Source organism: Adelges cooleyi, unplaced genomic scaffold, assembly GCF_023614345.1.
Source record: "Adelges cooleyi isolate 19-005CV unplaced genomic scaffold, UGA_ACOO_1.1 ACOO_flye_CR_arks_rails_tigmint_CR_PRNA_23, whole genome shotgun sequence".
Taxonomy (NCBI): domain Eukaryota; kingdom Metazoa; phylum Arthropoda; class Insecta; order Hemiptera; family Adelgidae; genus Adelges; species Adelges cooleyi.
The window spans coordinates 2,443,668-2,499,333 of NW_026095893.1; the positions used below are offsets into that span (position 1 = coordinate 2,443,668).

The 55,666-nt window shown below is 30.0% G+C and overlaps 4 protein-coding genes across 6 annotated transcripts; 3 read left to right on the top strand and 1 right to left on the bottom strand.

The window, feature by feature from the left end:
* The first annotated feature begins 401 nt into the window (after positions 1 to 401).
* On the top strand, positions 402 to 8,365 carry LOC126835851 (cholesterol 7-desaturase nvd-like). The gene is given in 8 exon segments (XM_050568698.1): positions 402 to 761; positions 851 to 1,043; positions 1,788 to 1,850; positions 1,853 to 1,957; positions 2,674 to 2,741; positions 6,519 to 6,677; positions 8,203 to 8,223; positions 8,225 to 8,365. Coding segments are annotated over 8 exon segments (816 nt in total). The 5' UTR covers positions 402 to 695.
* A 31-nt stretch (positions 8,366 to 8,396) lies between these two features.
* On the bottom strand, positions 8,397 to 19,323 carry LOC126835610 (xaa-Pro aminopeptidase ApepP). Of its 2 annotated transcripts, XM_050568300.1 has the most exons (13): positions 19,163 to 19,321; positions 14,961 to 15,075; positions 14,707 to 14,875; positions 13,196 to 13,432; positions 13,007 to 13,102; positions 12,727 to 12,923; positions 11,408 to 11,558; positions 11,210 to 11,336; positions 10,993 to 11,142; positions 10,772 to 10,901; positions 10,511 to 10,688; positions 8,703 to 8,878; positions 8,397 to 8,641 (listed from the first exon to the last, which is right to left on the bottom strand). In XM_050568300.1, exons 2-13 carry the CDS (start codon positions 15,069 to 15,071, stop codon positions 8,519 to 8,521), a joined length of 1,845 nt encoding a protein of 614 aa, XP_050424257.1. In that variant the 5' UTR covers positions 15,072 to 15,075; positions 19,163 to 19,321; the 3' UTR covers positions 8,397 to 8,518. The 2 variants fall into 2 exon arrangements, with proteins under 2 accessions (XP_050424257.1, XP_050424258.1); XM_050568301.1 differs by lacking the exons at positions 8,397 to 8,641; positions 8,703 to 8,878 and adding an exon at positions 10,315 to 10,374 and having other exon boundaries at positions 10,464 to 10,688; positions 19,163 to 19,323.
* Positions 19,324 to 19,796: 473 nt separating this feature from the next.
* Positions 19,797 to 45,136, top strand: LOC126836244 (atypical protein kinase C). 2 transcript variants are annotated; one of them, XM_050569481.1, is made up of 15 exons: positions 19,797 to 19,967; positions 24,768 to 24,818; positions 24,903 to 25,024; positions 27,476 to 27,565; positions 30,318 to 30,368; positions 30,428 to 30,513; positions 31,402 to 31,576; positions 31,651 to 31,761; positions 31,832 to 31,998; positions 32,060 to 32,294; positions 33,230 to 33,410; positions 34,481 to 34,599; positions 34,672 to 34,841; positions 35,019 to 35,134; positions 43,667 to 45,132. In XM_050569481.1, exons 2-15 carry the CDS (start codon positions 24,769 to 24,771, stop codon positions 43,752 to 43,754), a joined length of 1,761 nt encoding a protein of 586 aa, XP_050425438.1. In that variant the 5' UTR covers positions 19,797 to 19,967; position 24,768; the 3' UTR covers positions 43,755 to 45,132. The 2 variants fall into 2 exon arrangements, with proteins under 2 accessions (XP_050425438.1, XP_050425437.1); XM_050569480.1 differs by lacking the exons at positions 19,797 to 19,967; positions 24,768 to 24,818; positions 24,903 to 25,024; positions 27,476 to 27,565 and adding exons at positions 27,609 to 27,973; positions 28,461 to 29,004 and having other exon boundaries at positions 43,667 to 45,136.
* On the top strand, positions 20,010 to 22,144 carry LOC126836245 (5'-AMP-activated protein kinase catalytic subunit alpha-2). Its single transcript, XM_050569483.1, has one exon. It carries the CDS (start codon positions 20,307 to 20,309, stop codon positions 21,888 to 21,890), a length of 1,584 nt encoding a protein of 527 aa, XP_050425440.1. The 5' UTR covers positions 20,010 to 20,306; the 3' UTR covers positions 21,891 to 22,144.
* Positions 45,137 to 55,666: the final 10,530 nt, after the last annotated feature.

Below are 55,666 nucleotides of genomic sequence, written 5' to 3' on the forward strand. Positions count from 1 at the left end.
TAATTTATTCCGCTAGCAAACGTGCGTACACGTTATTGGAAAACTATATTCTCCATCATGCGTCTAACCGGACAAATGTACCGCATTAGTAGTGCATTTTGCATGATGCGCGCTCTAACATAAAAAAATTATTACAATATTATTACGCCTTCTGCTGTTCGATCATCGTCGGCATGAATAAACCATAAGACATAACTTACGTTAGCATAGGCATAAACATATACATATAACCGTGTTCACGTGTTCGTGCCACCATTGTAATCAGTTTTGGTAAGATAAAAATCGTCGCCGCCGCCGCCGTTTTATTTATTTAACTCATCGACAACAATACTTGAAACGAGCAAAATGAAAATACATCTCACCGAAAAAAATATGAATGCTTTCCATGCGGCACCTACACACCCTTTGCCTAACAGCCAACAGACAGTCAACAGTTAATCTGTTTACTTACGGTTTTGTCTTTTAATATTTAAATTTTTAAGACCGTAACTGACGGCATGTTTCCAATATTTTTTTAATGTCTATATACGTTTGTATGCATGAAGGTGTACGAGCAACACGTTTACAGGTCGTAATCATGATAAGTCCAACACAGATTCTGATCATTTGTCTATCATTGAAGCTCGTCTTCGACGTTTACGAGTACAGCAAATACCAAAATGGATAAACAAATATAAAAAATAACTGTGGCGGCGATGTCAGTAGCGTTTACTTTGTATTACGGTTATCATTTATTAATCAGACCAGTGAATATACAAAGGGTAGGTTAGACGGCGATGACAACTGCAATGACAGTGCATTTAACAATGCGTTCTGTAACTGATATAATATAATAATCATTAATCTGTAGACACTGGCACACTTGGGCTATGAGGGTTTATCACAAAACCAGTGGGCATCAAATGACAGGTTGCACATGATCAAACAAGCGATGAAGCTTAAGAAAAAAGAACAAATGCCACCTGCTTTCCCGAATGGATGGTTTTCGATCATCGAGTCTGATCAAGTAAAATTAGAACAAGTCCAATATGTATCGGCTCTGGGTAATATCTATTTTATAATTTTGCCGTTTTCCAATAACTAGCATAATATGTCTTATTTTAAATTACTTAACTCTGAACTTCATTAGTAATTTAATCATTTTTTTTATTAATAACTTTGTTAATTTGTTTATGTCATAGTTATTGAGGACATTTATTTGATATTCAGTAATTTTTTAAAATTTTAAAATGATACAAATGATTTAGTATTATTCAATTTTCTTGTATCTAGAGGGCAATATATACGTTGCCAAAAGCCTCATGATACTATTCAATACACAAATACATAATGCAATTTAAAATTTTAACATTTGCATAGACTATAGATGTATCAATATTATAAATGAATTATTTCATTCTACGTCAATAATTCATCTTACTAATGGTAGGAAATGAAAATCAATTTCTATAGAAAAAATAATGGAGGGGTACGCTATATTGCTCCTTTTATGGGAATGTTTCTGGAGGGAATGTAAAGTAAGAGAAAAACATTTTGTAATTTATGAAAAATATAATGTTAAAGAAGTTTTCTTCTTGCTAACCAAAGTTAATAAATCAGATATTACGTTATTTTTATTTATTTATGGAATTTCTTATCAAAATTACAAAGTTAAGCTCAAAATATTTGTTTATTTTTTTGTTTAACTTCATAACATGCTCTAACTTACATAACATGTCAACAAACATTTTTGTTTTAAATATAATTAAACCAAATTTAATATTTACTATGTTAATAACTTTCATGAGAACATTTTGCCGTGTTCCTATCAAAAAATGGCATTATCAACACTCTAGATGCCAACTGTCCTCATTTGGAGGCTCAGTTATAGGGAATAGTCTACAATGCCCATGTCATGGTTGGACATTTTCGGGTAATAGCGGGAAGTGTGTAAAGATTGCAAACAGTTGTTCAAGAGGTAAATATTAAACTTACAAGTGTACATTGAAATAATACGTACGGCTTAACTGGCGAAATACATTTTAAGGCGATGTTTCTTTAATACAAAGCTATAAAAGAATTGTTTTTTATAGGTATTTTTTTTATTCATATAATAATTGTACACGTAAGAAATGGTTAGCCAAATTTTTCACATGTTATACTCTATTTATTAGCAATCATAAAACGCGTACCCTATCAAAATATAATAGTATAATGACCAATGATGTAGCTAAAGACGCATTGGAAACCCAACACTGTTATCATGAGATGGTTTCTTGAATAATTCTCTAACCGGGACAGGTCGTCATTCCGTCGCCGGAAAGGCGATGGCGTTTTCTTTTTTCAAGACGATTTCTCCCCCGCCAAATGGAGCGCCCATGACCAAGCGTCGAACCAGCGATAGTGAGCGCTGAACACACTGATGCCTTACCCACTTGTTCTCTTCTAATAGTATAATACATACTACATAGTATGCATCCATCGTCTCTTACAAAACCTAGCGCGTTCTCTCAAAAACAACAAGTTTGTCCTTATCCGCCAAAAACTTACAACACACTAGGTTAGTTCTTTCCTGCGAAAACAAACAATTTTTTTTTTATTTTCCAATGATCCAATTAACACGTGACATACTTATGTAAAAAAAAGAAGTTCGCAACTAGTTGTTTTTAATAACGACAATTTTTTTTACTAAAGATTTTCACTTAAAAAAGATATTGTGCCAAATTGTTCGTAATCTGTTCAGGCTATTTTTCGCTTTTTCTGTACATTAATATATCCTGACCAATTCGCCAAATGTGGTCACTTAAGGGTAAAAAAAAAAATAATTATCTTCTTTCTTAGCACTTCAAAGGTTAAAATCTCAAAAAGGTCGTCATACAAAAACATTTTGTTTTTTATTTACCCTGAGGGCCAGGGGTGACAGAATATCTATGGAAACTATCATTATCTTGGTTTATTTGGGAATAAAACAATTTAATTTTAATGATATGGATTTACTGACAGATATCGTCATATTCTGATATACATTTAGGATAAAATGACTTTCGTGTTGTGATTTATCGTTGACAGGGTGTAAAACCATATCCAAAAATTCACCCCATCCCCACTTGTTTACTAATAATAAACTGCTTATCAGACAAATTCAACAACATGGTTGGTTTTCGAGAGAATATAGCAAGGTTGTCAACTCCTTAAAAAAATATTACGAAAACAGTCAAACCCTAGCGAAAAATGCATAACTTGATAGGGAAGCGAAGTTCTAATGGTGAAAGACACCTAAAATGTGCGCCCTATAGTTTATTGTGGTTGAGTCGTAACTCGTATTTCTCCAAAATTAACCTTTAGCAAAACTAAATACACCCTAAGTCAACTATTTTTGAGACATGACAAAAATAATGACACCGATATTGAATCATGATTTGCCATAGACACAAATGTACCACCACTTTGGGTGAAATTACCCCATCCATGATTATTGAATTGTTGTTTTTATAAAAAAAAGTTAAGAGTATCTATACTTCATGTTGATACATCAATACATGGATATGTCCTGCAATCTTGTATCTCTAATCCACTATCTCTATTAACTCACCTCCATACTCCCCTTTAATCCCTCCAAGATCCTCCTCCATAATCCATAATGATGTCAGCACTGTGACACAAAACGTGACGGACAAATTTTAAGAATGACCCCCAGCCATAAGACATACCCATGTCAAAAAAAACTATTTAATACTATATATATATATATATAATACTTTATATAAGTATTATATAATGTAATGGAAATTGAAAAACAATTTCTCATTGTAAGGCAGTATTTTCTGTCGCTATCTATCTAACGCGAAACAGGAAATTTAGACATATTTTCGTTCCAACGTACTGATAAATCTCCTGATTCGATAAGATATCTGAACACAGATTTAAATTTCTAAGAATCTCTTCTAGGGGAAGACTTCTTCGCTTTTTTGTTCAATGTAGTTTTTTGAAAAAATCTTTTATATTTAATTTTTAATTTTTTAATTAAATACTGGCAAGTTTAAAGTAAACATTTAATAAGTGGAAAAGTTATTTCCTAAAAGATATTCTGCGAAATCAGTATTTTAAATTACTTAGAGCATCAGTAGATCGATTGGTACCAGTACGTTGGAATGAAACTCTATGTCTAAAGTCTTAACTGCTATGCTGTGCGTTAAATTAACGCAGACAGGAAATATTGCTTTCCAATCCTCTAAACAATCAAAATTGTGTTACCAAAAAACTTTTTGTCTATTTTTTGTAAAAAATGTGCGTTTTATTATTGAAAAATTTCAAATTTACTTCATTTAATTAGAAAAAAAAATCATTTTTAAAAGAAAATCTGTTTCTAACATAGCTCAGTAAAGAGCAATTCACAATTTTGTCACACTGAATCAAAACTAGCCTTTACTCATGGAAAAAATTGTTAAAATTAATATTTACGTTGATGATTAACATCAACAAATTAACATAAAATAAATGGACATAGTCGAAATTGATTAAAAACCCTTATTATTAAATTTAACATTTATTAAAACCAAAGAATAAGTTATTCTTAAATATTCCTTGTATACAGAGTTGAGCATTATTTATTTATTTTTTATCTAAATAATTATTTAAATATTTTTTTTTATTCGAATAAATCATCTTAGATTTAGTCGAATTAATAAAATATTATTCGTTAATAGAATAAAAAATGTCCAGTTCTACCTGTATAAATTCCTTAAAACTCAACCGCTTTCAATCCCCTTAATTGTAAATCATCAAAAGCTGAATTTTTTTTTTTAAAAATGCTATATATAATGTATACAGTTTTTCTTGTAAGTTAGAGTGTCCAAGAAAATAGTTTAATTAGATTCAACTTTATAACATTATACTTTATTATTATAAATAATATTAATATTTTATATTGATATTTATAATTAATGATATTAGGTAACCTAAAGGGTAGCACGCCAGCACCGAGTATACCTAACAATAAAAGCATATGACCCCTGTACCACGAATGGCGCTAGAAGAAATCCTTCTTGAAGCGGTTTACTAATTTTTGCAATTTTTTTTTTATTTATGTCGCTTGCTGTTAAAACATTTGTCTTTTAGCAGTGTAAACGCAATAATTTACAAGAGCAGATGTTTACATATTTTCCACCTGACGACTTGATCGGTTGAATAAGCTTCAAGCGATCCAGCCATGATGTATGATTTTAAGTATCACAAAAAAAAAATATTAAACTCATTGTTAAGTACTTTTTTAACATTAATGTAGAAATACTCCTGGCTTAGATACACAAGGTTATTGCATTGCTACCCATTGACAATTTTGATAGTAGAAATAAAACGGTAGCGTAAAGAGAGCTAATCAAATTTATTTATTTTGTAAAGATATTTAATATATTTATTTAAAAACATTGATATCCCCTGCCCTGACACTGCTATTTTGTGAATTGTTAATATAATAGAGTGGAGATTTGCAATAACTTGGAATATTTAAGCCATGGGTTATACTAAACGTAAGTAAAAGCTTTCAACAGCTCGAGGCACCCACAAGAAAAAAATTTCAGTGTCTATATTATTTAAAAGGGTTGATCAACACATAGGTAGCATTTAATACTAAAAAGAGGTTTTTTCGGAATATTCGTAAATAAAATATATATATATAATATGTTGTGAGCTGCAAAACATGTTTATGACCACCTTTAGTGTACTGAACATATGTACAAGGTTGTAAAATATTCCTCAAATCAGATGCAGCCATGTTCCTTTATCCATTCTGAATCATTTTTTTTTTAACTATGTGAAGAAATTTAGAATCCAAGATAAAATGTGTAATATAATTTTGGGTTAAAAGTTTAGTTTTCTTACTTAAATTATACATGTTATAATCAAAATATTTAATAAATTTGGCTATAAATTCGTATTTTCTATATGTTCATGAAAAATGTTTAACAGCGCTTCATCGATTCGTAAATATTTTCAAAACATTTCTTGTATGAAGGTAGTTTACATAAGTAATCTTCAATAAACTTAAATGCAATCTTTCATACACGAATTCAGATTATGTAAAACTAAGAAATTATAATTCAAGATAGTAGGTAATACGCTTTTTTTACTATTTTATCTATAAATATAGTAATAGAATCACTTATTCATTCTGCTGATTATCGTCGTAACATTCCATGTATTTTAATAGTCTTAACTTACAACTCTTTCAAACCTTAGATATTCAACTACACTCTGGTTACTTCCTAATATAAAATTTCTGTCTAAGAATATTGATTCTTAACAAATGTATATAACGTACTTAGTAAATGTATATATGTATATAAAAAATACATTTTAAAACCCTTTGAGCTCAACTTTATATAAGCGCAGCTAGAGTTCTTTGGAGAGGGGCGAAGAATAAACTTCATAACAGTGTAATGAGTAATCATTAAAAAAATATACATCTATACATAAATATGGGAGTTTAAAATAAGTGTTTTTTTTTTAATATACAACTATGTTTTTAGATTGTACCTGGATTAGTAATTTTAAACATGAAATTTTTGATTGGAACTATAACAATAATACAAGTGGTTACACCTGTAGAACCTCTTATTCAAAAAATTGTGCAGCACATTTACTGTCCTTTGCAATTATCATGTTTTGCTTCAATCATTCTAAAAATGGAAACAATTATGGTATATAAAATTATTTTATACGAATGATCAATATTATATTATGATTTACTTTGACCTAACTTTCAAGTTCAAAAATGTTGTAAGCTAAATGTTTTTTTTTCGATTTAAAAGGGAAACAAGCTTTTGCAATGTTTTGTATTTCAGAAGTACAATAAGCGTATAATGTTTCTGATTTATAAACTGTATTAGTTAGGAATTTGGAATTAAAGCTTAAGCTTTTAATTTAGATTTTTTCGAAAAATTGCCTACATAAAACAATTTATTTAATATAACGTAGGTATTAATAACGAGTATAACGTCCTCGTTATTAATACCTCGCAGAACGAATACATTTACGTTCGCTTCGAAACATGACGGGATTCAGGAGTTAAATAGGCATTAATTCCGGTCCCCTAAAAATATATGTGAAACTCGTTCTATAGTGAACGATTTTGTTTACAATTTTGTAGATCTAGTCGAGAATGATATTAAATAATTTTTTTTCAAGAAATTTCATTATTTAATATTGTTGATAACATAGGTAATAGTTCTCTATCAAAGCTAAACATAAGACAAATTGGTTACCTATAGCCATAAAACATATTTTTATGTACATTATGTTCATTTGTACTTGTACCGTTAATTGGCGCAGTTGCCTCACTTCGTCCGAACTCCCAAAATGTTTTTACTTTAATACTAGAATAATAAATGGAACTAATGATAAGATGAGATATAACGGTTTTTGGAACTAATTTTTATTTAATTTTACAAGGAGGTAATTTTGTATACACCTTACAAAACCTAGTAAATTTATTTACTTATATTTATTTTTACTTTATTATACTAAATGATCTAAGGATCCAACAGTAAATAAGTTCACTATTGGAAAAATTGATAACTTGAGTTTTTGCATACCTACATTTTTTTATTTGTTCATACTCATAGTTGATCAACCTCCTTATAACTACACCGTCCCTCCGGTTACAATTCGCGATATCATGTGGATTTCAATTTTCAATCACTCGCAAGTCGCAAAACGTTAAAATTCCTAAGTATCTACTAACAGTTCATTTTAAATTATTAATAAACTTTTTATTTTAACATTAAAAATAAAATTAAACACACTATTAACACCTTGAACGTTGAAAATTAAGATAATTTTTTCCATTACAATTGCACAAGTCCTTTAAGAAAAGTCCCAAAACCAAAATTTTACAGGACAAGCAAAAACCTTTTTTCTACTAATGGTCCATCTCATGTAAACGGCAAATCCAAATCCCTATTTAGAAGGGAAGAAAACTCTGCGATAACTGGTATTTCTCCAATTTTCATAAAATGTGTGTCACTTTAAGAATCGAAAACAAAAAAACTATTTTGGCTAAAATATTGACTTATGGGGTTTCACAAATGACTGATTCAATTATATAATGTTAAGTTCTAAAACTAAAATGATACATTATTTATAGGCGTTCACAATAGGTATGTAACACCCATAAGCATAATTTAATTATGCTGTTTTATTCTTAACTCGTTTTTTAAATTTTAGCTGGAGAGAGATATAATAATATGGATTTTGGAACCACAAGATTTATGTAGAAAAACCTTTGTGTACAAAAGAAGAATTAACAATTTTATCTTACCGTCAATGGTTCAAACAATTTTACAGTGAAAATAGTCCAAAATTTAGTTTTAAAACAATGGAATGGTAACTAATTGTGTAAATCTAATTAAATACATAAATAAATAGTTTGTATTTTTTTATTTCAAAGCAGCAAAAGAAGTATTAAATATAACATAATTTATGAAATCATTAAAATAATACTAACTGAACAAATACAATTAAAAACAAGAAATTTTAATAATTAACGTTTTATTGGTTCAGTCTCTTTTTTTAGCCACCTTATAGCTCTTTCATCGCCAACTTTTTGTAGTAGTGGTGTTAATGTCTCCAAACATTTCTTGTGATAATCATTTAAATAAGCAATCTAACACAGATTTGATAAAAATAATTATTTTAACATTGGCTCAATGAATTAATCTACTTACTTCTTTATCGGTGAGTATATCAATAACCAACATTTTAGTTTGAATGGGACACATTGTTACAGTTTCAAACTCCAAAAATGGTTTCTGTGGCATTTTAAACGTGGTTGTTGAGTCTTTCACAAGTACTATATCTTCAATACGAATACCAAACTTTCCGTCTTCATAATATCCAGGTTCTACAGGCAATAGAGTTGAAAAATGTATTATAGTAAAACAAATTATCTATTTAAAACAAATTATTTGCTTCCTGTTCACCTTTAATTAAAAAAATTACTTTTTTTTTTTTTGGAAATAAATAAAATAGTAAAACCTTATAATTTGAATGCACATACAAAATATTAGGTATAGATCTTAAAAATTTAAAGGAAATTTAAAAATATTGTACTTGGACATAAATGAGAAATAATTGTTGTACCTTGTTTGTATAACAAACTAACTAGAAAACTATAATAAAACAAAAACATTTTCCGAGTGTCAAAATAACAAACTACAATTTTTTTATACTCCATCTAATTTAAGAATATCCAGACGGCCATATAAAAAACTGGTTTTCATCAGTTGGCCGCCCATTAAATTAGATGTAGTCAAATTTTTTTTAAAATTTATTATAATTTAGGAATTTATTAAAAAAATGTTGAAGTATTAAGAATAATTTTTTACAACTAGTTGCATATTTTGACTGCAAGGGCCATGGATGGATGCTGCCCAAGAGGATTTTATTTTTATTTTTAAACAATTCATAAATATTATATTTACACTTTTTCATTTTTAAAACTATTATCATTATTAGTTTTTTTTTATCAACTGTGATGTGTTAATTCAATTATTAGTTAAGTAATTAGGACTCTTTTTTGGTAGTTGAAATGTTTTTCGAACTATCACAGCATCCTTGACAGCAATTTAAAAAAATGTTTTCATCTAAACATAGCTACGTATATTCTCCATTATTGGCTAAATAATAATCGTAGACAATTTTTATCGTCGGTTTTTTTTTATATTATTAACTCAACATTCACAATTTTTACTTTAATTCAGACATTTTTTTTACATTTTTAAGGTAAAATTTCTGTTTTTGTCTTTATACAGTATGGAAGGAAGTTTATCATGAATTCAAAAACTTAATGTGTGTGGCTAGTTTGTTTACCAATTATGATAATATACAACGCATTTAGGTAATGGTCATTATAATGTTGCCACCCGGTAGAACAATGAAACAACTGCAAAATTAGGTAAAATGGACTAAATGCTTCAATGTGTTTAGATATAGCGAACGCATAAGATAGAACAACGATAGAAAAATAGAAGATAGAAAAACAACATAACTGTAATTGTAATAATTAATTGTGCATTCATTTGAAAAATAATTTGGTTCTTTGGTTCTCCTTCAAAATTTCAATTATTGCAGTTGTGTCATTGTTCTACCGGGGCGGCGATATTATCTGCCTAATATAAACCTGAGTATTTCTGTTGTTATAATCGCCTATCTAGTACTTAACATACCATACGTGCATGCAAATTTATTGGTACCACAAGTACCATAAATGTACTATATCAAACTTTTCCAATTATAACTGTTTTAAGAGTATTGACATTTCCTATTTGTTTTATCTGACATGCTACAAAGAAATTATTTGTCCATAATCCCAGCCAACCTAGTGTTACGATAAGAAATCTGAAAACGTATTTCAATTTATCATAAAGTTTACTTGAGATCGGTTTTTAAACTTTAAGTTTTAAGGTATTGAATGTATTAAATGATACCTCTATACACTTTTTTAATATATGATATTCTGAACATTCAAAATTACCATTGGACAAGAACATTCCTGGTTGTAATCCTGGATCATTAGGTATCTCTCTCCAAGAAATTCCCATTGGGCCTTCATGAACATTTAAATAAGCACCAATCCCATGTCCCGTACCATGCATATAATCTAATCCAACTTCCCACAGAAATCTACGAGCAAATGAATCTAAACAGTTACCCTGGAATACAAAATTTTAAATTAGTTTCAAATGTGTAATGCAATTAGAAAAAGTAGAATAATTATTAGAAACAATGTATTTACTAAAATCTTATGTGGAAATTTGCTCATTGCCAAATTTGCTTGGCCCTTAAAAACTCTAGTAAAACATTCTCTTTGATAATCAGTTGGTGTTCCAAAATGTAATGTTCTGGTAACATCAGTTGTGCCATCTCTAAATAATTATTTCATAAAATTAGTTAATAGTTCTATTTAAAAACAAATATTTATAATGACAATGATAATATGCTAGTAGCATTACTTACAAAAATTGACCACCAGAGTCACACAAATACATTTCATTAAGACTTAATGCCCTGTCAGTTTCTGGTGTTGGAGAATAATGAATAATTCCTGCATTTGGGCCAGAAGACGATATAGTTTCAAAGCTCAATCCTACAAAATCATCTTGCAAACTAAGAAAAAAAAATTATTAAATATAGTATAATATGTATAAGAACTATTAAGCAAATAATACTAAACCTCCTGAATGATAATAATTTTTCTGCTGCAGATATTTCAGTCAAATTTCCTTGAGATATATTTTCCTCTAGCCAAGAAAAATATGAACACAAAGCAGCACCATCTTTAATATGAGCATTAATAAGACCTAAAAACCCCAAATTAATGTTATATTCATTTATCATTAATTTCAAAAATAAATTGTAATATTGCCAATACCTTTAATTTCAACTGGATTTTTGATAGCTTTCATAAGAGGAATTGGTGTTGGTTTAGATATACGATTTGATTTTGAAACAGTAGTGACTAAATTATAACTGGATTTATCCGAAACCCAAACTTTACCAGTTTTACTACTATCTGATGCCAACTAAGAAAACCAATACAAAATGTAAACATTCATAGATTTTTTTTTTATGCATTTAGAAATTATACATCCTTATAAATACGTTAGTTTAAAAAAAAAAATGTTATTAATAAATTTATCTATTGGTTGAAATAGGTAAACAAATAAAATAAAATAATCTACAATCGAATAAGCACCTCAAAAATTACATGTAATTAAATTACAATTTTTCACTAAACATAAAGAACTTAAGTACTCCAGAAATTAAACTTAATTTTCAATTTTATCTTCTTATAATTTTATTTTTAGGATCTGGTATCCATAGTTCATAGTTTTGTAGTTTCATATATCAGTTAATCAGTATAAAACATATTTACCTTGTGCAAGGAGTAGCAATTTACTATATAAAATTTGGTCAAAAAAATTTGAAACTTAAATGGTAACATATATATATTTAATTGTATTTTTAAATTGGGAATAATTTTCTGGAAATTTTTACTGGTCTTTTTTTTTAATAAATAGTTATTAAAACACAAAATTAAGGACGGGAGGAAGGGTGGTGTGTGGTTTTCTTTATCTGTGGGCATTATTTAAACATACTCTACCTCCCGTCACATATTTTAAACTTTAATAACTTTAAAACTATTTATTCAAAGCTGGTTATCGATTAGACAAACTTTTCAGAAAATTGTTTTGTATTTAAATATTTAACTAAATATTTATGTCATTATTAAGTTTCAAAAGCTGATAAAGCTCTAGAAAATATTAAAAAAGATAAAAATTTAAATATTGTCTAATACTGTAATATAACATTAACAAATTTGTGTTCAAAAAGAATAACAGCTGAATTGTAATTTCAAGAGTAAACTAGTGTAGGGTATTATTAAAAGAATCACTTGGTATACATATTATATATTGTATTAAAAGTATGAAACTCTAATTTATCTGCTGTATAATATACTATTTTTTGTTTATAGGTTTTAACTTTTAATTAATGTGAAAGGTTCTTATAAGATAAAGTTAGATATGTACCACAATATAATAATCAATTAATTAATAACTTATAATTAAATCAATAGTTTTTAGAAAGATAGTTAGACAAGCAGACAAATGTACATAAAGTACATTTCATATTTGTCTAATTACGAAATAAAACATTTTACATAATTTTAAGTGCAAAACTATTTCTTACTATATCATTGAAAAAAGTATGTATTGTTTCATATGGATGGATATTAACAGATAAGTTTTCATTTTTGAAATGTTCCAATACTGATTTTTCAAGTTTTTTTTCTTCGATGAACAGATGAACATCAGTATGTGTTAAAACCACATATGAATAGAAAACTGGATTGTAAGAAATATCAGACCCTCTCAAATTGAGCAGCCCTAAAAATGGTTCAATAAATAATATTATACAATAATGATAATTAAAATCACTTATTAATATTTTTTAAATGTATTAAACTTACACGCTATCTCATCTAAAGCAGTGACTAACAAAATAGAAGCATTTTTTTCAGTCATTTTTTGCCGAACTTCTTCCACTTTCTCTCCGCATATTTTACCTGGCAACATATACGACAATATTGAAAATAATGACATGTTGAACACACATAATTTTAAATTCTCAATTTTAAGAATATCATACTACACATTACCAGAATATTTGACGTTCAACGGTTTAACTGGATTACATGGAACTGCTGGACGATTTGACCACATGAGATCAATTAGGTTGGTTTCTAATGGTACTAAACTTATTCCTTTATACTTTATTTCTTTATTAATTCTTCGCCACTCGCTGTAAGTTATCAGATTGGCATCAACTCCAATTCTTGAACCAGGTTTCATGTTTTTTGATAGCCATTCTGATATTGTTGGTGTGTCTGGTAAACCTAATAAACATTTAATTAACAAATTTTAAGACAATTTATGTTACATTTTTGTTGTCACATTGCAGTTTAGTTGCAACAATTTTTTTTTGTACTTATTTCTAATTAATCAAACAGTAATTTTTTCAAAACTGTTTGTTTTTAGTCCTAAGAGTGTTTAAAAGTGAAATTGTACACTACTATAACATAAACAAATACTATTAATTGAAAGCTTATGTGGGGTTTGTTAATAATTTTCTTCTTCTTTATTAACTTAACGGTCCATTTAGGACTAACGCTGTCATTACAATATCTCTATAGTCTTTTTATATGTTAGTTACTTCTTATTTTATATGTATGTGTTTCTCGGTTAAAGTTTGGTCCGTATATTTTATTAGTTCATAGTACTTTTTTTTCAAACGTTATTAATCTCATATAAGAGCGTTACAGTGCTAAAACCATAAAGCGTCACTCCTGGCTGTGCAGATACATACAAGAGTAATGCGTTTTGGTTTCTGCCGCTACTGTCTTTATAAGGGTCAAAAAATAACCTAACCTAACCTAACCTTGGGCCAAAATCGTTTTTTGTTAAGGCCCCTGGATACCGACCATTTTTAAGGAGTTTTGTATAGGCAATATTTAAGAAAAAAGTGGTTTTATTAAATTTTAATTATGTTAATTAATTTACCGGTTAATTTATATGAGCTTCATGGTATTATTTTTAATTTAAATAATTTTGTCTATGAGTAAAAGCCATTTTAGTTAATATAATAGTACATTTTTTGTCCATCGCACAGGCTGAACCAGTAATCCGATAAGTAATCTGAAAACAGATTTGAATTCGTCTTAAGTTTACTTGAGATCGGTCAGCGTACTTTTTTGATATCTTATTCCTACTACGCATAAAACACGTTTGAACATTTTATTAAATTTTAAAATCAAATTTGGAAAGGGTTAAAATTAAAAATTGAAAAAAGTGCTCTGACCGATCTCAAGTAAACTTCACGACAAATTCATATCTGTTTTTAGATTGCTTATCGAATTAATGGTTCACCCTGTGCGATGGACAAAAAATGATGTATTTTGGCTGAAAAAAACGGTCGGTATCCAGGGGCCTTAACATTGTTTTCATTATTTACTAAATTTGAGGAAACACCCATACATACAAAAATTATTTTCATGTTACCTAATTCGGTTAATTTATCAGTATGGGTGTATCCTTAAAACTTATAAAATATAAATAAAACTATTATAATTTTTAAGAAAAAAACAGGTAAAAACAAATTTAAATAACAAACCCATTTTCATAAGAGTCCAATTATTGTCTAACTGCTGATTAGCTTGTAAAAAATAACGACCATCTGTCCATAGTAATGCTTCATTTTGAGTAATAAGAGCCAAACCAGCAGAACCATTAAATCCTGTAATAAAAGCTCTACGTCCATCACTTGCAGCAATATACTCATTCTAAAAAAAAAAAAATATAATTAAATGTTCATTTTTACCATCGTTAAAAATAATATATTATTATAAAAGCAACAATTATGCTCACTTGATGTGCATCTTCCGATAATACAATGTAACCATTTAATAGTTCACCTAAATATTTCATCTTCAACAATTCTCGAAATTTTAATAAAAGATGTCCGGTACCAACAGCCATGATGCTACCAAAAAAATTAAAATACAATAAAAACAATACAAATTTTAATTACTATACATCAACTACACAACAAAATTTATCATTAACAGAATTTTCTTTCTCAATTTTCAAGTCAACATTTATTTTATTGATTTTTAATTGACTATTAGAATTCAGGTCTAGTAAGAAGATATTAATAAGAATGAGATAGTTGTCTCTCATTAATGTGGGTTGGTGATGGTTAGGGATAATTGTTTTGTTTTCAACACAAAGCTTAGAAAGCATTAATTTTTAATAGTTGCAATAGAATAAATATTTTAGAGTTAATTCTTAATATTTACCTTTATCAAATTTCATAAATCTTAATTGAATAAACAAAGTAGCTACTCAATGTTTTTTTTATTTGTTTTTGGAGTAAAATTTGTCCAGTACAAATTATATTCAAAAAGTAAGGTTACCACTATCAGTACAAATCGAAAAATGCATAATTGTTAATAAAATATACAGCACATATTACAGAAGTATTAAAATATCTTTGCAAATAATCGCTGTTCAGTTCTCTGTATTTAATGAGTCTTGGTACCAATTTTATTATTCCTGTGTCAATCGTATTTGTTACCACCTCTACAACCCATTTATTCACAGCATACTTGTATGGTTCGTATACCATTACTGGTTTTTGACTAATGATAACTTAATTTAAAATTTTAATACATGGTGTGTGCTGAGAAAAACCATACCTAAAAATATCCAAGGACTACTGCACATAAATAATGATAATGAGATTTTATTAAGATTAATATGTTGGTGTCAAAGTTAAAAACTGCGACAAATAAAATTTCTTATTCATTAACCGTTAACTTTAAAGATAAGAGTGATGCATAGAAACATCCATTTGGTGGTTTTGGTGCAATTATGATTGAAATATACAAAGTTATTGCACATATATTCATCATCAAATATTCAATGATAAAAACAAATATGTCAGCGTAACAGGCAGCCAATCAAAATAAAGTATATAAGTACATGGTAAAATACATTATAATTATAGTAAACTGATATCCCGTTACGCTACCATTTTATTTCTGATAGAACAATTTTGAGATGACGTACAATAATAATAATGTACTATATTATAACCATGGGTGCAACAAACCATTTTCTAAAAGAATAGATTAAAAAAAGAAATGAAAAAAAAAAAAAAATGGCAAACCCAACTAGTGTAAATAATATTGAAGTGTTTTTCTTATTGAACTCAAGTCCTTTTATCAAAAGCTACTTGTTGCCTTTAATGCCTTTAATTTATTCATCCCTATTTAATTAGACACTTCCATGGCTTACAAGTAGTATGTTTTATATATTACTAATTAGAACTTTATTTATACATTTTTTATTTTTCAATGGAAATTCTAAAATATAATTTTAATGAATGTGTTAAAAGTAAACACGTTCATATTATACATTGGCGTGACTAGACTTCATTGGCAGCAGCAGCCTAGCTTATGAGTGGCGCTACCTTCATAAATCGAAAAGAGCCCCTTAAACTCAAGGTCGTATTTTTTTAAGGGGAGGGGCGGTAAGTTCCCCAATCAAATTTAAAAAACAAGTATATTATCTATTTACAGTTAATAATTTACAGTATTTTCAGTACCTACCTTTGAATTTAACTCCAGAAATATTATTTATCTATTATACCACCTAGATACACATTAATCTAGTTATCTTCATTAAAAATAATCATATAATCGTATCCCAATTATGTAAAATTAAACGAAAACTATTATAATAGATTTAAACATTTTTACAACGTATAATGAATTACATAATTAACAAAATATATAATGTGTAAGTGTATTCAATAACAAAGTTCTTTAAATAGTACCTACATAACATGTAAAAATAATAATAATAGTAACAACACATAATATTTATAACATTTTATGACATATTTCAAAGAACAAGTCTTCTTTTTGTTGGAACATTTTTAAAATCATCAATAACTTCGTCAAAATTGTTATTACTCACCAACTCTTGTTTAATAAATAAAAATAATAATGCACTATTCCTTTCTTGTGTCATGGTACTACAGTGCACTTATAAATAATAATAATAAAACGTATATTTTAAAAAATATTTTACGAAAATATAAAAAACTTGGAAAAAAATATTTATAAAATATAATACTAAATTGCAATTTTTTATTTAAAGTATAAAATTAAATTAAATTAATTTTATATTTTAATATATATACTATTATAAATATTATATTCTAAACAGTTAATAAATATTTTATTTGAATACACTTTTAACATTTATAAAATTTAAAATTTTGGTCCCTGGGGCTAACGTTTGATAAACATCTAACATGGCTCGCATTTAAAACAAAAACGCAAATCGGTCAACTCCAGATTGCACCTTCTAAGACCACTATTAAAATTCAAATTGTCCCTATCAAATAAGTTGACTATATATAAGTCAATAATTGGTCCAGCCTGGCTCTACGGTATCCAACTATGGGGGACTGCTAAGCCGTCCAACACCAAATCCCTCCAAGCGTTTCAGTCAATTTGCCTACGAATAATTACCTCTGCACTTTGGTACGAAACAAAAACCTCTACAAACTAACAACCCTCAACGAACTGGCCAAATCCCACTGTACCAAATTTTACTCTAAACTACACTCCCATTCCAATCCTCTAATTAAAAAATTATCCTCTGTCTCACTTATTCCTAGAAGGCTAAAAAGGCAATGGCCCAGGGGGACCTACTTAATACATAAACATTAATTATTCTGGTCAGGTGGCACTGCTGAGAGCCTTTTGTATTCATACATTATTGTCACTGTTACTTTGTCATCAGACTTGCTGATTATACATATTTTGTATAGATTGTAAATAAAGAAAATCTTTTAATAAAAAAAAAAAAATGTTGGTCTAAACATTAAAATTTAAAATATATTATACAATATTATATTAACTTTTCATTTCAAATATTTTAAACTAAATTTAACTTAAATATTAATTTTAATGTATGATTGTGAATTGTTACATGGATATTTGGGTAAGGTCATGATTAATTTTCAGGTCTTTTTATCAAAACTTAAAAATTGAAAATTAAAAATTCAAGTTCTATTTTTAGTACATAGGTAAGTAGTTGAAACTTTTTTGAAGTTTGCAAAAGTGTATTGTTAATATATAGTGAACATTTCAAGTTTACTTTATTTACTTTTATGCCCTCGTTAATTATATAATCTAATGTGGGTAAAAACAAGAGTATAATCATTTTTATTAAAGGTGGTATTAATTAAACGCCGCCGTATGATAATGGGCCCCACTGAATACCTTGGGTGGGCCGGCCTAAGGCCGGACACATTATAGGGTAGGCAAGGCACACCCTAACCCCCCTTAGCTACGTGCCTAACACCACCACTCCACAACATGTCTATGAACCGTTTACTACGATAATTTTTTGCTGTCAATAGTTTTAAAAATAATTCATATAAATAGTGACAGTTACCCACAATCTACATACATATTATATTGCAATAATGATAAGTATGATAAATGGTCAGAGAGTAGAGGCATCAATTCGACAATACTACCTAATTTTTTTTTAACAAATCTTTATATCAATGTTTAAAAATCATTTAATTTTAATTTATTTGTCTAATAACTCTGACCGGCGCCTTTAAAAAGTTGCAAGGACAGCCCAGGCACCCTAGGCTGCCGCTGTAGGCACGCCTATGATATTATATCAAACTAAAAATTACTTGTTGTTAAACTATTAGGATGTAAGTCAATGAAGTCAAATTAGGTAGGTCAGTAGGCTGGTATCTAAATAAATATCAAGTGTCTCACACAAAGATAGTTCACACAGCACACCACAACTGTTTGTATCATTCTAGTCCTAAAGACTAACAAGATTCAGTAATTGTAACTGTGTAACTCTTAATTGACCCATAAAACCAACACATATAACATATCAATAAAATAAATTATTAATGACTTGTTATGTATTAAACACCGATAAAAATTAAGAATAAATCAAAATTAATTTTGTATCAAATGTGTAGAATTTTTTTTTTAAGATATACTATTAAGTATTAGACATACCTGAAAGATTTGTAAGGAGTACAAATGTCTTATTTAAGTAGATACATACAAGTATGAACACACGAAATCAAAATTAATACCTAATAAAATAATAAAAATGACACGGAAAATTGTAATGTAATGTTTATACTTTATTGTTAATGTGAATTGTGAATTATCCTTCTATCTTAATATTCTGTTATCTCATTCTCACAATATACCACAGATATATAAAATAAACTAGATTGCTAACTATAGCGATAAGAATTGAAGCCGACGATCCGCCATTCTGGTGGGATTTATGTGTGTTATCAATGCATATTATATATATCTGTATATATTATTATATCAATATTATATATATACCTGTGATTGTTGAAAACTTATATTATTCTCACGTGATAAGGTTCTAATTCCCACCAAGATGGCGGAAAGTGGCTGCTTCAATCTTCTCTATTGGTGGCATGTACAGTTTATTATATATATATCTGTGCACTATACTCACATTCCTGATTCCCATTACCATTCTACCTATCACAGTAGGTACATTGTACAATATTATATTGTCCTATAATTATCAGAAGCATTGCGCATGCGCATATTTAAGAGTGTACTGCAATCATGGTTAAAATTCTCAGGTTGACCGCTTACCACAATGATGACAACATCATAAGTTATTAGATAAAGGATTTTTTTTCAATTGTGTTTTGTTTTGAAATGTTAATTGTATAATGAAATATACGTATTCATTTAATATTTTGTAAAATTTAAATTAATCCAAGTGGTTGAAGTATTTAAAGCCGGTCGAAATAAATTCGAAATACAGGTAATTAAAATGTTTTTGGTAAAATTGTACAGTGTCTCAATGAGGTTAGGCATTCATGGTACACAAACAATCGATTTGATTACAAAATGTCCTAGGTACTGCGTTTATGTGCGCGCGTCTGCATGTGTATGTGTATGTGTTTTTCTTCAAATAAAAGTGGGATAGAATCTTCTAAGATCGTTGTCGGCCTTCAAAATATTAGCTAATTTATGTTTCCGCGGTTGTTTAATTATCACATTTTATTATTTACGCTATGTAATGTAATAGTTTAGTAAATGATACTGTGGCAAATTAGCTTAATACAATATTGAATACTGAGTGACATAAATAACAATCAAAATGGCAGATAACAAGAGTAACAGCAACAGCCAACAACAACCAATTGTTAAAATAGGACATTATATCCTTGGACAAACACTTGGTGTAGGTACATTTGGCAAGGTAAAAATCGGTGAACACCAATTAACTAAACATAAAGTAGCTGTGAAAATCCTTAATCGGCAAAAAATTAAAAGTTTAGATGTAGTAGGTAAAATTAGACGAGAAATTCAGAACCTAAAACTTTTCCGTCATCCTCATATTATTAAACTATACCAAGTTATTAGTACTCCAACAGATATATTTATGATCATGGAATATGTGTCTGGAGGAGAATTATTTGATTATATCGTAAAACATGGTAAACTTAAAGAATTTGAAGCCCGACGGTTCTTCCAACAAATTATATCTGGTGTAGACTACTGTCATAGACACATGATTGTACATAGAGATTTAAAACCCGAAAATTTATTATTAGATCATAACTTGCATGTAAAAATTGCTGATTTTGGTTTATCTAACATGATGATGGATGGAGAATTTTTAAGAACAAGTTGCGGATCGCCTAATTATGCTGCCCCAGAAGTAATTTCTGGAAAATTATATGCTGGACCTGAAGTTGACATATGGTCGTGTGGTGTTATATTATACGCGTTATTATGTGGTTCATTGCCTTTTGATGATGAACATGTACCAACATTATTTAGAAAAATTAAATCTGGTATTTTTCCAATACCAGATTATTTAAATAAATCTGTTGTTAGTTTATTATGTCATATGCTGCAAGTAGATCCAATGAAAAGAGCATCTATAGAAGACATTAAGAAGCATGAATGGTTTCAACATGAACTACCTGCATATTTGTTTCCTTCTCCAGTTGATAGAGATTCTTCAGTTATTGACACTGATGCTGTTAATGAGGTTTGTGAAAAATTTAGTGTTAAAGAAAGTGAAGTTCATAATGCTTTGTTAAGTGGTGATCCACATGACCAATTAGGAATTGCATATCATTTGATAATTGATAATAAACGTATTGCTGATGAAGCTGCCAAAGCTGAGTTAAAAGACTTTTATATTGCTAGCAGTCCTCCGCCAACCATTGGAAGTCCAGATGTATCATCTGTAGCTCCTACTGTTAAGACACATCCTGAACGATTTATGTCTCAGAGGGAACGAGCTCTATCTATTGATCAAACTGTACGTGGATCACCAATGAAAAGAGCTAAATGGCACTTGGGCATAAGGTCTCAAAGTAGACCAACAGATATAATGAATGAAGTCTACAGAGCCATGAAAGCATTAAATTTTCAATGGAAAGTTATTAATGCTTATCACATTCAAGTAAGACATATGAACTCTAAAACGGACAATTACACAATGATCTCACTTCAGTTATATCAAGTTGATTACAAAAGTTATTTGCTGGATTTCAAGAGTTTGACTAATGATCAAATGGAAAATGGCAACTTATCTACATCTGGCTTAGAACTCGATAACCAATCACCTCGCCAAGAAGTCATACAGCCACAAAAGAAATGTGTTGGACATCACACTATGGAGTTTTTTGAAATGTGTGCTGCACTTATTACTCAACTTGCCCATTAGTGAATAATAAGTTTAAATATTATTTATTGATTATAGACTAATTATGAGGTATTTATTTAAGGTATTATTAATTTTTGGATTGATATTTCATTTAATCTATTTTTTAAGTTATTTTAAAACATTATTGTTATATAAGTTATATTTTAAGTTGTGTAAAGATAGGTTATAAAAAAAAAATTTAATTCTTAAGTGCATAGAATGATTTTGTATATTTTTCATATTCTGCATCAATTTAGATAACACAATCATTCAAATTTACTCAATTTTAGTCATATATTACATTTAATGTGAGTGAAACAGAATTTAAATCTACACTGTTAAGTACTTATAATATCAGAGTAAATAATAGTAAAAGCTTCAATAATTATTTTAAATAATAGTCATTATACTTTTGTTTTTAAGGGAAAACGATTACTTTTAATAAAAATAAGAGGTATATTATTTTCATAATAAACAAATATAATATTTTAAATTTAAGTTTTTTTTTCAGTAACATCTTTATGAAAAATATGTTTTAATTTAAATGTAGAGTTATGTTAAGTATTAAAAATTATTTATATAAACAATATCTTATTTGTTACCATGTGATTTTTATAATTTTCATTGTTAAATTTAAAAGATCTATAGTTTATAAGAATATAATATATATTAATATTTACTGTAAATTTATATTTTTGTCTATTAATTTTAATTGTTATATTACTGTGTTGAAATTATCAAAAATTGAATATTTTTATAAAAATAAAATGCATAAATAAAAATAATTCTAAATTTATTGTTCAATACAATTAGGTTTTAATAATAATGTATATTATTATTATTATTATTATAATACATAGTGTCCTCAGCCAAAAATTAAACATTAATATATAGACCACACCGTATGTTTTTTTACTAGCGCTTTAGTGTACCAGACACTCAATTTATTTTATTAATGGGTTGCTTGACAATATATGCCATACTCTATATACAGGGTGATCAACTTGTCGTGAACCACTCTATATCTCACTGGGTTTAATTAATAATTGAATTTTTTTTCCATAATGTTTTTATACAATGTGATATCTTTTTGTTTTTACCCCCTCCCAACTTAGTTTTTTTTATAGCAACTTTTGAAACTTAACGCATACATTTCATTAACTTTTTAAATTGAGAATAATGTACTAAAACTTTTGACTGGTCGATAACCAGTTTTGGATAACTATTTTTAAAAGTTAAAGAGTTTAAAAGTTAGGATGGGAGGGGATGTGTGGTTAGGAAATGTGCGCAGATAAAAATAATACTACACTACATATTGTGTGGTTCACGATAAGTTGATCACCCTGTATAAATGGTTGTGTTTGTTTTTTTATCTGATCAATTATGATGTTATATAAATTTTATATTTAAAGGGATTGAAAGCATGCGGTTTTTTAGGGGTTTTTATATAGGCAATATTCAAGAAAAAAAGTGGTTATAATACATTTTGACCATGTCAATTTATTTTCAAAATATTTTATATAAGCTTTAGGGTATAATTTTTTATATATACTATTTTTTCCACGAGTAAAAGCCATTTTGTTCTTTTTAAAAACCAATTTAGATCTAAAAGCCTGACAAAATTATGCCTATTTAGAGTGTTCGGTTGTTAGATTTGTACAAATAGCGGGAAGTCGATTTTTAATAACTGTTTCGTATACTTAAAAAAGCAAATAATGGGATTATTATAAATTTGAGAAATTCAATTAGGATTTAAATATTAGTTGAAATATCAAAAATCGATTCCCTCAATATTCTAGGAATGAGGCCAATAAACTCGCATATTTTTACAGAATTGAAATCGAACCATCGTAAGTAGGCGTAATATTGTCAGGGTTAGGTCTTAAACGTCAAAAACACCAATCACTTTCAAACTCCTTAAACAAAATCGGGTAATTAGAAAATTATTAATTGATTAGTCGAAGACATAATAAATTATTAAATAATAGATTAATTGATAGTAAAATTATAATTTATTTTTCAATTATATGAATAGCTATATTAATTAAACTAAAAATTGGTTTATTGATTATTAACAAATTAGTTAGTGTCAAATGTAGAAACAAGGTTAAATTAGGTCCTAATTGGTAATTGATTAGATTTAAATGAATCATTGTTTTTTAACTCCAGAAATGAACTGAAATATTGATTACTTCATATGAGTTCCGATTATTATAAAAATTCATACAGCAATAGTTCATGGAATCTAACCAGATAACCTAATACAGGGTGGATTAAAAAGAATGCATGTTTTTTAAACATCTATTACTTCTTTTTTTTCAATAAGAAAAAAAAATTCATACAGATATAATCTGTAATAAACTTAGTTTTAAATGATAAAAACCATTTTTTGAATTTTGAAAGGCTATGTCAGGAATATGACACCCTTGTTGGATACTCATTTAAAGTGGTTCCTCAAAGTTCTGCATTTCTCTCAACTACATTACTACATTACTTCACAACGCTATATTGACATGTTGCATAATTTGTTACTTTAATAACTTTGCAAATGACGTATACATTTTAATTAATTATTAAAAATAAAACTTTATTTCCACCAAAACTCATAATTAGGTATGAAATTAAAAATAATTAATCGTTATTAAAATATTAAATTTAACATTCAAAAGAAATTTAAAAATAATAATAAATAAACATAGCAATATAAGGTGAACAAATATTGTTTAAAGTTTTAGTGTGTATAAAAGATCATTATATACCAGTTTCTTATCCAGCTATGTTTTCTATAAATTTCCTCAAAGGATCAACCCTTAATTAAAAATAAGAATATGATTTTTTACATCATATAAATTTTGTATCAATCTTTTATGTAATAATAATAAACATTTTTATATTTAGGATGCCGACAGTAGATGTCCCAGAAATCCGTGTAAAAACGGCTTTTAATGGGTAAGCCATTAAATATACATTATTATTTTATATACATTATTTAGTATATAAAACTATTTTATTAATGTTATGTTATTATTTCAGAGAAGTTATGATTACCTACATTGATCCACATATAACTGTTGATCAACTTCAACATGAAATGAGAGTAATTTGTAGATTTTCTGCAGATCAAGATTTCACTATGAAATGGGTTGATGAAGAAGGTATTTGAAATTGATTAGACTTAACAACTATAAATTACTCAGTTTAAAATGATCAATCGTTAAGTTGGAGTGCTGAAGTGTAGGCATCAGTGTATAATTCCCTCTGTCACTTAATTAGATGCTCAGCATGGGCGGCTCTGATTACTGGACAGATAGTAGTAAATATAAAGTAGCTGTTATGGACTAACAACTCATCTTGAAGGGCGAATATGATATGAAACCTCTTTGGACAAGGTGGCGGCAATGTTCCTCCTTTATGGTTAATAAAGCATTTAGTTGGATTTCGTATAATAAATTAACATACGATCCTACAGACATTTAACATGGTACCCTTGGTCCAAGGTGTTATATTATTTTGACTAAAATAAAGAGAAGGCAGTAGCAATATAATTAATTTAATATTAATAATATTTGTAGTTAACTATGATGCAAATCATTATGATGACAATTACTTTTTAGGGTACATTATACTTAACTGTGTTATTTATATATATATTTGTTTTTTTTAAATAACAGACAAATTTATAAAAAATTATTTTACATAAAACATAAATATGTGTAATTAACGTATATAAAACACTGTACTGACTAAAAATACATATAAACCTGACTTTGGCCATTGATGGCATTGTACCAGTCTTGTGAAGTTTTAATTGTATAGCTGGAAACTAACTTAACTGGTCGATGTCGATAAACATGTCACAAGTCAAAGGAATGTTGATATTGGCGATTAAACCAGTCTTATGACCCAGTTCTATGCTTCACTGCCAATATACAGGGTATTAATATAGAGTCTGATATCTATTTGTTTTACATATCTAATACTCAACTATTCCAGTTTTAGTATTTCAATTACAATTATTGTTGCTTTTATATTATCTTATCTTGTTTTCATACGAACATTTAATATTTTTAGAACATTTTTGGTTAAATAAAAATTAGAACCAGCTATAACCATTGAATTAAAACATTTTAAAGATACTAAAACTTAAACTAGAACTGATTTTATAAGATAAATTATTCTTCATATTTCCATTTAGTTAAGAATTAAATTGAACTATGAACATTACCCAAAAAGCACCTTAATTATACAACCTAAAAATGATGACATTTAGGAGGCAATGACATACCCGCATTTATTATAATCATTATTTTACTCAAAATTTCATTACTGATAAATTAATAAACCATTTTTAAGCCAGCGAGAGCATTTTTTTTTGCAATCTAATTGATATGTGTTTATTGGTGGCCTGGAAAAAGAGTTATTTCCCCAGCCTGCATTAGTACTCACTTCGTCCTTTGATAATGATTAATTTTATAACTCATTATATTATTTTTGGAGTATTCAGAAATTTACATGTTGAAAATCCATGCACGATATCAAATGTTGTTAAAAGAAACCTAATGGTGTGGTGGAATTTACACAATTTCCAATCAGTTTAGCGGTAAACGTATATCTGCGAACACACTGAAACTGATAAAGTTTTTTATAAATCCAACATAAATATTTCTGAAAACTCCAGAAATAATTTAATAAATCACTACGTCAGCCTCTTATTGTTTTGTTATTTCTATTTGTAGTGTTTCCTCAGAGTAATAATAATTGTATCTAATTATAAGCTGCACCTATCTCTCAACATTATTTTTTTTGTCACCAATCCTTGTATATCCGTCTGTAGTTCAACATTTCTGGTAACGAAATCGTTAAAAACAATAACTTAAAATCTGATTAGCATCACTAATCATCTCAGAGAAGGAAGATAAATTAGGTGAAACTAGATTTATAGTACATGGGTCAAATATCAATGCAACTTTTTTTTATGATCAACTAATTTTAAAAAAAAAATGTTATAAGTTATAACACGTTAATGTTTTTGTTTTTAATTGATATAACAATTGTCGATTATTTTTTTGTGTTTACAATTGCTTCGTTTTTTTGCCACCTGACTATATTATGTTTATAAATTCCGTTTGTATAATAAAATAATTTTAGATGATATCAATAATAAACCACTAACTGGCAATTTACGAGAATTACTTTCTCGTAGAAAAGAATAATTAAAAACGCTATAAATGGGAATCCGCTGGACTATAATATAATATATGCGATATGCAATAACAAAAATTTCTTTCATCTCCGCAGCTTTTATTTTCGAGTTAAGGATTACTAGTTAATGTATATACCAAACGGCTATAAAATGTTTTGGTCATTTTTATTCTTAAAGGTCGTTTAATTGTTTCAATTGGTAATTTCAAATCTTAAAACCACAAACCGAACCTAACCAGTAACCACAATTGATTTGTGAATGATGAATCGGAGATTTGAATGTTCTCAGGTTTTTCCGTTTCCTAAAATAGAAAAATTAAACATATTACCTTATAATTTGCCTATAATTCAAAAATATATATTTTTAAAATGAATGCCCCTAATTTTTTATTTATAATATTTAGGCGACCCGTGCATACTATCTACCCAAATGGAATTGGACGAAGCCGTGAGATTATACGAACTAAATAAAGATTCAGAGTTAACAATACACGGTATGTACAACAATTTTTTATGTTTTTACCAGTTAATAGTTGTTGCGCGTACTGGTACTCAAATTACTTTTATTTTTATTAAACTCACAAAGCGGGTGAAGTTTTTGAATCACACGCGTAAATAATAAACTGTAGGTCGTTGGATGTTAACTATACTTGTACCGTTTCATTAACTGTCATGGATCGAATGCGGGTAGAAAAGTGCGGAAAGGAAAAGGGGAGTTTTGTAACAGTGGATTCGGCGCTCTGGTGTTTTGATTTTAGGGTGGAACCCATACTGGCTACTACCAGCACGAAACTTGTGTAGCCTAATAAGCTCAATAGACATCGCGTTGTGTTTATAGTTAATAGAAATAAAATTGGTTCTCTTAATTTTATCAAATCCGTTTTTGCTTATTTATATTACTTGTAAGTTATTTTATTTTTTAACTAATATTTTGTTTTAATAATTTCGGAATACTATCGAGTGATCAAAGTTTTTATTTTTTTTTTTTTTTTGTATAGAAGTTTTAGTTGATAAGTTAGATATCTAGTTCTATGTAACTTGTGATGTATAAAACCTTTTGACGTTTATTTTAAGGATTTTCCTACTACTGATATTATTTTAGTATTTAAACATTGCAAAAATCGATAGGCCACTTACGTTTTTTTTTAAATACAATCTTAAAATGATGAATCATTTTGATAACATTACCTACCACGCATAGTACTAAGAACCAATTGAATTGTAGTGTAACTTGGAGGCTCCTAAACCAATACTGTTTATTTACTTCTACTTGATACAAAGTCCTTACATATATTTTCTTTGTTATCTTTTTTTATTTAAATTAGTTTTCCTATTAACATAAATATTAGTCTAATTTAACTCAAAATTTATATAAAGTATATTTTTAAGGTTTGGAACTAAAATATTTTAACATAGAAATAGTTTATTATGGCTTGGGGTTATTGGAGTGCATCGACTGTATCTGACCGTGGTAAATCACCAAAACGCCAATCTTCATCATTGAGCTATTACAACCATCATGTGCCAATATCAACACCAGCTCCTCTATCGACTTCCTACTATCAACATCAGCCATTGCATAGCACTAGCAGCTTTGGGTCTATTGAAGACGATGATTATCATCATACTTCTACATTTTGTCGTCGACCATCTCTTGGAGATATTGAATTTACCGGTCCTGGTTCTTTATCGCTATTATTAAATCAACAAGGTCCCGCTTCACGTCCAAGAACACCTCCAATACACAACCTTTATGGACCACCTACTTCATTTGGTTTACCGGAGTCTTGTGGTTCTAACATGTCTATACGTCGAAGTATAAATTGCTTTGGTTACCAATCAGCACCTAATATACAACATTATCCATGCAACGTCCATGACCCTTCACCTTCTCCTTCTATATCTGACGATGAAGATCATGTTTATGCTACAGGTACATTCCTGTGTATATCAGGCTTCTTGGTTTTTATTTCCCTTTTTGTTTTTAGCTGTGCTTAGACATTTTATAGTATGGTTTACATATTAGGTGTGTTACGATAACCTACAAAATTACATATATTATAGTGTATGTAAATCGTTCATATGTTTGTGATACACCCTCTATAACTTAAAATGTTAATGCATGTTTTAATTTATTTATCTAAATTTATATTGGTTTTTTATGTATGTTATATAATGTATTTTCAATTTTGCATGATGCAACAGAAACTAGTGCAATGTTATCTATACATTATTATAATAATAATAATTTTTATGTGAAAGCTTACATATATAAACCAAGTTAATACAGATAATTAGAGTTGTTAAAACTGTTTTAGTTTGAGTTCCATTGTGTGTTTTTACTTAATTGTATTATGCATGTAACCAATAAAATTATAATTGTGTAAATATCAATGGTCATAAAACAAGTCAAGACAATATTTTTCATAGTTTTCAAAAATACCAAAAAGGTTTTTATATTGTGTTTTTTTATTTTAGTAAGCGAAAACTATTAGGAAGAATTTTTTTTATGACTGAAAATGTCATTTTACATTTTTTGAGCTGGCCATTGTAAAACACTATTGATTATTTGTACCATATTCTAAAATTGTACTTGTATATTATAAAATGACTACAGCTAGCTTTGTGCATGTGCATTAGATGTAACTCATTTTTCCCTTTTCAATTGAGAGCCATGTTGCTTACAACATGCATGGACTGTTAATGCCACTTAGTTATTCTAGTCTTTTAGCCAATGATACATTTATACTTAATTTGTATATGGCGTCAAATATAAAAAAAAAATGTTTTTAAAACTCTTAGGATTATTTTTATATTAATTGTTCTATTTTACAAAAAAAATTTTAATTGTCCTAAAATTAAATGAACACATGTCCATTGTTGTCAGAACAAAGTCCATAATCATGACGTATATTAAATTATCCTATTTTATTATTAAATTAATATTAATTAACTTAAGACCAAAACACTAGAATATAAATGTATAAAATAGCAAGAGATATAATACTTAAATAAGTATCAACTATTTTCTTTTTTATTTATTAAAAAGAAAACATATATTTATAAGTTAAACCACATCATATTTTGGAGTACCTTCAGATTTAGTAATTTTAATATTAATGTGCCAGTTACATTTTATAAAAAAAATACAATTTTCAGATAATAATAGTTTGAAATGTAACATGCATATATTAATGTGTAGTGTTATCAATTTAATATAACTAAAATAATTTTTTTTTTTATTAGTTTTCCCTAATGTCCCTCCAGCACCAGGAATGCCTTGCCAAGGAGAAGATCGTAAGTGAAAAATTTAATTGAGTTAATAATCAGTTTTAAATTTTATTTTAAATTTACAGGTAGCATTTACAGACGTGGAGCTCGAAGGTGGAGGAAACTATATCGCGTTAACGGTCATATTTTTCAAGCAAAACGATTTAATAGAGTATGTAGAAAAAAAAATCAGTTATCAATTTTTAGCACACATTATAGCACTTAGATAATATCTCGATCATAATATTTATTAAATTATCTCTCATTTGTTCTTTGTTAGTGTTGTTTATTGAAATTAAATACATTCAATTTTAATATTGTGAAATTTGAGAAAATCTAATTATCTGCTACAAATTATTTTGTTGCTTTAATTGTGTGTACATATATTTTATTGGAGTAAGCTAATAAAAACGCTTGCCAATTCGAGGTCGACATGTAGACTTTCTTAATTTCGGAGCATTATTTTAAAAAATGTTATAAAAAATATATTTATAATTGAAAGGCTGCAGGGAAAAAAGATCATTGTCAATTTTTTTTAAAAATGAGATTTTGGTATGAAATATTTTGTATTGTATCTTTTATGCGCTCGAACCAGGGAAAAAAACAGATAAGTTGAGAATAATGATTGCCAGAAGTTTAGGCATACTGGCAAAATATATTACGTTTTGAAATTAAAAACATGATTTTCTCAGAATAAAAAAAAATTGACATTGATATTTTTTCCTCGCAGCCCTTCATTTATTTTTCAACTTTTTATGTATGTATTTATGATATTCAACTATAAAACACTGTAGTGAATGAACAGATAAAGTTCTTAAACTCTTCACTGCACTTCTACATGCCAAGGTGATTCTAATACGATTCTAAACAATAAAATCCATTCATCAAGTTTAGAGATCAAAATTGAAAATTGTTTTGATTGTAAAAAATTAAAAAAATTAATTTAATAATTATGAATAAAAACTGAACATAAAATAATTAATAACATAATATATAATAGGCATGTGTTATTTTTTTGGTATAGTAATTAAAAAGTTTACCTTATTATTTACTTAAATAGCGAGCATTTTGTGCCTATTGTCATGATCGCATTTGGGGACTGGGTCGACAAGGCTTTAAATGCATTCAATGTAAACTACTTATCCATAAAAAATGCCACAAACTCGGTAAAAAGACTTGTACTAATGACCCAATAATTAGTGATGACACTAATGGAGATTCGCAAACTACTCTAAGTAAGTTATTAGATTTTTATTATAATTTGTATTTGGTTCAAAAACATTAATTATTTTTTAATCAAATATTTTAGGTACACCGAGTTCTGATACTGCTTTACCAGATTTAAAAGATTATTCTGATCAAAACTCTGTTATAGATCAGTCTGCTGATTCTGTGCCTATAGAAGATCCTCAAGCCAAAGGTATCAGTTTAATTACCTTTATTATATTAATAAACATTTTAATTATTACAATTTTGTTACTCATAATTAGGGGATGATGAAGTTGGAGTGTCACGACAATATTCAATTGCTGATTTTGAACTAATTAGGGTAATTGGTCGTGGAAGTTATGCAAAAGTATTAATGGTAGAACTTAAAAAGACTAAGTGTATTTATGCTATGAAAGTTATTAAAAAAGCACTAGTTACAGATGACGAAGTAAGACGACTATTATACTCAATTATGTGTTTTAAATAGAAATAAATTTAATTATTCCTAGGACATTGATTGGGTACAAACAGAAAAACATGTGTTTGAAACTGCTTCCAACCATCCATTTTTAGTTGGTTTGCACTCATGCTTTCAAACAGCAAGCCGATTATTTTTTGTTATTGAATTTGTCCGCGGTGGTGACTTAATGTTTCATATGCAACGGCAGCGACGATTACCGGAGGAACATGCGAGATTTTATGCAGCTGAAATCAGTTTGGCATTGAACTTTTTACATACGAAGGGTAATAGATAAAAACTGCTTATATTATATGTATGGTTGGTTTATTATAAAAGTGGTGTAACTCCAAGTTTTTAAAATATACATAATTTTGCTTAATGGAGTCATATCTTTCATTATAAAAGAGAAGCAACTCCAATAAATGCGAAAATAAAAAACGTCTGAATGAATACTTGTATTTTTATTCATTCACATTAATTTTCAAAAAGCACGTCACTTCAAAATTCAATTACAAGGAGATAATTTACTTTTACAATGAACGACACATATAAAAACTTATATTTTGTCATTCTAAGCTACTATAAAATAAATTAAAAATGCACAGCTGCATATTGAAGTTAAAAAAAACATTGACAATAACACAACAGTTATTACATTAAGTATTCCAGTCAAATTACTGATATAACACTAAAACGATAATAATTATTATAGTTTTATACATTAAGTCCATTAACTTGAAAATTATCTGTTTTCTTTATAAAGAAATATAAATAAAAAGTAAGCACATTTATTTTAAGTTACTACCAAATATCTATCCGATAGGGGGACAAATTAGTGTAAGTAATTCATATTGTTATTATTTTAAGTTATTACAAGTCTCGTAAATCAGACTCAAAAAGTAGGTCTAGGATACAGTAATAGATTACTAACGTCTAACAGATAAATGCAAAAACAAAAGTATTGTAAAACAAGATGCAGCTAATTTTTTTTCTAGTCCATAATGACACTCCTTATGAAAAACAACACTTCAGCTCTTTGTTTATCCAAGCTATAGTGTTCTTTTTCATTAACACATTTAAATGTGCTGGTTTTCGTACAGAATGTTGATATAATGTTATAGTCATACTTTTTTTTTTTTAACTGTATTTCATGGTTATCAATAATAATAATTTGTAATGTAAAATTAAAGTATTTTAATATTATTATAATTTGTTTTAGGCATAATTTACCGTGATTTAAAATTGGATAATGTGTTACTTGATCATGAGGGTCATATAAAGTTAACCGATTATGGCATGTGCAAAGAAGGTATAAGAGCAGGTGACACAACTTGTACATTCTGTGGTACTCCAAACTACATTGCTCCAGAAATATTAAGAGGAGAAGATTATGGCTTCAGGTGTGTGATGATATTAACTTTTTGCTATGATATTGCCTCAGCTCCATTGATATTGTAAAATATATCAAGTTGTTTAATGTTTAAATAGTCAATTACATAAAAATAAGAACAGCAAGTACAGCTCAATATAGCAATTGAAGGGCTGCAGGGAAAAAATTATTTGTATTGACGTATTGTATCTTTTTTGCGCTCAAACCAGGGAAAAAAAGAGATTAGTCGAGAGTAACGACCGCCGGGAGTTTAGGCATACAGGCAAAATGTATTACGTTTTGAAATTAAAAACATGATTTTCTCAGAATGAAAGAAAATTGACATTGATCTTTTTTCCCCACAGCCCTTCAATTATTATTCGTATCTTTAACTTTAAGTCATATTATAATTAACAATGCTATTAATGTTAAATTAGGATAGTCGAAACAACTAAATAATTAGGTTAGACTCTAACTAACTTAATGTTATATTCTATTTATCATAACTACCACAATATTTTTAAATGATTCACTACTAAAACTAATTAATTAAATGCTAACAACTAATCTTGAAAAAACTTAGCAACTTATGGTTATATAAAAAAGAAATTTTTTAAAACCCTGAACCATAAAAATAATACACTCTGCGTATATGTATTTACAAATAACTATCTTATTATATAATTTATTCGGAAAGCAAGCTTAAAAGTATTCTGAAAATCAAGAAAATACTGAACTTAATTATGAGTAAAAATATTTATATGAGTGTTTCAAACTTGAACTAATGTTCAGACAATATTTTAAAGTCAATAAACTACATAACCTATGGAGTTTAAGTTCTATATGTATGCTTACACCACCTTACTTGTTTACCATTAGAAAAATAAATAACCATTTACTTAAAAAATACAAATTTAAAAAAGTTAATAAACTAATTGACATATTTGGTTCTCAAAATCTTTATGAACAAACATCCAATATGTCTATTTATTTAGAGAAAAAAAGTTATTATAATACACAATGTCAAATTCAGAAAATTATTTTAGTCATAGGAAAATTATACATTAAAAAAAATGTACAAAAGTGTTTTAATTATTTTAGTGTGGATTGGTGGGCATTAGGAGTTCTTTTATATGAAATGTTAGCTGGAAGAAGTCCATTTGATATAGCTGGAGCATCAGAAAATCCAGACCAAAATACTGAAGATTATTTGTTCCAAGGTAATAATAATACTAACTATTATTTTAAAACTATTTTGCTGTTGCCTATAATTTTCAAAATCTTGGTTTTAGTTATTTTGGAAAAAACTATACGTATTCCAAGATCTCTCTCAGTCAAAGCCGCTTCAGTTTTAAAAGGATTTTTGAATAAAAACCCAATTGATCGTTTAGGATGCAACCGTGAAACAGGATTTTACGACATTATAACTCATCCTTTCTTTAAATCTATAGATTGGGAAATGGTATGCTATTTTACTATTTGTTATTTTTTTTAATGTTATTATTGAACTTGTTTTAATAATTTGATGATACAGATTATTTAGATTGGTTTAAATATTAATATTTATAATACCAAATTGTATTATAAATAATGTGTAGTAATAGATAATGATATTTAATATTGATACATTGTGTTTTAGTTGGAACAAAAACAAGTCAGCCCACCTTACAAACCAAGACTAGACTCTGATCGTGATCTTGCCAACTTTCCTCCAGAATTTACTGATGAACCTGTTCATCTCACACCTGATGATCTGTAAGTACTTTTATCTTTATACCTACATATCCCTATGATACTATGTATGAGCATACTTTTTTGCCCTCATACCTATGAATCGGTGGTACACGATTGCGAACGATTGTTGGTGGATCAAAAAAAAACTATTTTTACCAAAAATCAAACGATTGCGAACGATTTTTCGTGCGACGTTGTCAAATCGTATAACAATAATTATAAGTGGCACTTTATCGGTCATAATACACTAAAAGTTTTATATAAATACAGGGTAATTTTTAAATTGATCCACGCAATATCTCACTGGGTTAACCAGTTTTTAATAATTAATTTTAAAAGCAATTAGAGATTGAAAGTTATGATAGGACGGGAAGTGTGATTGAGCAATGAGCACAGTTCAACCAATTTAAATGTATATAATGTAACTATAACTATTGATTTAAATGATTGACGAATTATAATTAATTATTTTTTCTACATCCAATTTTTTTTTTTTCAATATATATATTATATTTTAGTATTTTACTTTTTTACTTCAGTTAAAATAAATTTGTATCTACAGTATCATCTTCACTAACATTTTTTTTAATTCTTTTTTTACTTCTTCACAATTTAAAGTACTATCATGTTGGGGAATTAAAACAAATTATAATTGTATAAAATAAATTTCAAAATAAACATACATACAAACGATCACCAATCGTGGTAAACACTAACTAAATGAAAGTTTGTACACATAAAGTTAGAATCGGTCTATTTTACCGTTGATAGCAACAAAATTATATTGAAAAATACTTTGTCGGTATTGTCAGTTTTAGAAATTTTGGGGAAGATAACAAATATTTATGATTTATATTTGTTATAATAACATTATTATTTTGTAGTCTTTGATAAGACTCATACGGCGTCGGCAACGTTGCATGAGAGATAGCAGGTAAAAACGTTCGCAATCGTGTTTCACCCCTATGAATATATGTGTTTTTAAAAATGTATTTATTACAAAATTTTAACCACATTTCTGTGTTTCACTGCATTCAAATTATTGCGAAACCCAAAAAAAGAAATGTGACATTTTTTTAAGGGTGTTGTCCATCTATATTCTATACTATAGTTAACCAATGTTATAGTTATTAGCAGAGTACGATTATTGCTCAGTGCTCACCATCTATTTGCACCGCATATGGTAGTCCAAATTTTTTCGTATCTTGGACAGTTATTGAAAAGGGCTTAAGAGTTGTTAAATGCTCAATTGATTTTGATGGTTTTTAGATTTTTATTTCTACTTGTAGTACATTTACGTTTTTTTTATTTATTATTTTATTTTTTTTTTTAATGTGCTATTATTGAACAACAATTATACAGCTATGTAAAATAAATAATAATTTTACAATTTATATGAATTTAAAACAAAACACAATTAAATAGAAAAAACAGCTTTAGAAAGAAAGGATATTAGGAGGACGATAGCGAAAGGACAACGGGAGTTTAAAAGAAGAGAGTGATCAAGAGAGGAATAGCCGAGCATTTATCTACGTTTTTAGGTTTTCTGAAAACGGTTAGTTTTGTAAAACTAAAACGGGTATAGACAACAAAGTTTTATAATTATACATCGTTTATGACAAAATGATTTTTGCTTGAAGTGTCAGAATGGAATTTGTGGCTGACAACCATAAACAATACACAAGAACATATTACGTTATTTATGTATCATTAGCAGCAAGACTTGTGTAAAATGCAGCTATAATCTAAAATGTTAGTCGAACCTTTAATGTCAATAACAGAGATCGCCTTACAACCCATTCTCCAACACCTCCGGTAATACTCATTTTATTCAAATGTCTTCACTAAAAGCTCACAGAAGAAAAACTTTCAGTTCAAAGTTGCGTATTTTTATAATATGTTTCTAACTTTTTGTTTAAATTCAGTTTTACTTTTCTAATAAATCCTCTTTTTGTGTATTACATGGTGTTTTATTGGCAATAACTTAAAATCAAACTTATTCAATTATGCATTTTAAACAATTTAAAAAAAAAAAATAGTCCATATTATAAATTATTGTATAATTTAATTTTATATTATTTTTTTGACGCTTTTACCAATTATTTACTCAAAATTAATAGCCATTCTCACCAATTTTGTATAAAAATTAATTGTAAAATAATTGTATCTCTAAATATTTTTGCTTACCTAATACTATAGGTATCTAACCGTTGCATTTATACTGAACCATAAATAATACTTTTGTTTAAAACCGAATTCCTGCTTGTCTCTGAAATATATATGATCAACATTTTTTTTTTTTTGCCAAAAAATAATATATTATTTCTTTAAAAATCCACATTCAGTATTCTTCTTCTTGGAATTCCTCTCCTAACGGAGGTTGGAAATCATCATATTAATCTGGATTTTTATTAAACAAATTAAATATATAGAACTAGAGACTTTCTTTTAGTAAAACGACAACAATTCATTTGTTTTTTAATTGTTAGAATATATGCAGAACGTAAACTAAACCGCCGTACTGGTCTTTGGTCGTATATTTCGCTATACGATTTATAAAAGAGTCATTATAATGACGACGACGGGTGATTCTGGAGTATTTAAATCGACTACTTCTAAAACTCGAGTAGGGTTCTAACGGGAACATAATAATAACAAACGTTTTGTGTTCTAAGAAGCACACGACTACCGGTCCACCGAGACTGGCATTGTTTTAACGAGGAATTATATTATAATAATTATTTGTCCCCGCAGAATCCCCGCTGCCTGCCGTCTCATTTCACACGTCTTTGTTCCCGTTTCCTGTGTGTTTTTTCACCTTTCTTCTTTTAATTGCTACCCCTGAATTACGTCCGGAAAAAAATCAGCTGCCATTCAGCGAGTTTCTCAATCGCCGTCCACCGAGGTCAAGCTACCTCCGACAAAAAAAAAATTAAAAACGCCCAGTACGCCTCCTCTTTACAAACCACATGCGAATCATCGTCCATTGTCTTACAATATTTCAAATAGTAATTTTGTAAAAAAAAAAAAAAAAAATATGATTCATTCCTTCCTCCTGTATATTGTTCACGAATAAACTTATTTATTAGCTGTCGATAAATACACGGGTCTGGTGGCCGCTTTTCGTTAGACATCTCGGTTTTTGCGATGTTAGTCTACAACGTAAGCAAAATGACTAAGTAAAACGCACGTATATCATACAATAACGCGACTGCATCTGTATATCCGGTCGAACGTATGCCTGAAAACGAAGAAAGCAATAAATCAGCAAAATATCTATTCTTAGAGCGATTTGCAACCGAGTTGCTGATAAAAATGCACGTTTGCGGCGCTTAAACGAGGCAAGTAAGGCGCTAATAATAATAAACATATCTAGCTGGCTATCGTGCTAGCTGGCACAAAAAATTGGAATACTGTATAAAATAAAAAAACTACACGGTGTTTTCAAGAATAATCATTCCTCATAAGTAAATTTTGATTTGAATGTGTTAAAACAATCATAATTGAACCATTAGTTTGATTTGTCACGACGATTATGGTATTATATTATTATTATTAATACTAATTATTATGATCTCTGTTTATTATTATTATATTTCTGCGTTTCTACAAGGGAAATATGTGTAAGCATCATCTTCTAGTGCCAGGATTTTTTCTTTTCATAATTCCGTTTAACCTAAATATTGGACGAACGTCAAAAACAAACAATATGGTTTTATATATTTTCCAATTTTGGGCAGTTCGATCCTTGAACAACAACGACAAATGTTTTAGTTTTACAAATATTTGGTTATTATTATTTGCCGCCTTTTTTTTGTGAGAAAAATACTATTATACTATACTAGCTGTTTGTGCTCCCGGGTTAAAAATTATAATTGCAAACTTGCCTATGTATCAAAATGGCGGCTGACTGTTCATGGCCAGACGCGCTAGTGCCACTACGGCGGCCGTATGTAACTACAAAACCTGTAAACCGTATTATATTTACAATTGGTAAAGACCCTCAACGCTTCTGAAATAAATCTAGCTGGATACCTGATATTCTACTACTAATATTTGTTACTATTGATACGTAATCTGGTGACAGACTGTTAGCTTAAAAATTCATAAAAAAATAATCAATTAATATTACGAATCGATAAAATCATGCCTATGTGTTTCTCTGAAAAATGATCTACAAAATAAATAAAACCGAAATTTAAATCGAGCCAGCAGTAGTTTCCAAGATTACCCTGGACACAGAAAAGGTACTTTTTTAGAAATGATATAGTGATTACTATAGAACATTTTATCGAATGTTAAAAGAAATGAATTTAAATTTATAATAAATAGAATCAATGAAACGTCAATTGTACAATATCTATAGTATGTTTAAAACTTACACAGAGCAAAAATTCACGCATTTAAAAATGCCTAGCAATTTTAAAATTCTAGTTCTAAACCAACAAAAAGAGTGTTTGAGTTGAGCACTAATAATAATACATAAACCCAATAAATAGATTAGCAAAGGAACAGGCAATAATTGTTTGAAAAAACCATGATTCTTAAGAGGAAAAAATATAAGGCTATTTGTTTAAATATTCTATTTTTATTTTCCAGTAATGAAGTTGTTATATTTTGAAAACATGTATAAACTAATATAATACATCATATGAGTTTTTATTTGTGTATTTGGTATTTAGTATGACAATGATTATTCAATTACAAAACAAAGTTCAACGTTTAAGCATACATTTGTCAACTAATTCAATTAATATTACATGTATCAGAATTTGATTAGACAATGATTTTTATAAATTAATTTTGTTACACTGTAAACTCGTAAATTTTGCTAGTGGCATTCTCAAACCACAAAAAAACTTCTGTTTATTCAGACAGTCGACGAGGCGCGTTTGTACCTTTTTACATTACATAATAAATTGAACGCTTGATCTATATCGTACTTGTTTCCCGCATTAATATCTTGTGTTTGTAGTTTTCACTTTTCACTTTTGAGGCCTGTCCGAATTGAACCCAAAAAACTCCTATTATAGCGAGTGCGACATTTGCATATAAAACGACAACGTGGCTCCAAACGGGCGCGCCATTGGTTTTAATAACGGAGACGGTGACCCACAGGCATAATATTTTCCGCTGCAAATCGCCGACATCGTAAAATGCTGTTGGTGCTTTACTAGTATACACACATCGCACTCATATAAACCCATTATTTAAAAAATAACTCCCTCTTCTCATTTTATTTATTTACGACCGCCAAATTTAGTGCGGATTGTACAAAATTCGTGTTATTTAATATACTCAAACGACAAACCCTGATTGTTTTTATTAGTAATTATATTTTTAATGGGTATAAAAAAATTATACGTAGTTGTATTAATGAAATTTAAATATCTATTATTCTTAAAAGTCCAATCTCAACTTACGGGCAAAATTTTAAATATGTTTACCATACAATTTGACAATATCATGTGACTCATCGGGATGGGATGTAAAATGTAGTACAACAAAGCTTATTCTTTAAAATGATCATTAACAAGAAATTCCAGACCGAGACTCCGTTAAGAAAATTTTAACTTTATTGCTAATTTCTCTAAAATGAAGTTACTATAAATGTGAAATTTGAAAAATACAAAAAAAATATGCAGGTTCTACTAATGGATAACATTTTAAATATATTTGTATTACTAATTTTTTAAATAAATAAACATTACACTGATTGTGAGTATAATTAGTGAAAATCTATTATTCCAATATCCTGTTAAAAGTTTTTTTTAGAAAAAAGTAAATTATCCTTTTTTACCGTGTACTTGTTACTGAGTATGTATGTCCATCTTCACTATTTTCTACGTTGAATAGCAAGTAGTAACATATAAACTGAATGTCAATTATCTCCTGTCTTATCTCATCTTAAATTAACGTTGTTGACTAGTCAATATTGTTCATGAAATTGGTTCTGCTCAGATTATAATTTACGAAATTTGGACTTGTTCCTACGACGATCACGGGTTTAGCCAGAATATACAGTTATTATGCAACACGCTGTTTCAAGCGAAAAATAATTTTTATTGGAATACAAAAATCGAAATTTGTCAAATAAAACTCGAGTTGAACGATAACATTATGGTTAATGATACATTCATCGGTGTTATCGTTTTGACATATTTACGATTTTTAAATTACAAATTGAAGGCGACCGCCCAAGCAGTGTGTGTCAATATTTTACAGTAACGGTTACGCGGAGGTCAAAGGGACACGTGTAATTTGTCAGTACACGCGCAATTATTCAAATTTCTGTTATGCCATTGTACACTACTACGCTATTATTACTGTCCATTTCCATTAGACACATCCCCGGGGCGTGAGATAACATGTTCCCTCCGCTCGTTTTGACACCTCTCGGTTCATTATCATGGTATTTTTTTTTTTTCACTCGTCACCGTCTCCAGTTTCTCTGCTGTCTTCTTCGCCCGTTTGTTAGTAGACCCTTTAACAGTTTAGTCCACGGCTCATTTAGCACCCGAATATTAGCATATCGATTGTGAGAGAAACTCGGTACGGGTGGACGAGAGTATATGCATTTTTCCTATCTTTAGTTACAGAGCTATAGCCTACAGGTCTGTATGTATGTATACATTAGTGCGTGTGTGTACTATGCGCGCATTGTATTGGCTATTTTTTAAAATCGTTTTGGCGGTACCACACACACACGCTCTGAAAAGTGTCTGGTACTTTTATTTATAGAGCCGACTCCCAGGGGCGCGTTCTGAAGTCGAAACACATGCAAGCAGTAAAATACAAAATAATAATAGAAAAATTGTCTACTCTTAGTTATTATTTTATTATTATTTATAATAATATTAATATAAATGTCATAACCGAACGTATTTCACGCGGCTTTCGGCCAAAACCTGACGGATTAACCGCAAATATTCACAGCAGTCGCAGAGTTCTCTAAAAATAATTTCTGTTCGTAGCGGTAGTTGTCACTCCGTCTAAACCATAGTATAGAATTCCAGAATACTATAATAGTACTTGCATAAAGTTTTCTTGTTAATAAAACATAATCAGGTTTTTAAGAACGAAACTAACGCAGGATTAGGGGCCATTTGCGGCGTCTATAAAAAAAAAATAGGCATCATTTTATAAGCCAGGAGGTACTAATCGATTATTTCAACCGAAAAAACAATATTCAATTTATATAATATAGGTACAGGGTACTAAGAAATAATATTTAACTTTAACTTATTTCTCAGAAATATTATTTAATTTTAAACTGTACCCTAGAATAGGGTTAGAGGTTTTATTATCCGGTAATATTATGGTCTGCTGTTGTAAATATTAAATGGTAACGGAAAATCTTCTTGGAATTTTTGTTTTGGATATGTTTTTACGATCGCTGCCCGGTAGTTGATTGGCATTGAACAGCGGGCCAAAAGGACGAGGAGAAAAAAAATAGTCGTAAAACCTTTGTGAAGACCAATGTCTTCCTTAGTTGTAGTAGTCGCTAACAGAACAACAGCCCCTTTATTACTATCGTTATTTAGAAAAAGAAGAACTCATTTATACGATCGGGTATTACCTCTAGAGCGCCAAAAATTTTACGATCTATCAACGACCCCTCCAATGGCAATCCATACAACTGCGACAATGGAAAACGCTGAAAAAAGAGTCGGGGGGGGGGGGTTACAGTTCTCGATACCCACAACAAGCAAGCTTTAGTCTTTTGTTTGAGATATCTTAAGTCGATAACGTTTAAATGCCAATGCTATTACGTATATAGCTCTCAGCCACTCTACCGTTAGCCGTCATCTCGTTTGGTAATTAATGTTATAACTTATAAGTTATATACGTTTCTTCGTATGCACAACGATAAAATACAAGCTACTACATTAATTAAAAATCAATTTGTTTTTTTTTTTTTTGGTATTTTGTAGTGATCTCTTGTTGAGCACCTAGTAAATATAAATCCACCATAATTCATATTAAACAAAACAATCGCTGAATTGCGCAATTCTATTACTCTTTATGGTTGTCAAACGCTATACATTACGCATATTTTACCTATTCCAATCGGTTCAATGGACTGACCGTGTTTCGGTAGTTAGCTTTGTTTGTTCGAATTTCGATCACTATTCTTAAAATATTTACAACCACGTTTATAGAACAGGATATTAATTATCGTTAAGGGCAGGGCCCGAGAGTCTATATTTTTGAACTATCCTCTACATTTTTCGTAGTTATAATCTAGTAAGTTCCAAAACAAAGATTTGTTTTGGGCCGTTAGACGCTAGTTTGCCGTCAGCCTTAAGTATCAATTCGAGCGTGCTCGATGATAAAATTAGAAACCCGCTGCACTTAAACAAATGAACGCTTATCAATAAAAACGCCTCATTAAACATAATAGTTGTTCAAACAAATTATAGATTTTATTTTTTAATTATGAATTTACTATTTTTTTTTTTGTATAATATATCAGTATAAAAATGGATGGATTACATTTGTCGTTGATCGTTGACTTTATTTTAATGTATTTTAAATTGCTTATTGTTACAGACGCGTGATCGAGAAAATTGACCAGTCTGAATTCGAGGGATTCGAATACGTGAACCCTTTGCTGATGTCGCAGGAAGACTGTGTCTGACACGAGGAGGAGTGCGTCGATAGTTATTCGGCGCCCCATCACCATCAATACCATCACGAAGCTGACTGTCCCTGTTCAACGACGATCGACTCGCCCCCAAACAACGGTGGTAGACCGTCGTCTAGGGGATGGTTCTGCTTACCCCTCCGATAATAAAACAAATTTCCACCGGAACACTTCACTTAACGTGTGTCGACTGCATTAAGTTAGTCGCGCATGCAAAAGCTCAAGATATTATAGCCGATTTTTTTCGATTATTTTCCTCCCGTATTATCTTTTTGGTTCCTTCTCTCTCACCTAACTCGCTTTGTTATCCAAAATGAGGCACACGAAACGTGTGTGCGTTTTGACTTAAATCTGGAATGGAGACATAACCGATAGTATAATTAAAAAACTATTTTGTAAACAACTGTTTTTGAAAATGGACAACTAACGCCGTAACTAACTTTCTTGTGTATTTACAAGTCGTACGCCTTCAGTTATTTACTGAGGTTTACCTCAGTAAATAGCAGGTTTTATTTTGTGTATATCTTTAACAGTTCCGGCATGCGGGCAAAATCAACTTGTATGTTCTAAATATACCAAAAGTTGTTTTTTTACTTATCATAATATTAAAATAATTGTGAAATAGACAATTTCCAACCCCTTTAATCTAAGTGATAGATTTAATGTATTCGTATGTAGTCGGTCATTGCTTATTATGTAAAAAAACAAATAATATTTCCCGTGCGATGATGCATTGAAGACAAAATAATATTATGTATGAGATTTTTTCTGACAATTACCGGGACTGTTACAGTATGCACATTTGTTTCCGATGCTCATTGATTGATTAATCAATCTAACATAACTACATTCCTTGTTTTCATTTCCATTAGTTATAATAATAAATAATAATAATTTTACTATATTATATAGATACAAACTAAATTTTAAAGGTATCTCGCACTATAATACGATACAAGCACACATATTTTATATTATTTCTTATCAAATAACTAGACACTATTATTTTTATATTCGTATATTATATAATTAAAAATATAAAGGTTTATTTTGACATTTATTTATTTTTATCCGATAGTATTATTTATTATGTATACCTAAGTATTAACACTTCTATTCCAACCAGCCTATTATATTATGTTTGTAAAATTCCTTAATAAAAGTAATATACTACCACCCCGTTCTTATTAGAATGTGGTTTTGAGTTGAGTACATTTAGATGTGTTCTTTTATACATTGAAGACCGTATTTGTTGCTTATATAGAATATGTATGTATACTATATATGTTTATATATACATATATTTACTCAACTAACATTGTGTTTATCATAAAATTCTTAAAAAAACGTTTAAAAATGTTGTTTGGTGTTACAAATTTTAATGTATATTGTGATTATTATATCTAATACTTACACATTATCATAAAGTATTATTATTATATATTATATTATAAAAGTTATAATATGGTTGTTGCTGTATTATACATTATACACGTATTTATATTATATAGAAAAATAATTATAAAAAAAAAGTTGCCATGTTTCTTCGATTTTTAGGGGAAAAAAATTATTTAATCCTATATTTTTGATCATTGGCATTGCATTTGTTTCCTGTGCACAAATTGTTGCTATCGAAGTGTATTCAATTGTCATTAACGACCATTGGTACCTATTCCGCTTAAATGGCAAACTGTCTGCTTTTTCACGGTTCAGATAAAAAAAAATGTTCAACGGCAATCGGTTACGTTAATTTTTTTTTTTTTTACCAACGAGGCTGACGGGCATCGCTTCGACCGTGGAAACGACAAAACGCCACTTTCGAGTCGGGCGGACTTATTTTTTCCTTAAAAAAAAACTGCACGTCAACGACCTATGGCGCTTACGGGACACACTGTACGTACAATACTCGAGTCGCCATCGACATAGTACCTGGCCTATATAATTTAATGCCATTATGAAGCGGCGTTGAACAAAAGAGTTTGTAAAAATAAATAAAAAAGTTTTTTATCGTCGCGAACATTTTCCCAAACACGATTTCCGCATGCCGTATGCCACCGGGGTGCGGTGATGTCGTGTATCGTGTGGGGAAGACGAGTTTATGACTAATAAACATCACGGCAAAAAGGCAATTTACGGACATGGAACAAGGGACGAGACGGCGGACGGTTCGGGGTGTAATGAGTGCGAGAGAAGCGCCAAAAATCGTTCTACATGCGCTCTTGACGTCCACCGCTGTCGTTGTAGGGTTGTAAAAGTGACTAGATTTTATTCACCCCGGGCGTCGTAATTTTTATAATATTTTTTTTTTTCTTTCTTTTTATAGTTATTATTATTATTATTTATACCATTTTTACTTTGGTCCCTTTGGGTTTTCTTTCTTTTTGTTCGTCACTAATATTATTATGTATCGGAACAATGCGTCGTTTCATGTGGAACCCTTGGTTTTTATTAACGAACGTGCTATGCATCCATATATTATCGTAATAACTGTGACTATAATAATATACGTACACAAGCTACCGTCACTATGTGTTATAATATTTTCAACCATTTTCATTACCAAAATACCGACGTTAATAACCAACGTAACAACTAAAACGTGTGAGGCCGTTGGGTTTTTTTTATACCTAAACAATTAAATCGACAAAAAATACGCGTCCGCTAACGGGAAATAATTTGTCCACAATGTGATGTTTGCATGAAAATTTGTGCTACTTGTCAATGGCCACAAGTCGCAACAAAATAGAATAAACGAAAAACAACTAGATCAATGGACGTGGACCACACAGGTACAGGGTACTCATTAAAATATATTCGTGACACGGTTAAAATATAAAACCAGCAGAGAACAAATTTAGCTATAAATATTTGGAATTAAACAATATTGTGTATTATATAAAATATTTAAGTTCATTGTACAACTATAAAATTGCAATGGGGAATTTGAATTACATTCAAGATTTAATAAGCGAAGTGCATTAAAATATATAATAATAAGTAAAAATTAAATTAAAAAAATCTGTTTTTGAACAAGTTTTACATTTTACTAAATCTTGTACAAAACTGTTTATAAAAGCGCCATGTTAACTACCGTATTTGATCTATGAGCAAAACCGACTGGTTTCGAAGATCAAGTCACTAATCTCCATAATACAAAATGGTCGATTTTGTATAGCAGGCGAAAAATATGTGGTACACTTTTGTGGCGCCTTTGATGTGATGTAAGTTTGTCTGCGAGATTGCAGTTTGTGCATGCTATATTATATTGTCATGCTTACAAATCATCTAAATATCCAACTGATTACTGATATTACACAAACCCCCGTGGGTGATGTGGTCCCTCATCTTCTCCAGTTGGCGATTGCACATAAAGAACACTGGACTCTGAAAGTAATTCTTCCCGTGCCAAAGTAGTGACTGTTTTTGGGTCTTCAGGGTGACCATGTTTTTTTCATCTGTGTCCAATATCAAAGTTTGACCTTTTGGACCCACCTCCGATTTATGATAGATCCTCCATTTTATGGTTTGTGCTCCGGGTATTGTTTGCCCAAGATGTCTAGACCTCTATCTTGATTAAACGCGATAAGGCACGCCTTGATTCCAGCAAATGGATCTCGGCATTTTCCCGTGGCTCGATTAGTCGACGCTTTCATGGAACCATTTCACGGATGACTGATCCGTCAACTGCTGCACTGATAAGTAAAACCTCATCACTTAGCCTTGTGCTCTCATACCTTAGTATTACCTAGGTTAGCGACACAGGCTTTTTTCCAATTGCCATTGTTCACTTGTAAGCCAATTTCCCTCGTTGTCTTTTAATATTATGGCCGCTGCATTCCGGTGTATCGATTCCCGCCGTTTGACTATTTTGAGTAGCTCATAGTTGTCCACCTTTGATTTTGTAGTTTTAGTTCTTTCTGATATTTGATACACGCTGTCGCCAGCGCCGGCCCGGGCCAGACTACCGTTGAGAGTAATCTGTGCCGCACCAACCGATACCCCCCGACGCACATCAGAAACCGTGAGGTCTCATTTCGCGCCGGGTCCGGTGTTACACGTCGCCCGACATTGGGGGCACCTAAGGGGAAGAGCGCAGGCCGCTCAAAACCCCTCACATTTGCCTAGCTACCATGTAGCTGTACGGAGATCAACCGGACGTCATGAGAGGCTTATCTGTCGCGTCCGACAGAGTTGTCAATTTGGGGGTGTACAAGATTACCCGAGTCTTGCCGCGGTACTAGACAGATTATCTCCGCCTCTCTCTCTCTCTGTTCGAGAATTGCCCGTCCAAAGGATTCGAGCGCGGCGAGGGCCGCCGGCCACGACATGAGGTCCGCGGCGTGCCAGGGACCTGACGCTACCGACCTGTACAGGGCCTCGGTCAATTCAACCCTCCGTTCAGCGTGTAGCGGGCAATGTGTGCCAGCAATCCTCCGTGGAGGTGCGGTCACATTCACAATATGCAACGCCACTAGGGCCAAGCCGATTTAAGTATGCTTGAAACGCGCCGTGTCCAGTCAGAAACTGGGTAGCGAAGTGTCGCGGGGGCTTCCACTCCGAACCCAGAGTCTGACCGACCCCCGGTAAGTACGTATAGGTAACGCGGCCCTCCTGGGCGGCGTCCCGTCGATCTCGCCAGGCCGTGACGAGACTAGTTTTAGTTCTTTCTGTGAATTTCCACCAGAGATTCCTTGGTCTAACAATTATAGGTGCACCGCCGCATTCGCTTCTTTTTTTTTTTCTTTTCCGAGCTCTGCTAAGCTTTTTGGGCTTGGTCCCCACTCATTTTCCAACGTCCTCCGGCTGTTGGTTCGTTGACTCCCGGTCTATAGTTTGGTGTTCCTCGGTCGACTTGCTTTTCAGAGGTTCCACGATTATGAATCCGTCTTTCTGAACACCCAGATCTTCCGGTATAAATCGCCCGGTGCCATGTAGATTCCCAATAGACGTCTGACTTAACCTTCCGGTGTCAGTTTCCTTGGTGCTGAGAAGGAGGCCGATTAGCTATTTGCACCTACCTATACCAACTAATTAAAGTCAAGAAAGGCTCGTTGACCAATGGTATGCATTTCCGCTCCCACTGTTTGGACTAGATTCTGCGGATTGTCGCACCCGTGTAACTTAAATTTAGTTAAGTGGTAGGGATGAACGATGCTTGACGTCTCAGCGTCCATGTCACGGCAGAAAGGTCAATAACTACAAACTATTATAAATATAAGCGCTAGTCACTGAACACTAGTTGTTCTGTATTAAAGGCATGCGCCTAGTTGTTATACTAAGTAATTTTGTAAAATCAATTCCGCAACTCAAATTTATACGAAAAATAAAGTTTTTTGAAAATACTATGCCCATTGCACCAGTATTAAAAAATAATATGTTATTAACTATGTATTGACAGACTAAAGGAGATCTTAATGACCGTTCTACGAATTATCATAATAATAGTAATAATAATAATAATTCAGTAATTGTTAATTTTTAACGACACACGTGTCCTTTAGATTTATGATGATATTAATATTTAACTTGTTGATGGATAATAAATGGTAATTTTCTATGCTACGTCATAATACGTATGTTGTTTCTTTATCTAAAAATTACCTGTAAGGACAATATAGAATTTTATCAGAATTTTATCTAATATTAAACTATGTCCTTTTAGATATATTTTTAAATAGCTTTTCAGTTTTGCAACAAACTTCCTTTGGCGTAGTATGTGGAAAACAAACAGTATTCGTGGGTGACTGCATTTTTTCCATTGTTGATTGTTCTAAAATATATTTCAAAATTCCATATGAGTGAATAATTATAGTTAGTTGTAACCGTTTATTGTAATAAACCACTAACTTGAATCATATCGCACGTGAAGAGTCGTGACTCGTGATGGTACATCACTTTTATGATTTAAAAACATACTCACTTCAACATAATAATAATTCGCACGTACGGTATTGTTTCTACAGTACAGAGTTTCCAAGTGCGCCACAGTCTTAAGGAGAGGAATGAGGAGTAAGGACCACATATCATAATAATACATACATTGGCGATGGGTGCATAATTTATTGTAGACGCTACGGTATGCTCGCATAAATCCTAAAGTGTACACTGTAATGATGTATACATAAAGTATATTGTAATATTCAGAAACCTGAAACGGCCAAAACCGACTGAACGCGAGGTTAGGTTAGATGTACTTATAATCATTGTAATGTCGTCACGGTCCAGGTAATAATCATTATTTTATTTTTCGATTAGTCTTCAGTAAAACGTCATACCCATCATCGCATACTTATGTCGTATTTGTTCAAACGACTTGTCTTGTGGATTTTTTTTTTGCTTTCTCAAATACGATTAGCTTATTAGTTTATTTTAAATATAAATAATACATAATATATTAGATTAATTAGAATGGATGTTTCGCGGCGATTACGTTGCGTAGTGCGTGCAAATCTAAATAAAAATGGCCGCGAACAGCGACAAAAACGAAACGGTCGTATTTACCGCACGCGACGAGACTCGGTTGAATAGGGAGAGGCCTATGCGGCGACCTTCGCCGTTAGGTATAATATAACTTATAAGCAATAATGTTTTCCTGCGTTTGCGCTGAGGTCGATCTGTGTTTTACCGTCTCGTTACTACTACTACACTCTGTTGTTGCCTACACAGAGTTTCAAAGCTGTTTTTCGTTACCTAAAATAATGTGGGCGTATAGGTGTACGACGCCGGTCTTACGTTAATTGTAATAGCCGGCAGAATTGTTGTAACTCGGATTAGGTTACGGTTTAAAATGTAAAGACGGACGGTGTTAGGCACCGGTCTAGTTAATTTCTAGTGGAAACAAACCTAGATTTTTTTTTTATTTCAACCAAATAATATTGTTATAAATTATAACAATGAAACAATTGTCTAATTTTAACGTGGCTAGGTCAAAATTGATAAAATGTGGTTTGACTCATTTTATGCGATATTTCTTTTTCGAAGGTTAGAAGATTCACTATATTGAATATAAATGCGTATTTTTATTGAACTATACCTTAAACATACTTTTGGTATTTATGTTGGTTATTAACTTCATCCACATAATGTATGAACACTGTTCTTTATATTTTAGAAAATTTACTCGTCTTTTAGTTTTTATATATATATATATATATATATATTTTTTTTTAATAATTGCTTTTGTAATACATATATATTTATTTATAAACAACATCGAGCACCCGCGCATAATATTTGGTTTATTCTTTATTTATGTATATTTTAATTCCTTATTCCCATTAAAAATAACTTTGCAGTTTGCTACCGTAAAAGATTGGGTGATGACCTTAAATTTTCAATATTGTCAAATACGCAGTTCGTATATGCTGCGGAATAAAAACGAATTATCACATTTTCTTTGTATATTTGTGTTATAAAATGATTTTGAGTAGGTATTCATGGTAAATAAAGATAGAAAATAAATCATTGGAAATCTGACTAAAAGTTTTTGTTAAATCGAATTATATAATATTTTTATGTTTGCGAATTTGAAATTCTAGATTAGTAAACCACAATTGTCTTAGATCGTGTGAAAATAGCTGAGGGAAATTTACAACAAATCATCAACTACTAAAATCGTGTCCCGATTTTAACTAAGAAAAACATAAAGCGAAGTAATGGCAAACTCGATTCTTTTCCCATGATTCAGTGATAATTTTGCAGCATCCTATTATATTTATCCATTATATTTGAGAATTATGATACATTATTTTTTCGATGGGAATATTACGACTCTATTCATAGTGAACTACCGAGAAATAATATTCGACGTATCATTCGTGTAACTGGATATCAATAAAAATTGATGGCTCGGCTTTTTTTTATACACAACAAAAAAAAAGAAAAAATGTGTGGTCTAAATTTTATTTATAATACACAAAAAAAATGCATAAAAATAGCATACCATATATGAGATGGTTATAAATATATCAAATCACCCAAATTGGGTGACCCAATAACAAAATGCCTTAATTTTATTATTATTGAACGAATCGTTTTTAACTAATTTAAAATAAAATAACACGATTTTTAATGAATAGTTTTGATACAAAAACAATACCATACACGTCATATACAGTCAGAAATGTAGCTAGAATTAATTTGTTTTCCAGGAGCGGCATAAGTTATTAATGAATAATGCCACATTTATTTTTTAACAAAACAATCTTCTGAGGACACGTTTTGCAACTCTCCAATCATGCTATTTATATTTTTGACGCAGTAAGCGAAAAAGGACCTTTTATCGACAAAGTTATTTTTAAAAAAACCGCCAAAAGATCTTCTTCTTCATCTTCGCCTCAAACTCCCATCAATATGTGGTCGACCACTCGTTTAATCACCCCAGCTATCTTCATAACACTCACTATTCCGTCTGTCTTTTCTTCGGTCTTTCTCTTCGTCTCACTCTCACTGCCTCTGGGCTCTGCCTCATCTCTCCTCATCACATGACCAAACCATTTTAACCTCTTCTCTCTCTCTCTCTCATTTTCTCCACAATTGATGCAATTCCTAGACTCCCCCTTACGAATTAATTTCTTATTCTATCCTTCCTAGTCACTCCACTCATCCAGCTTAGCATTCTCATCTCCGCTACACTCATTGTTTGTTCAGTTTTCTCGTCTACTGTCCAACATTCCCTGAAATTTGTATGTCATTTTTGCACATAATGGTAATTTATACAAAAAAAAAACCCAAATCCCAGTATCAAGTTGTTTAAATTATATCTATTCAGTACTTCAAGCTAATTAGAAATTATTAATTATATTTACTCAATTTTTATTTTTATTTAAAATTGTACGGTATAAATAACGGCGCTCTATAACTTACAAAAAATAGTTAAATTAGTTCCATAGTACTACTAATAAACGTTTACAAACCAAAATAATAATGTAAGCCCTTTATTTTAAAAGAGATAGAAACTTTTTCTTTGCTTCTCATTCTCTACCAAAGTTTAAGGCGTTTAGGTCTAAAAATTATAATTTATACTGAAGGTAAATGTAGTGTGAGGCTGTAATATATACAAAATTGGTTTTTACAAAGGGTGGAAACTTTTTTTAATTTAGCTTTTTAGGTGAAGTTTTAGGAAATAAGGAGTGAAAAATTAAACCGGAGGTATATCTACTACGGTGCTATAACATACAAAATGTTTTCGAAAACCTGTAGTCAAACTATTTTTTTATTATGAAAAATTAAAAAAAAAATGGGGGACATTACTCTTAGATCGTTAACAGTTAACAGTTAACAGGTATATTATGTTATATTTGAATATTTGTTAATAACAACGTAAATAAATTATTAGAGCCAGATGATCCACCCTAATCGTATCCACCCTAATATTATAAAAATACATTTTTAGCGCATTATATACATTTTTACAATGTTTATATCGGTATTCGTCATCGAAGCGTTTGTTTGAAAGTGATTTTATCACTTCCAGTTGTAATAATTCATAAATCGATTTGTGACATTCCCGTCTTAATATGCGCTCTGTCCTCACTATGCCCCAACCCCACTGTACTAGCTTTTTTTTCTTGTTAAAATCTTAAGGTCAGCTATATCTTTTCTATCTTTTATTTTAGTTCCATTAAAATGATATCCACGCCATTTTAATTCAAATCACTGATTCAATATTTTTGTTACTTAGCTAATAGAGAACTATGATAGGAATTTTAAGTGCTTTAGGGCACGTGATCTCGTCGTTCTATTCCGTTGAAATTTACCTAAATAATAAAGAAATTGAGGTGGTCTCCGTCACGAAAAAAGTTAAAATAAGGACCATCCTAATAGTATACGTTGTACACCGTATAAACTGATAAATTTATAACTAATATTTTTATCACTAATACAACGAAATTTTTTTTTTAATCACTATTAATAATATAACTTATAAATGAAACTGTTGGTCATATAGTTAGAAATTAAATTGATCTTTTCACTGACTAGAAATATATTTGTTAAAATATTTAAATAAATATTGTTAAAAAATACCGTTGAAAATCGAATAAGTAATTTTATTAATTATTATTAAAAATAAAAAATTCTATATTTAAAAATAATTAGTTTTCAAAGTTTAAAAATAATATATCATGAAACGTTTTTAAGTTACAAATCAAATAAATGAATCAATAGTATTACCTATTGGTTATTTCTGAATAAAATATATAATCATATAAAACTAGACTCGCAACTTAAATTATTACATTGTCTTATGAACTTAGATAGCTGCGATAACCTTGTGGTTACCTCATGCACCTTATACTAATAGATTAAGTATGCATGTAGTAACAGTGAGCCGACGTGAGAGTGTTGTTCTTCAGACAGATGATCTACGCAGATGCGCATTCGATTAGCGACTTCCCAGTTTGGTAACATGTATAATATCGTCGTTGCCACGAAAAAACCTCCCATCAGTGGCGTAATTTGGTCATGTTTGTGGGGGGGGGGGGGGGTAAAATATAAATTGCATACATTTTACTCATCACCCCTCCCTTCCTCCAATTTTTTTGGTACCCTTAGATACAGAAAAAAATAAGCTATGTTTAGATGAACATTTTTTTTAAATCGCTATCAAGCGTGCTGTGATAGCCCGAAAAATAAGTTAACTACAAAAAATGGAGTGCTAATTGGAAATTAGTAATTACTAAACTAATAATTACACATCACGTTATAATCTTTAAATTAAGATTTTGCAAAAAATTGCCTATACCTAATTTCTTAATAAATAGGGGGGGTAGTATAACGTCCTCTTAATCCTAACGACAACACCCATAGAGTTGTTATAAAATTATTATTAGACGCGGGCACTAGACATTAATAATTAACGTTATGCTAAAAGAGGTTCATTAATAATTTACCGAAACTATAAAAGGCGTAATATTAGACTTTTCGGATAATTCAAATCGATGTATTTCCGGTATAATTGTTGAATACCGTTCTATTATTAGTAGTATAGGTATATCATGTATTATTTATGACTGTGTGTCTTTTGTTGTTTTGTGTAGTATACAGTAGTGACACATTGCACTGGAAATGTGTGAGCAGTTTTACTTTTAAAATTGGAAAAAATTTGATCAATCTAGTAACGATGTCGTTAATTTTCTCTATCAAACGGTGTACAGTTGATCACCAATACAGATGTATATATATATATATATATATAATAAACTAGATTGCCAACTAGTGATAAGAATGGAAGTCGACGTCGGCCATTTTTGTGAGATTTATGTGTGTATAAAAATAATATATATTATATATCTGTGATTTTGTGCCTAGGTATCAGCTTAACTCTTTAATTAATATAAGCAGTGATAACCGTTATGAGCATGTTATATGGTTCTAATTCTGACAAAGATGGCGGGAAATAATAACTTCAATTATCTCTTTTGGCGACATGTTACACTTCGCCGTATAGTTTATTATATGTGATCACGAATTACTCAAAAAGATATCAGTGGGCGTTAATGACAATGTCCCCTAGATATCGGCGGTGGCGGTTGCATGATCGATCGATACACCAGCGAGTCCGATCAGTGGCGGTTGCCTTCGTTAATCCATCGACATACTACAGCGTCGGCCGTCGCCTCTGATGGCAAGTCGCTTGTTGCCGTTGCCCCGCCGTCACTGTTATGTCCGGATGAGGTCAACGTTCTGTAATATTTTTTCGCCGACGTCTGCGTCTGGGCCGGCGGTCGGCGCGGCGTGCCATCAGCCATGTATACAACAGCCACACATGACACACCATACCCGTCGCTCGCCGTACTACTATGGAAGATAACGAAGAATAATAATAATAACGCGGTATGCGCCCGTAAGCATGATAGGAAGTTAGTCTTTAGAAGTTCACGCTCTGTTGAGTAAAACAACTTTTT

Bases quoted from the DNA above. Each gene is read 5' to 3' on its own strand.
- LOC126836244 (XM_050569480.1), top strand. From the start codon at position 28,500: ATGGCTTGGGGTTATTGGAGTGCATCGACTGTATCTGACCGTGGTAAA. The intron at 29,005-30,317 runs GTACATTCCTGT...TTTTTTTATTAG, and splicing joins AGATCATGTTTATGCTACAG to TTTTCCCTAATGTCCCTCCA. The intron at 31,762-31,831 runs GTATCAGTTTAA...ACTCATAATTAG, and splicing joins AGAAGATCCTCAAGCCAAAG to GGGATGATGAAGTTGGAGTG.
- LOC126835610 (XM_050568300.1), bottom strand. From the start codon at position 15,071: ATGGCTGTTGGTACCGGACATCTTTTATTAAAATTTCGAGAATTGTTG. The intron at 14,876-14,960 runs GTGAGCATAATT...TTTTTTTTTTAG, and splicing joins TATCGGAAGATGCACATCAA to AATGAGTATATTGCTGCAAG. The intron at 11,143-11,209 runs GTTTAGTATTAT...TTTTTTTCTTAG, and splicing joins AAATTATTATCATTCAGGAG to TTTGCAAGATGATTTTGTAG.
- LOC126836245 (XM_050569483.1), top strand. From the start codon at position 20,307: ATGGCAGATAACAAGAGTAACAGCAACAGCCAACAACAACCAATTGTT.